Here is a 72089-nt window from a genome sequence, read left to right as displayed (position 1 = left end):
TTATCAATTCATTTCATTCGTTAACTGTTTACACGAATATCTTCCATTCGTTATGCACAACGGCAACGAAGGACATTTATAATGATTGAGATACTCATTCGCTATGTATAAATAAGGAAAGGATCGACATTTGTTAAAACAATGTTAACGAATAACCAAACACCCTTTGCGAATGAGATAAAATCTCATTAATGATTTAAATAATCATTAAAAACCAATTAGGGTTTTGTAATGAATAAAATAATCGACTAAAATCCAATTAGGTTTTAAATTTTACACATTAAAATACCCGATCCGTCAAAGATAAGTTTGGTCTCACGGCTTATACTGATTCAGACTATGGAGGATGCAAGATCAATTTCAAGTCTACAACAGCGGGTTGTCAATTCTTAGGAAACCGGCTTGTTTCCTGGCAGTGTAAGAAGTAGACAACGGTCTCAACTTCAATAGCCGAAGCGGAGTATGTGGCGGGCATCGAGTTGCTGTTCACAGCTTCTCTGGATCCAGCAGCATCTGCGGGATTACGGTTTGAAGTTTCTTACTACTCCTATTTACATTGACAATTCGGTCGCTATTTCTATTACCAAAAATCCTGTTCAACATTCAAAAACTAAGCATATTAAAATCCGATATCACTTTATACGTGATTGTTTTGAAAAAAGTTAATTTATATTGAGAAAATACATACGGATTTTCAAAAGGCTGACCATTATACCAAGGCATTTGATAAAAACATGTTTTCAATACTTGCTGGGTATAAACGGTTTTAAAAAGATTAACAGATATTCAACAGCTCGGTTGAATCATTTATTTTCATTTTTTAAGGTTTCGTTTTTCCTTTTTAGGGGGATAAAATATATAAAAAATACAAAAATATTATGGTTTTTCAGTTTGTATAGAAAAATTGAAAACTCCAAAAACATTCAAATATCGAAATATACAAAAACATTAAAAAAATGCTCCTCTAAATGAGTTCTCAAGCAAAAAGGGAAAATGATAGTACATTGGTCATTTGCTCCCAAGTTCAGTAAAAAGTAAGTAATTAAAGACTGTATACTTAATTGCATTGATGTATTGGTAGGTCTTTGGCAAACAAGTAAGTGCTAGTAAGTGATATAAACTTAAATTGCCGAATATATAAGATTATTAGTTCTAGAAAAAGTCTTGATAATGATGGCAGAAATGTAATAATCTGTTCATACTCAAGCCTTCTGATCAATTTGAAAAGCCATTTTTTAAGGAAAAGCTTCTAGTTGGTGGTTAACGCTTCAACGATGTATGGTTTTATGACCTTAAATCCTGTATTGATTGGATGCTTTAAGGTTCCTGACTCCATTGGATCTTTATGCGGTTTTACATCTGGTATTCATTTCGATGAATATTAAAACAATGCTTAAAAAGTGAACCCGTAGTGTAACTGCTTAAGTCTCTAAACTTGATCGCAAAAAGTTCTTTATGTATAAAATGAATTACAGACGTGATCAACCACGCTGTGAGTCATACATTGTCCCCTTGCTCGTGTCTTATTACCATTAAGAAATGGACCACAAGGGACACAATGTCTTCAAACCGACAGATGAAATCGTGCATACACATCCATGGGAACGGACCTTAGGGTATTGCTTGATAACGGGGGTATATCTTGTGGTGGGGCTTACGGAATATGTTGCTTAAAATCATTCATTTTCAATCAAATTGATTCTTAGGTTTATGTCAAGTTGGGGTGATTAAGAGAAAATCAAATTAAGCTTAAATCAAGATTAGTGCTAATAATTTCTTATATTCGTGCCTAATTGAACCAATTAAACATATCACCAAAAGTTATGAAACATTTTTTTTAAGATTTAGGTGGACAACAATACCAATAATCAACTTAACATCAGTCATATTAAAAGCTGAAAATAAAACTGTGACGGAAGGTAATTTTGATCAATATGATTCCCTGCTCAAATTCACAAAAATATGTTCTACTTTTGTAGTATAGTGTTTACTACGTTGCATTTACAATTTTCCTTTTGTTTTGAAAAATTTAAAAATACAAAAATATTTTTTTTTTCTTTATTTTTGATTTACCGAGCTAGCGAATAATCTGAAACAAAAAGAAAAGTTTGTTGCCCTGAATTTTAAGTTAAGTCGTGCTTAATGTATTTTTAACTGGTATTAATTGGTTTTTAATGTAAAATCCTTTTAATTTAAACATTACAAATCGTTGACGGATCGGGTATTTTAATGTATAAAATTTAAAATCTAATTGGTTTTTAATCGATTATTTTATTCATTACAAAACCCAAATTGGTTTTTAATGATTATTTAAATCATTAATGAGATTTTATCTCATTAGCTAGTTTGGTGATTCCTTAACATTGTTTTAAAGAATGTCGAGCCTTTCGTTATTTATTAATAACGAATGAGTATCTCATTCGTTATAAATGTTATTCGCTTCCGTTGTGCATAACGAATGGAAGACATTCGTGTAAACAGTTAACGAATGGAATGAATTGATAATGTATCATTCGTTAAAATTTTAACAAATGTCACTGAGATTCGTTATAATGTTGACGAATATGGTGTATTAACGTATCATTCGTTGATTTGTTAGCGAATGTGAATCTAATTCGGTTAAATTTTGAACGAATAAGATTTAAAGAGTAAGATTTAATTTAACGAATAGAATCAGATTCGCTTTATGGATAACAAATAAGGTTCCTTTAATTTAACGAATGAGACCATTCGTTAGTTCAAATTTGAATGAATGACCTCGATTCGTGTGAAATTATTGAGGGTCTATAATCCCTAGGCAGACGAATGACTCTTCATTCGCCTGATTCACTATTTCAACATCTGCTAAACCAAACTCTTGCAAAATTTTCCCAAAATCTTTTGCCTGCATATTAGCTCAATTGATTGACACCTCTATATTCTACAGGTATTGGCGAATACAACGACGTAAATATGAGGAGATTTCTTCGGGTTTTTAGGGTTTTAATTGTCAATTGATAAACTGATATGAACCATCATTGATATACTCAAATGTAATATGTTGTTGATGAGAATGATTATCGATAATCCTGAATTCATGGTTTAACCATGTTTTCGAAACTATGTGTTGAGTTGGATTGTGAAAATTTGATAATGATTCAATGGATTATTGACGATGTTCTTCGTCTTTGACTGAATGGAATCAAAATTAATTATATTATTGACTTATTGATGGTCAAATGTCTAAGTGTAAAACTGATTCGTAATTCATGTAACGAATGAACAATCAGGTTCGTTAAGAGTTCACAAATGACTACCTTATTCACTAAGATAGCGAATGGGTGTGGTTAATGTAATAAATACTTTATGAATATGACATTTCGTTATAACTAACGAATGTGACTCATTCGTTATGAATACATTTTTGACGAATGAGACATTCGTATAGTTGGATATAACAAATAAGATACTCATTCGTTAATCAATATAATTAGTTTGAATGGTTTACTAATTGTTTATTCTTGTTAAACAGAATGGCTGACGAGATCGTACATAATCCAGCTCCCGAGGAAAATCTAGAGGTTAATCCAGAACAACAACTCGAGGTTCAAGATCCACAACAAGCTGCTGAACCCGAGCAAGCACCTATTCTGCTATAGTGGAATAAAAGTCACAATATCTGTGCCTTCTTAGACCATAATTTTGAAGACTCACCTATTTTCGGAGGGATGATAAATTTCTTTCTGCGTTCCAGGATCTACAAGGCTATCTCGACACAGACTTTGGTTTACCAAAGCATTATACGAGCTTTTTGCGATACTGCTAGATTCATTGAAGCCGAGAACCAGATAAAAGCAGTCATTCAAGAGAAACGTGTGGTGATCGATGTGGGAGTTATTAGAGACGTATCGGGTTTTGTTGATACTGTGGATGACCAATGTGAGTTTGATAAGAGTTTGATACGCGGGTTGTTCGGAAGGGTGAGATATAATGGAGATTGGGCAAGTCGATGTATAACAAAGAGAATTTGTACGAGCAGTACAAGTATTTGCTTCATGTATTGGTACATTGTCTCGGTGGACGTAAAGGAGGTTTTGATGAATGACGAGTCATGCTGTAATCTGCCTTTCTTGCCTTAGTGTTAAACAAACCGTTCAACTTCTCATAATTGGTTTTTTATCACTTGAAGGAGAATCTCACAAGCCGCCACAAGTTTTTAATGTATCCGAGATTCTTGCAGTTAATGATTAATGATCTACAACCTACTTTGGTTAAAGATCCAAATGATTTACTGAAGCTGGAATATATGAATGCGGAGACTATGAGACGGTTACGATCTTATTGTGGTTAAAGTATTCAAGATCGGCCGAGGTATAATCGTTTGATTGGCCATCTTGCCAATATTGACTATCAAGAGCCATCCAATGATCGTTGGGCTCATGATAATTTGGATTCTGAGCGTGAGGGTGGTGGTGATGGTGGAAATGGTGGTGATGATGGTGGTGATGGTGGTCAAGGGCCACGCACTGAATTAAAAGGTACAAGACTGTAAAAATATTTGAAGGGTGATTTGGTTGCTTGGCAGTATGATTCAGAGCTTAAGGTATATATCGTGAAGTGGGAACATGGTATTTATTATTTCAAACATCCACACGATACATTGTCTATGCCGAGATAGGATGCAAGAACACTAGCCAACAGACCATTTGTGAACCGATGTAACGCCCGTAAATTTCGTTAATCGGCTCGATTGTTTATAAATGATTGTTTAAAAACGGGGTTTCGTCTTTCTAAATTTGAGCCTTGTAATACATTTTAAAAGTCCGTCTTGTTGGGTTTTAACAAGATTATCAAAGTGATAAAATCCATATTTTACCAAAAATGCAGCGGAAGTAAGTTTTAAATCTTGTTAATAAGGTATGTATAAAACCAATTTTACACATGCAAAACCCAAGCCCGGATCCGAATACGAAATACATATCATCTAACACATGCATGTCACTATAAGTACATGCATGTTAAAGCTACCTTTCAAATCCAAGGAAGAGGAAGGAGATGATGATGAAGAAGGCTAGAGCTTCAATGGAGATGCTCCTCAAGCTTGCATACCCCAAGCATCCAACAAGCACCCTTTGTAACTAAGATTTACACTTGATTTCACCTCCTTCTTGCCCTTGCTCTTGGCCGAATCCAAAGAGAGGAAGAGAGGAAGCTCAAGCAGAGGATTTATCCTCTATTGTTCCCTTTTGTGTTCTTGCTCATGGCCCTCCAAGAGAGTAAAGGAAGAGTGAAAAATCCTATGTTACTTGTGTTGTGTGTGTGTCTTACAATGAAAGAGTAAGGAAAGATGGATATAAAACCCACCACCCAAGTCCTCCAATCAAGAGCTTTGCATGCCTCCACTAACTAGATAATAATAATAAAATAATCCAATCAAGAAAGAAGAAGGGGGGGGGGGGCGGCCCCTTTTCATCCTTTTCATCCTTTTTATTATTATTATTATTATTATTATTATTATTATTATTATTATTATTATTATTATCTTTTATATCATAAAAGACAATTGTGTTATTTCCCAAAATAACATAATATAGGTAACATGCTTGACATATTGTTACTTAACCCCTTTAAACAACAATATGGAATACTCTTTTTCAAAGTATAAATCATCCATATGATTTATTTACTACACAAGTACATTTTATTTAGAAACCCCTTTTCTAAATAACTCAAATGTTAATATTCATTTGTTATGATCATATCATCTATAAACGAATATTGTTGGTGTTTGTCTAGCTTGTTATTGGGTATGACCCGACTTGGATTATGATGTACTAGCCACATCAATAAAAATATGTGTCTTGAGCATAACGAGTCCAACAATCTCCCACTTGCACAAGATACATAGAAGATTGATGCAAGTAACAAATCCCTCCTAACTACGGTTTACTACCCCTAATACGCATGACAAAGTGCCATTCAATAACATCATCCCCTTCAAGTCCCTTACTTGAAATGATTTAGGTACATCTATCATTTATCCTTTTGCCACAGATGTCATGTCAAATCCAGAGACACAGAGTGATCATTCTCTATTGATTTAACTTTTCAGGCCTTAGACATCTCACTCTCAACGAATAAGAGGGACAAATCCCCTCTTGACTACATACGTCTCTCACAATCACCTTGTACCAGACCTGATCTTAGCCTTATGTACTGTCATGTTTCAGAGCAGCAAATAACTAAGTCAAAGTATAATACTTGGTGAATATCAAGACCCAATATGTATCTCAGGTTGGAGGATACTATGATATTCGCCTTTACTCAAGTTTACTTATGATCAATCACAAGGATTCCATGTAGTAACATTTGAGAGCGGGTCAGTCCAATATTTATAACCCATAAATATCTATGAACCTTGGCAGCAACCCTTGCTCTATATTCATATCCCATGAATATCCACCAATCCATGTTCATAATAGTCTTACCTTCATATTTGTTCCCACAAATATGAGCGACTACGGACACTTAGAATAAGTAACTAATTCACGGATTTAAACATGCTAAAATGGAACATAACTCAATCATAAACCATAATCATATGAATGAGTCAAAATAACAATTGTTCCGATATCCAAATACAAAATTTCGATCATATCCAATCACTAGAATACCGAAGTCCTAAGGCACAAGTATGATCCTCATGCTTTGGCCTTTCAAGAAGCTTCGTGAGTGGATCCGCAATGTTTTGATCGGTGTGAACTTTGCAAATACATATCTTTCCATTTTCAACTTCATCCCTTATGTAGTTGAACCTCCGCTCAATGTGCCTTGTCTTTTGATGTGCACGAGGTTCATTGATTTGTGCAATTGCACCCTCGTTGTCACAAAAGATCTCTAGAGGGTCCTAAATGGTACGGACTACCCTTAGGTCGGCAATGAATTTCCTTATCCACGCAGCTTCTTGAGTTGCCAATGAGGCAGCGATGTATTCCGATTCCATGGTGGATAAGGCTAGCACGTCTTGTTTTGAGCTTTTTCAAGAGATTGCCCCACCATTCATAACGAAAACATAACCCGATTGTGATCTAGAATCATCTCGATCGGTTTGGAAACTCGCATCAGTGTAACCCTTTACCACGAGTTCCTCCTCACCCGAACCGTATATTAGTAACATATCCTTAGTCCTTCAAAGGTATTTCAATATACTCTTGACCGCCATCCAATGGCTACTTCCCGGATTATGTTGGAATCTACTTGTCATGCTTAAAGCGCATGATACATCCGCTCTAGTGCATACCATTGCATACATGATGGATCCAATAACCGATGCGTATGGGATTCCATTCATTCTATCTTGCTCATCCTTTGAGCTTGGACATTGAGACCTACTCAATATCATTCCTCTTTGAATAGGTACCAAACCTTTCTTAGAGTTCTCTATCTTGAACCTCTTCAAGATTTTGTCAATGTATGCACTTTGGTTTAAACTTATCAACCACCTTGATCTATCCCTATAAATCTTTATTCCCAAAATATAGGCGGCTTCACCAAGATCCTTGATTGAAAAACAACTTCCAATACATGCTTTTACTCCTTTCATGGTTGGAATGTCATTCACAAATAGTAGTATGTCATCAACATACAATACTAAGAAGGTAATGATGCTCCCACTAGCTTTCTTATACACACAAGCTTCATCACCATTCTTGATGAACCTAAATTTTTTAACTTCTTTATCAAATCGGTGATTCCAACTTCTAGATGCTTGTTTCAATCCATAGATTGACTTCTTTAACTTGCATACTTTGTTAGGATGTTGTGGATCGACAAAACCTTCGGGTTGTACCATATAGACATCTTCCTCAAGATGCCCATTTAGGAAAGCGGTTTTGACATCCATTTGCCATATCTCATAGTCATAATGTGCGGCTATGGCAAACAATATCCTAATAGACTTTAGCATTGCTACAGGAGAAAAAGTTTCATCATAGTCAACCCCTTGAGTTTGAGTGAAACCTTTTGCTATAAGTCTAGCTTTATAAGTATCCAAGTTTCCATGTATATTGGTTTTCTTCTTGAAAACCCACTTACTTCCAACCGGTTTGGAATTAAGAGGTGGTACAACCAAATCGCATACTTGGTTGTCATGCATGGATTGCATCTCAACGTTCATGGCTTCAATCCATTTGTCACAATCGGATTGTGACATTGCATTACGGTATGTGGTGGGTTCATCCGAATCTACCACATAGCATCCATCCATGAAAAATCCATATCTTTCAGGTGGATGACTAATTCTACCAAATTTGCGAACGTTTTGTGTGTCTTGATCAACCACTTGATCATTATCAACAACCTCTTGTTGATTGCTAGTGTCAACCAAACGTGTATCGGCTTGTGGTTCTCGATCCTCCTCGAGTTCCACCGTTCTACTAGTACCTTCCATTAGGAACTTAGTTTCCATGAACTCTGCCTTTCGAGCAATAAATACCTTTTGCTCGGTTGGGTGGTAGAAATAATATCCCATAGAGTCCTTGGGATATCCTACAAAGATACACTTAGTGGATCGACTTTCAAGTTTGTTTTGGGTGTTGTTCTTGACATAAGCCTCACAACCCCATACCTTTAAATATGACAATGATGGAACCTTTCCATTTCATATTTCATAAGGTGTTTTTTCCACTTTCTTGGTTGGGGCCATATTTAGAATACGGGCCTCGGAGAGCAAAGCGAAACCCCAAAATGATAGAGGCAATTTGCTTCTAGCCATCATAGATCGAATCATATCCAATAGAGTTCGATTCCTCCTTTCGGACACACCATTATGTTGTGGTGTTCCGGGTGGAGTAAGTTGTGAGATGATTCCACAACTTCTAAGATGATCTCGGAAAGCATTACTTAGGTATTCACCTCCTCTATCCGAATGAAGTACTTTGATGGTTTTATCGAGTTGATTTTGTACTTCATTTTGGAAGACTTTGAACATTTCAAAGGCTTCATCTTTGTGTCTTAACAGGTACACATACCCATAACGACTATAATCGTCTATAAAGGTAATGAAGTATCTTTCACCATTCCTTGTGATTGTCTTAAAAGGACCACATACATCCGAATGTATGATACCTAATAAGTCTTTTGCCCCTTCGTCTGTTCCACTAAAGGGGTCCTCGGTCATGTTTCCAAGTAAACAAGACTCACACTTATCAAATGAATCATCTTCACTTGATTCCAAAAGACCATTCTTTTGAAGTGTATGTATGCGATCTTTGTTTATGTGACCAAGGCGACAATGCCAAAGATAAGTCTTACTCAAATCCATTTTGAGTTTCTTGGTGCTAGATTGGTATAACATGTTATCAAAGGATGTGCTATCATGAACTAACTCATAAATGCCATTAGACGGCATTGCTTTAAAATAAAAGACATTATTCATGAAAACACAAATACCTTCATCCATAAACTTAAAATCATAACCATATTGTCTTAACAAAGAAACGGAGATAATGTTCCTAGTCAAATTAGGAGCATAGAAAACATCTTTCAAAATAACTTCCAAACCATTTGGAAGGTTCAAGGTATAGTCTCCTCGGGCTTCAACAACAACCTTTGCTCCGTTGCCCATGAAGAGACTTATATCTCCTTTCTTGAATCCTTTATTTCCCTTGAACCCCTGCAATGAATTTCAAATATGAGTTCCACATCCGGTATCCAATACCCATGTGTTAGAGGAAATAAGATTAAGATCAATATGAATCATGAAACTTGTACCCGAGGTTTGCCCCGCATCCCTCTTTGCTTTCAACTCTTTTAGATAGGTTGGACAATTCCTCGTCCAATGTCCTATCGCACCACATCCAAAGCACGGATCCACCGAGCTAACCTTTAGCTTCTTCGGTTAGGGTCGTTCCACTTTAGCCTTTCCCTTGACTTGTCCCTTACCTTTGGCAACCTTTGCCTTGGGTTCCGGGTGATGCCTTTTGTTATTGCCTGCCTCATTGATCGTGAGAACGGGTAAAACCTTTTTACCCATTCCCGTCTCGGCCGTCTTAAGCATTGCATGAAGCTCACCAATGCTCTTGTCCCATCCATTCATGTTATAATTCATAACAAATGTCTCAAACCTTTTAATTAAGCCATTTAGGATCAGATCCGTGGCTAACTCGTTTGAGACGCGACAATTAAGGCGCTCGAGACGATCAATATGGCTTTTCATCTTAAGTACATAAGATGAGACCGATTGGGTTTCTTCCATTCGACATGCATGAAGCGCTCGAACCATTTCGAAAAGTTCCACCCTAGCTTGTGTAAGGAACATTTCCTTAAGTTGGTGATCATGTCTGATGCCCTATGAAGTTCAAAATCCTTTTGAATCTCGGGAATCATAGTTCCCAACATGAGGCAAGAAACTTGCACCGAATCCTCATTGTGCTTAACCCAATTGTTATGGTTTTCGGCATCGTCAATGCTATGTTCATCGAGACTAGGATCCTCTAATACGTAGTGTTTCTTTTCTTGCTTGAGAACGATTCTCAAGTTTCGATACCAATCCATAAAGTTGGTATAGTTTGGACGATCCTTATCGAGAATGGATCTTAGTGATAGGTTATTAACGGGTGGAATAATAATGTTAGGTGGATTGTTGATTGCGGCCATCTACAAACGCAAAGCTCAATTTTAGTATTTTCGATATCAATTATTTTAATCGTTAATACCCTTTTATGTCTTCAAGACAATTAATGATTAAAATCTATAACCCAACGTTACATTCAAATAGTAGTTAGGTGACCTTTATCCCACTATTTAAATTAACAAGGTAGTCAACGTTTGACGATTGCAACTCTTTGCAACTTCTAGTTTTATGGGATCGGTTAAGCATCTCATGCTTAGTCGGCATGTTTAATCCCATCAACACTATTGTACGCGTGACCCTATTCACATGGTTTCCAATTTAAGTCATCCTACTTACACACACGTGCGAGTTCACACACACAAGCGGTTAGGTGACCTTTATCCCACACCAAGTTCCCAAGTGATTCGAGTGTCATATAAAAGGATGGTGTTCAACTTATTTTATAAAAGGGATTTTAGTTTTCAAAATTCTAGATTGGAAAACTTTTTATGTACCTTTCATTTGCATGCATTCAAATGTATGGTACTTAAATGAAAAACCCATTTTTCAAAGTTCCTATTAATAAAACCCATTATATTATGAAATCATTAGCCTTTAATAAAATCAATTTTTTACTACCTAATGATTTCTAAGGAACCAATTTTATGCTAGTTGATTTTAAGTTGTTTAGCAACCACATTGCAAATAACACAAACATAAGTAAATCAACCATACGAGCATAAAATATAAACAACCACAAGTTCATAACCATAGCCTCCTAATGTTGACCACAATTGTTGACCGAAGACAAGTGTGTCAAAAGGTCTCTCCTAAGGGACTCAAAAGGACATGAGCTTGTGTCGGTGAACTCCCACTTGATCCCGCATTCTTATGCTCCAAGTGTTTACCCCCGTGTTGTGGTCTCCATCACTTTATTTGGGCTCTCTTCCTTTGCATCTTCGTTTACAAAAATATATCCTAATACATTTTTCTCTAGTAAAAGAAATGCATCTAATCTACTTATTATTACAAACCAATTGAAAGAATAAATAGATTACACAACCCAAAAAATTACAACCATATCGAATGAATAAACAACCATTTGAATGAACAAACAATCAAAACAAACATACAACCAAACACAAGGCCATGGCTAAGTTATGAACATCTATTACACATCCAAATATGTAATAACACAATGACCCAAAAATGGTTCCCCTTTCCCTAAAACTTTCGGCCAAACTTGACAAAACCGAAAGTTCCGGGTTTTGTCCAAACAACTCAATCAATCATCCAAATGACTTGGTTTTTCAAGATTACCACATGCATGTAAAGTATAACCTTGAAAAACCATGGGGTAACCAAAACCCCAAAATTTTCAGCCATATGGTAAACCACACCATAAACCCGAAATTTTTTGCGTCTAATGAAGCATGTATCCGTATAAGCGGCTCTGATACCACTGTTGGGTTTTAACAAGATTATCAAAGTGATAAAATCCATATTTTACCAAAAACGCAGCAGAAATAAGTTTTAAATCTTGTTAATAAGGTATGTATAAAACCAATTTTACACATGCAAAACCCAAGCCCGGATCCAAATACGAAATACATACCATCTAACACATGCATGTCACTATAAGTACATGCATGTTAAAGCTACATTTCAAATCCAAGGAAGAGGAAGGAAATGATGATGAAGAAGGCCAGAGCTTCAATGGAGATGCTTCTCAAGCTTGCATACCCCAAGCATCCAACAAGCACCCTTTGTAGCTAGGATTTACACTTGATTTCACCTCCTTCTTGCCCTTGCTCTTGACCGAATCCAAAGAGAGGAAGAGAGGAAGTTCGAGCAGAGGATTTATCCTCTATTGTTCCCTTTTGTGTTCTTGCTCTTGGCCCTCCAAGAGTGTAAAGGAAGAGAGAAAAATCCTATGTTACTTGTGTTGTGTGTGTGTCTTACAATGAAAGAGTAAGGAAAGATGGATATAAAACCCACCACCCAAGTCCTTCAATCAAGAGCTTTGCATGCCTCCACTAACTAGATAATAATAATAAAATAATCCAATCAAGAAAGAAGAGGGGGGGGGGGGGGCTTTTCATCCTTTTATTATTATTATGATTACTTTTATCTTTTATATCATAAAACTCAATTGTGTTATTTCCCAAAACAACACAATATAGGTAACATGCTTGACATATTGTTACTTAACCACTTTAAACAACAATATGGAATACTTTTTCTCAAAGTATAAACCATCCATATGATTTATTTACTACACAAATACATTTTATTTTGAAACCCCTTTTCTAAATAACTCAAGTGTTAATATTCATTTGTTATGATCATATCATCTATAAACGAATATTGTTGGTGTTTGTCTAGCTTATTATTGGGTATGACCCAACTTAGATCATGACGTACTAGTCACATCAATAAAAATATGTGTCTTGGGCATAACCAGTCCAACACGTCTATCCATCCCTTTGCTCAAACATCGCCTTTTATGACTTAAAGCGTTAGATTAGTATGTAGCACCCGGCATTTTCGTTTATCGGCATGAGACATTTGTAGAGTTTGAATATCTTTCGGATTGAGTTGTCATTCTTCGGGGACCTCCTTGTCATTCTCATAAATTAAATTATTTAACCTTTCATCCAAGTTATTACATTGTACAAGTTTGAAGGGCTAGAGTGTAATTATTTTATTATAACATCAAAACCCTAACTCTTTCCCTCCTCCCTCTTGTTATGTCCGATCTTTGCATTCCCAAAAGCCCCCACCTCATTTTTCGTGCAGCCCCAGCCAAGTTCCATCTCTCCCAAGTCTAATTCTAGGTTATTCTAACATCCATGCAACTGTTTTTAACCATGAAACCATTTATTGAACACGTTAGGGTTGAGTTTTGGTTATAACGATTTCTGACAGATTCGTACTCGTTTATTGTTTGGTTATACATTGTTTTTGATCGATTCTTGTTTCTTTAATGTTCTACTTAGTTTCCAGAAAGGTATAATATGTAATTTTTTGGACGAGATTTGAATGTTTTTTATGATTTTATAAGATCTTGTGTCAAAGCTGATGCGGGATGACGGATTCTGGTGTGTCTTCCCGACATCATAACTCTTTTTCGAAAAGTCTAAATTGGTTGGTTTCACTCTTGGAAGTTAATATTTTGAGTTAGGAACCAAAATCAATTGGAATCTTTTAATTTAGTTGGGTAATGATTTTTATAAAAATAAAACCATTTAATTGCGCACCGAAATAGCTGCACATAACTTTCTGTGTTGGAAGAATTTTTATGATTTTTATATCCACTAGAAAAATATAATAAAAATATTTTTACAAACCTAAGACATTTATTAAAGTCTGGTAAAAATTTAATAAGTTATTTCAAAGGTTATCATATGTAATTAAATGCATCTTCGCATGCTAAAATGTGCACGTTTTACTTGTTATTGATCGATAAGTTCGTTTTAGGCTTAACCGGTGGATGTTCAATTGTGTTTTTGTCGGGGCTGTTTGAAGTGAGGTTTTGCTCAATCATCTTCCTAGGTATGTCATATGTTTTTAACCTTAGTACCGTGGGCTATGAAGCTCGTTTGTTTGATCAATTGTCAATAGATTGAAAACTAGTTTTCGGTTGTCTAGAATGGTGATTTGTTGCGTTTAACGCGAGAGATGAAGTAAGTGATGACCAATTCAGCTCGGATAGCTTCGGTTTAATGTACAGGCTGTTGGAAAATGATTGTTATAAGTATTGGGGCTGAGTTGGTTGTCGGTTACTCAAACGGGTCGGTACAACGCGCATTCGCGTTTATTGAATAGTTGGTGCGTTGTACTTGCGAGTTACCGACCCATTCGACTCGTGTAGCGTCGTGTGGACCCGTTGGCTGTGAATTCCCCATAATGGGTCCACACGGGGCTGAGTTGGATGTTAGTCTCCTAAACAACTCTTAAACGCGCGTGTTAGTATCACCTAGTGCTTCCGGGGGTAATTTGGGAATTCTTTATCCTAGGAGTGTCTAGGGTCGTGTCGGTAAATGTAAGGCCCTGGGGGATGTTATGATTGAGTATGATGAGGTCGAGGCTTTATGTAACTCGAACCATGTCAGAACGCCTCGTAGGATAAACGAGTCGGTTCTGTACCGTTAGTAATTCTTGTTCGTAATCCGACAGGCTTTTAAGTTGCCGGAGTACTTAATGGTCCTCTAGCCCATTGTGATTGTGTGCCTCGTGTTAGGTGAGTCATGATGCCCTTTTTAATCTTTTTACGTTTTGGGCTAGCATACAACCCTATTACAATTTTACCCGATTTTAATCGCTTAAACTATTTAGATGGTATTACATGGCCTTATATGTGATTGTGCATTTAGAAAGCTATGTTTGAATTATATTCTATGCCTTAGGATATGTTAGACTCGTTAACGGTCTTATATTCCTTAAGGCTATATATATATTATTTATGGTCTAGGCTCGAGGTTGCTATTAGGCCTAGTATTAATTCCTAGATTATCCATTATTTATGGATTTTACGTGACGATATTGTTTTGTTGAATATTGGAATTAGATGTTTGTAAGTGTGTATGTGAATGTGTATGTGTTGGTACGTGTTGCATGTTTATGTCCAGGCAGGTCAAATATATTACTTGAGGATGACCCGGGGTGAGGAGGCCCGCCATTTTGTAAATCGTGGTCGGGTCAAATATATTACTTGGGGAAGACCCGGGGTGAGGAGGCCCGTATCACGTGTTTAGGAATGTTAAAACGTGACAGAGTCAAATATATTACTTGGGGATGGCCCGGGGTGAGGAGGCTCGCGTTGCGTGATTTTTGGTTTTGTTAAACCGCGACCCGGTCAAATATATTACTTGGGGAAGACCCAGGGTGAGGGGGCCCGTTTTGCGTGTTTGATCAAGAAAAGATACTTATGATTTTATTTATTTATGATTTGATTAAGAAGAGTTATTTATGATTTAATTGACTTATGATTTAACCAAGGAAAGTTATATATCTATTTACTTATGATTTTCTCCTACATTTTTATACCTATGGGATTAAATTGTTTAATGAATGTTACTTATTGAAAACTTGAACTCAATCAGCTCAAGCTGACTTTGTGTGTATATTAGATTGATTTTCAGATTGAGGATTGGAGATTCCCGCTTGGACGTGCTAGAGACTTAGACGGTTGAAGGCACATCTAGTCGAAGAATTAATTATGCAAACTGTTTCTTTTAATTTATTACTATAAGCATTTAAATTTTGGTTTTGGGCACTTTTCCTGGTTTTTGGGAATTTTGATGTTTATAATTCCGCTATTTAATTACTCTGAACTGATTTTAATAAGATGAACATGTTTGGTTTTAATTTTTTGAGAATTTTTGGATATGATTACCAACTGTAGGACTCCTGGGATTCGGGGTCTTACAATCGAGGTTTCAAATTCTTCAATGGGCTAAGTGGTTCTATGCTCATCTGCTACATGAAACCCGTTATGGTTTCAAATTCTTCAAGCCGCAAGTGCCGACACACAAATATATTAACGAGATTGATCCTCACACTAGTTGGAGAAAGATGATTTTACAGGTTTGGCCACCAAAGACTATGAAGAAGGCACCAATGAAGATCTTCCCTCAGAGTCTGTTCACCACTTTCAACAGATGGTATTATGACAATCAGACGGGTGAAGCGGTTATAGAATTAGGCACCGGATCTAACATGAGGATTATACGTGTGATCGATCCAATGTGGCTACTTAACTTATCTGAGTCTGACAACGATGCGTTAATTCATAGTCAGATTAGATTTGCTAATGTAAGTGACTATGATCTTGCAATGCAGTTTCAGCGGGTTGTTCGAGTCTGTTATGGATTTCAAGATACACAGCTGCACTGACTGGAAGACAAAGATGTTCCAGAAATGAAGAATAAAGAGCTCGAGACGAGGGGGAGTTTGTTGATACACATTTTGGACGTCTCGGTCTTTATTAGTTTGTTATTATAATTACTTGATAATGTAAGGGCTATTTTGGTAAATATGCCCATTCGTTCTAATGTAAAGCTATTCGTTACCCCAAAACGAATAAGCTACAATCGTTATGTCTGTAAGTCACATTCGTTAACCCTGCTTAACGAATGTGACAACGAATGAAGGGCATTCGCTAGTTGTTAATGTAAACGAATGAGGGTGTTCATTCGTTAGGTTTAATGTAACGAATGACACATTCGTTAAGGCTAAGTTAACGAATGTGTCATCTTCCCTATATATAGCTGTAAAATTATCATTAATGTAATCAGTTCGTTATTATTATCCTACTGGGTCGTTACTCTGTCCGATTTCTTTCTCAACACACACAATTCACATACTAATAGTAATCAATCTTATCGTATCACTAATCAAAGAATTACACGATGTCATCGGAGATCTAGATCCACAATAGCTCTCTCATATTTAGAAGTTGGTGGATCACTAGGTATGATTATTGGCATCTGCTTCATGCAAGGAAATATACCGGTTGGTTCCCCTAAGGTATTACAAGCATGATTGGCCGATCTTGGCTAAAGAAGTCGGTATAGTAGATGTCACCTTCGTCTCCATCATGATTGGGAATAGATGGTTCCGGGTAGTTCGCCATTCTATGTTCCTCGTAGAAAGATTCGATATACTTCTTGAACTACATCTATTAGGATTAGAATAGTGAGGGATAGGAAAGAGTATGAACCTATCTTATCCCTGTATTATAATAAAATAAAATGTTGAAATTTATCCCTGATCAAAGCTTAGGTATGATTAAATACCTAATTCGCTAAGATCGATGGTTCTGATGCCAACCTGACACACCCCAACTTAGGCCCAGGAGTGCGATCAATAGTTGGTACCTGGTTTATAAATATATCAGAGTTTATTGTTGTAAAGTAGAAGTCTTGATAAAAATGTTAATATATTTAACAAGTCGGGAATTAAACATCCGATAGCTGTTATAAAAGTGTTTGAAATTATAAAACCATAATTTACATGATTTTAATAACAAAACTTCAACTAAGCCATTAGATCGTCTAATGTCTAAACATCGTCTCCCATCATTTATTCCTGATTACTTGTAACATAGATTATAAAATACACTAGTAACACATGTTGGTGAACATGTTGACACTAAAATAATTTATATACTTAATTATTCCCTCGGGTATCTTATGACCCGTCCATCGTGGTATAGGAAATAACTATGTTTTGAAAGTTTGAATTACTATTACAAACTCCAGCTCAATTCGAAACCACTCAGCAAACACCCTAGTGTTTGAGTACTTAGTAACTACCAAAATACATAGAATTAATCCCCACTTAAGGATTACTTAGGCCCGGCCCAACGTGGCGAAAGAATAACTAGGCGTGGTGCGGTGGGCCCACCGTCTACCCACATACGACATGATCTAGACAAGTGTATTGATGGTGGTGAAATATAGTGTATTAAATGAGTTATACCACATGTTTGTGAGTTTATATGTCGGAAACACGATTACTTTGTGTGTGTTTGCAATTACAGGTGTGCGGAGCTTAAAGGAGCTAAATGGGAGCACATGAGATGGAAAGGAAAGGAAGATTTTAGTGCATGGAAGGATAGAGCAAGTGAAGACGAAGACGTGGCCGAAAACGGGGCATAAATAAGAGTTCGGACGAAAAAGTTACGCGAAAAAGTAAAATGATGGGTGACAGGCCACCGTAGCCTACGATGCCCCACCGTAGCCTACGGTGGGGGCTGCCACCGTAAGGCAGTGGTTGTCACCGTAGGCTACGGTCCCCACCGTAGCCTACGGTGGGTAGACCGTAGCCTACGGTCATCTGGATGGGAAAATGTCGATTTTTAGGTTTCTTTAGAGCTATTTAAGCCCGATTCAACCCTAAGCCGCCTATCTTCGATATTACAACATACTTGGATGTTTTTGGAGCATCTTTCCACCATTCCAAGACCTTTCAATCACCCTAATTATCCATGGCATCATCTCTTCAAGAATCAAAGAAGCTATTCAAGATCACCGTGTTAGGCTAAACCACTTGTGACCATCTCTGGGTGTAGGGTTGAGTTGTTCATTGGATTGTTGGTACTCTAAACCTAACTTTTGGATTTTGTTTGTGTGCTTGAATATACTTTTGGGTAATCATTGAGATTTGCCAAATCCCTAAAGAATAAGATATGAATCATCAGAGGGATTACCAAATCCATCCTGCGTTTCATCACAAAAACCAAGACCAACCTCCTAATCAAGAGGAACCCGGCCCACAACACATTCCTCAAAATCCCCCAATCAATTACTTACATCCATTAAACCAACACCTCAACCGAACCCGTAGAACTCAGAGACAGTATCATATGAGAGACGATCGATCAGTCAGGTCTGAACCACCATACTATCAAGGTGTGGTTGATTTTGAGAGAGAGAACAATAGAGAAAGGGGGTTTGATGATTTTGAGGAATTTAAGGATGATGAGAAATGGGAAGATACACCTAGGGGTCGGTATTATCAGAGAGAACAACCACAACAACCACCACGTAACCAAATACCTGAACCAGGACGGCAACCAAGAAACCGCAGGCCACGAAGAACACCAATTGTGGGGTTCCGAGAGCATTTGCTCCACCACCAGTTCAGGGGGTTCAAAGCCATTTTATTCCACAGGTGGCTACAAATCCCTTGCCAATCATTATTCTGGTGAGAAATGGAAGAACTTTTTCAGTCAGACATAGTAGCTTAACCGGATTACCCACGTTTCATGGAAATGCCACAGAGGAGCCGTATCTACATTTAAGTGATTTTAACTCGATCTGTGCGACAATCTCCAGTCAAGGGTTTACTGCAGATGAAGTGAAGATGGTAGTTTTCCAATTCAGTTTGAAAGATGCAGCAAAGCAATGGTTCCTCTCATTGCCATCAGCCAGTATTTATACGTGGCAAGATTTGGCACAACAGTTCTTAGATGAGTATTATACGCCACAGCGAACCTCAGAAGCTGGAACATCTATCAGAAATTATCAGCAGCGTACAGGAGAGACTTTTATGAAGCCTTTCAGCGGTTCAAGTTGTTGTTAAGGACTTGTCCTCACCATGTTATAACTTTATGGGAATTAATAAAGGCATTCCATGATGGTTTATCGACTTACGATTTGCGAGACCTCCAATCTACCACTAATGGATCTTTTCTGACTAATGATGAACATGTGAATTGGGGGCATTTGGAGAGACATGCTTTGAATTCTAAGAGACAGGCCCAGTCAAACAGAATGATAAAGAGGGCGGTGGTGAAAGCAGTAGACAGTAGGAGTTCAGATGATCGAATGGCACGGTTAGAAAAGAAGCTTGATCAATTAATGGTTGCTGGTACGAGAGAAAAGGGAAATTGGGAAAAGCATATCCAGTTTGTGAACAGTGCGGTGAGTTGGTGCATGATGTGGCGAGTTGTGGAATTGTGGAAGAATTGGAAGATGAAGAAGAAGAAGAGGCGAATTTTGTACAAGGGGAGAAGAGGTACAATAATAGTGGTAATATGAACTCGAACACATACCACCTGGGCCTCAGAAACCATCCCAACTTCAGCTATGGAAACCCAAAGACTCAGCAGAACCCAAATTTTCAGGGCAATACCCAGAGGACCGGTTATCAATCAAATCAGAGACAATATGTGAACGGTTCAAGTAATACACAGAGTGGGTACAATCAGAGAGAGTTTTGGGGATACAACAAAGGATATCAAAGGGGTGATCAACAAGGGCAAGGGAGTTCTTCTGGTAATAAATAAGAGTCGATTAAGGATGTGATGGATTTTTTGAAGCAGATGAAGACGGATCAGGAGACTCAGAATAAATGCATGAATCAAAGATTAGAGCTCCAAGAGAAAGCTAATGCTTCAAGGGATAAACAGGTGAGCCAGCTTGCTGAAGAAGTGGCTAGTTTGAAGAGAAATCCATCTAAATTACCAAGTGATACCTTAAAGAACCTGAGCTATCAGAGTAGCAGTTCATCGAATGGGAAGAGCACTCACATCAACCAGGTAAGTACCCTTAGGAATGGTAAGACTTATGATAACGGGGTAAATCCACCACCCTTCATTGAGGGTGTGGTGGAAGACTTGGGGGAAAATGGTAAAAGTGATGATGATGTGGAAATCATACCAAGAATTGAACCGAGAAAATCAATTAATAAAAATTTAAATGAATCGGTAAATAAAAAGGAAGCACCAACTACTAAGAAGGCTGGTTCAACGAGTAAAACCGTTCCGTATCCTCAAGCGTTGGTGAATCCCGTAGCATCATCATCGCTTAGAAAGAGGGGTCCATAACAGGAGGAAATGTGGAAAACTTTCAAACAAGTAAAAATTAATTTACCCCTCATTGATGCTATAAAACAAGTCCCCACGTATGCTAAGTATTTAAAGGACTTGTGAACTCAAAAATGAACTCATAAAATACCTAAAAGGTTGACTTAACTGCTAATGTGAGTTCGGTTTTGACGGGAATCTTCCCACCCAAACTTCAAGATCCGGGAACGCCGATAATACTCATTCAAGTGGGCATTTCAAAATGACAAGGGCGTTACTAGATCTTGGAGCCGGGGTGAGCATTCTCCCGGGAAGCTTGTACGACCAATATGACTTTGGTCCACTTAGAAAAGCCTACACCACCGTGGTATTGGCCGATCTGACACTCAAACCTCCTAGGGGAATCGTGGCTGATATGATTGTCATGATTGAAGATTTTTATTATCCGGTTGACTTTCTGGTTCTAGACTACGTAACAGTTGACCTGAAACGGCAACTGAACGTGATTCCCTGTCGGCCCTTTTTGGCAACTGTGAATGCTTTAATAAACTGTAGAACCGGGGTGGTCGACATGGCCTTTGGTAATAAAAAACTTCGGCTCAATGTGTTTTCAAATGTATCTAACCCTCTGGTGAGTGATGAATGCTTTGCGGCTGATGTCATTGACGGGCTGAATCCTCACGAAAGTGAGGAAGATGCCACAGAGGAGTGCGTTATCTGTTGCAGGGAATCTGTTGAGCATGTGTTGAAATTGAAAGATGAGGAAAGGGCAGTTGAGGTATTCACTGCGAGTATTGGGAAGCCCCCTTGGTCTCAGCAGGTGGAGAGACTACCGGACACTATTGACTCCAAGTTAAAACCCATACTTGAGAGTCCACCGGTAGTGGAGTTGAAGGAACTCCCAAGCATCTCAAGTATGTGTTTTTGGGAGAAGGAGAGACATTGTCGGCCATCATTGCCTCGAATCTAACAATCGAACAAGAACGGGCATTGATGGAAGTTTTGAAGTAGTATAGAGCGGCTATTGGATGGACGATAGTGGACTTACGGGGTATTAGTCCGTATGTTGTGATGCACAAGATTATCACAGACCCCGAGGTAAAACCCGCCCACGATGCACAAAGACGGTTGAATCCGAATATGCGGGAGGTTGTGAAGAAAGAAGTGTTGAAGTGGTCGGATGCGGGAATCATTTTCCCAATCTCGGATAGTACTTGGGTGAGTCCGACACAGACGGTCTCGAAAAACGCGGGTATTCAGATAACCCGTGATGAGAAAGGTGAGGAAATTGCCACCCGACCGGTAACCGGGTGGCAGATTTGTGTTGATTATCGGAAGTTGAACGCGGCAACCTCCAAGGATCATTTCCCTTTACCATTCATTGACCAAATCATCGAGAAATTATTAGGTCAGAAGTTTTACTGTTTTCTAGACGGTTATTCGGGGTACAATCAAATTGCCATTCACCCCGATGACCAACATAAGACCACATCTACGTGTCCATACGGCACATTCGCATTTAGGCGAATGCCTTTTGGCTTGTGTAATGCCCCGGCCACATTTCAAAGGTACATGATGATTATCTTCTCAGATATGGTCGGGGATTCACTCGAAATTTTTATGGACGATTTTTCAATTTTCGGCTCATCTTTTGAATTATGCTTAAATGAATTAACGAAAGTTTTGAAAAGATGTGTGGAAACGAATCTGGTCTTAAGTTGGGAAAAGAGCCACTTCATGGTTCAAGAGAGAACTGTTTTGGGTCATGTCATCTCAAGTAGGGGGATTGAGGTTGACCGGGCGAAAGTCAATGTCATAGCTAATTTACCACCTCCTAAAAATGTGAAGGGAATTCGGTCATTTTTGGGTGATGTGTGTCTAATAACCCTATAAATATGAACCTCACAACTAAGCTTTAATATTAAAACGAAAATCCTAAAACCACACACAACCGGCAAGTGTACCAATCGCAAGTAGTATAGACTTAGGAAGTCCGAGTATCGAACATGTGGACATCTCATAACGCTAAAGATCACTAACCCTAGACAAGACCTACCTTAGAATAATAATTATATTGATTTTTGATTTCTTTTAACTTAACTGAACTAACTGGATTAACTAACAAAACTTACCAAAAATAGAAAACTTAACGGAAAACTAACTGTGTTGACTTAAGATGGAGAAAAACGTCTACCTATGTCTGAATCAAATTGTAGGCCTAACAAGCTAATGGATTGGATGACTTCAAGACACCGGTCCCTAAAGATGACACGACTAAGGATCACTCGGGCTCACTGGATCACCTCTCGGTCTCACTCAACAAGCCTAAACTACTCAAAATCGGCTAAAACGACCAAACCGGGAAACAATTGCTAACGTGTTCTAATGAAGGATCACCTCTCGGTCTCACCAACACTCGACCCTAATGGCAATGAATACTACACAACCAAGGATATAGGAACAATTCAACTTAAACCAAAATAGATCAACTAGTCGCTCAAACACCTAAACCTGACAAGAAACAAACTCGCTCTCGCACAATCCTTATTCTAGCATGCAAAGGCAGTGAGACAACCGTAACTTCCTATCACCTCTTGGTCTCAAGAAAGGTGTTTAACCGCAGTACTTAATCCAATTAATCATGCAACAAAACCCTACGGTGGTACGTACCGCAAACAAACCCTAAACACAAAGTCTAGAATCAAACAATGCACCGATCAATCAATACAAAACTAATCAACCGACACACGGGGTTTATGCAATGAATCACCAAATTTTCCAGCCCTTAAACACAACCTATTTCATGTCTAAATCAAACTTTACAATAACAATTAAGGTCTATTAATCAAACAATCCATAAAACTCATCAAAACCTAACAATTATCATCATTCCTAGGTAGAACTAACAAGATTAGCCAAGCATATTAATTGGACAGCAGCAAACACTCAATAAAATCATCATAAAACTCATACCAACCATCTTAACAATCGTCCAAAAATCAATCCTAATCATAAACAATTCAATATCTCAAGTAATTGCAAAACAATTCAACAATTAAGCAAGAAACTAAAAGTGTATGAACAATGAAAAAGAGGTAAGGATATGAGGTGTTCCGGGGCTGCTCTCGACTGTAAAAAACAGTGGTGAATGATCCGAGGCTTGATTCTTGCTTGTTCTTCCTTCCCTAGCCGTCACACGATCAAAACCCTAGCACACAAAAGCTTTTTCTTTCTTTTTTCTTGCTGGAAATTCCGATCAGCAGCTGTTGTGCTGCTGTTGGCTGTTGTTGTGCTGCTGTTGATGCTGTTGTTGTGCTGCTATTGATTCCGATCAGCAGCTATATTTGGCTGATTAGGGTTTTATTTTTTTTATATAATATAATATAATATAGTCTTGGGCCTCCATGATGCATACGGGTCAGGCCTTGAGCTTTGTCTTGAACTTGTATGCGTAAAAGGCTCGTAGAATGCTTGAAAAGTCCCGGTTTTCTTCTTTCTTTCACCCAAAACACACAAGATTAATAAATGTATGTAAAACCTATCTAAAACGAGTTAAAACATATAAAATATAGTATAATACGTAGATAAAACGTGCGGAAAATACGAGTGTTTTACAACACATCATTGGGACATACGAGATTTTACAGACGGTTTATTAAGAATTTCAGTGTCATAACTAAGCCGTTATGTAATTTGTTATTGAAAGATGTACCATTTGTTTTTTATGAAGATTGTTTAAATGCTTTTAACGTGATTAAAAACAAATTGGTCGAGGCCCCGATCGTGCTGTCGCCAGATTGGACACTTCCTTTCGAAATTATGTGTGACGCGAGCGATTATGCGGTCGGGGCTGTTCTTGGTCAACGGGTGGATAAGAAACCCGTTGCAATATACTACGCAAGCAAAACCCTTTCCGATGCTCAAATTAATTACACCACTACGGAAAAGGAGTTGCTTACGGTAGTGTATGCGTTGGATAAATTTAGATCTTATCTATGGGGAAGCAAAGTTGTTGTGTTTTCAGGTCGTAGCACTGTGAAATACTTGATGGAGAAGAAGGATGCAAAGCCGTGCTTGATAAGGTGGATTTTGCTCCTTCAAGAATTTGATGTGGAGATTCGTGATAAGAAGGGGAGCGAGAATGTTGTTGCCGACCATCTGTCCAGATTGGTAGAAAGAGAAGAGGGAAAAGACGTCCGAGAGATAAACGAGTCATTCCCGGATGAACAACTATTCTCTGTTTCAACTTTACCATGGTACGCTAACATCCTTAATTTTCTTGTTGCAGGTACAATTCCAGATTTTTGGCCGAAGAAAAAGAAGCATCAATTCATGGCCAAAGTGAAACAGTACGTATAGGAGGACCCAGACTTGTTCAAGATTGGGGAAAATCAAGTGTTTCGAATATGTATTCCAGATGAGGAGATCCGGAGTGTTTTGTCACACGCGCATTCACTTGCATGTGGTGGTCATTTCAGCAGGCAAAAAAATGGTCATAAGATTTTAGCATGTGGTTTTTACTGGCCCACTATTTTCAAAGATTCGGCGGAATATGCTAAAAACTGTGTGAGATGTCAATAGTTGGGTAGCATTTCCAAGAGAAACGAGTGTGCGGCAGTGGGAGATCCCTATTTTGTATGCGCTAATGAAAGGGACACCGAAAATTTCCTTCCGATACTTGGTCATGATGAATATTTGGGAGGCTCGTCAATCAAAGAAGAAACTGATTATCCCACATTGCCGGCTGATAACGACTTTGCTGAAAATGAAAGGTGCCATCGGGGAGGATACACCGACGTTTGAAAAAAATCCATACTCCTCTTTCGAGGACCAAATGGAGAAGGAGGGGTGGGAGATCGAGCGAACAGAGCAGTATGTGATTTTGAAACATTGGGATACCAAGACGCTGTTGAAAGCTTTGAAGAATAGTGATGGTGATGCTGTTGTGGAAGAAGTGTATGAACCGATGGTTGGCGGGGTCAGTAGTAGGCAGCACCACGGGGTGGTGTTGAGAGTAGTCAAGTGGGTGGTTCGTTTGAGCAGCCACCTTTTATTCCAGTTCAGGAGCCGCATGTGATGTTTCATGATGATGCGTGTATGACCGAATGGCTTTACAATTCAAGTCCTGACAGTTATGGGGGTTGGAGTAATGAGTTTTAGTACATGTATGACCAACAGAATCGGAACGCGGAATTACAGTGTTGGGAAACTCAGCGATTGCATGACAGGATGGAGCTGTGGAACCAAACCCATGCTTATAATTTTCAGTAGGAGATTAATGACCGGCACATGGACGATCGCCACCACAGGATGCATGAGGCATGGCATCGCGGGGAGCCGGTGGTGGAAAACCCGCCTATGATCGATTACACTACCCTGGGTCCTTATGACGGTAGTGTCCACTATCCACCACCGTAGCTTCACCACTCACGCTGGGTAGATCCACATGCAGATGCGGCGCAAGATTCACAAGCAGGTAGCTCAGCGGACGCATTTAACTTTTCTGGAGTGATGGGGACGATGCGGTCAGTCTTTGGTGACCCGCAACCCCCGTATTCTTGAGCACTCGCTAATCGGCTGATCAGGTCATGTGTCTCTCCTTATGTCTCTGTTGGTGTTGAACAATTTGTCTTTGTTTTATGTGTTTGGGCAGTTGGGAGGTGGCGTGAAACTTGTTGGCATGTTTGTTTGTGAACTCTATGTGGTCGATGGTGGTGTCGAATTTGTTGCCTTTTATGTATGGTCGCGTGTGTTTAGTGTCGTTTTTATGGGTAATCGGGTAGGAATTTCTGGATGCCTCACTTATGTTTTGATGGTAGCTTACATTGGGGGCAATGTAAAGTTTAAGTGTGGGGATGCGGGATTGGAGTTGAAAAAGTGAAAAATGCTAAAAATGTCCCAAATTTAAAATTTTTACACAATGGAAGATGATAGAAAAACTGGAACTGTTTGTCAAAAATATAAAATAATAATAATAATAATAATAATAATAATAAATAAATCAAATAAGAAATTTAAAAATAAAAATAAGCAAAATAATAAATAATAATAATAATAATAATAATAATAGAACAGTAACACATTTAACTTGGGATGTGCCGGTAGGCTCAGCCTTAAGAATGAAAGGGCGGTTTGGTTATTGACATAATTAAACCTCTAATTGCTTGATTTTGAAAAAAAAAATGACTTTCGGGTTTTGTTTGTTTAGCTAAGCCTGTGTAAGGACTGGGATGAAAGGTCTGGCCATACTCAAGCCTTTTTGTTAGATTTGATCACCAAAAGAAATTTTTAAAATATGAATAGACTACTGAACAATGCTTGGATAGGCTTAACGTTAGAGTATGCTAGCTGGCTTATGATATAAACATAACGAAAATACTTCTAGTTTAAGTGGTTAACGCTTCATAGGTGTATGGTTTTATAACCTTAAATCCTGTATTGATGGAATGCTTTAGGGTTCGGACACCAGGGGTCTTTATGCGGTATATCATCTGGGTATTCAAATCTTCTAAGTGGATTTATGAATATTAAAAGAGCTCAAAGAACAAACCCGCAATTTATCTACCACTTATAAGTCATTAAACATGATCATTACGTGCTTTAAAAGTACAGTTACACTACTGACTTGATCATCCACGCTGTTAGTCATGTGGGGTCCACGTGCTCGCGTCTCATTACCATTAAGAAACGGACCACAAGGGACACGTCACATGTAAGCCCTACAGATGAATTCGTGCATACTCACCCCTGGAGATGGGCTTTGGGGTATTGCTTGATAACGGGGGTATACCATGTAATAGGGGCTATTTGCTAGTTGGTAACATAATTGTACGTTAATCATATCTAATGCCCATTCTGGTAGACTTTGACGCTTAAGTTTAGGTTTTGGTTCGATAAAATATCCAGAATTGTTTTAGCTATTGCATATGGGCTTTAAATGGTACACATGGTTTTGCATAATTTTGATCATTTGACTCTAGGGTTTAAGTCAAGTTGGGGTGGTCTGACTCGGTAAAACCGTAATGAAGCATGGTAAGGCGGCATCAAGGCTTTGATGTGTGGGTACCATTTAACCATATAACCTAATAAATTGTCACGCCTTATTTGCCCCAGTAAGTATTAGGGCATGGGTTTAAGTGGATAGCAATATTGGCAATCGCGGTTTTTGTGTTATTTGTTAATACTTAAAATAGGTTGACTATTTTATAAAAACAGTTTCCGGTTCTGATTTCATTGTATCTCTTTGTCGGGACAAAAAAGGATAAGTGTGGGAATGTGATGCGTGGTGAAATATCGTGTATTAAATGAGTTATACCACATGTTTTGTGAGTTTATATGCCAAAAATACGATTACTTTGTGTGTGTTTGCAATTACAGGTGTGCGGAGCTTAAAGGAGCTAAATGGGAGCACATGAGATGGAAAGGAAAGGAAGATTTTAGTGCATGGAATGATTGAGCAAGTGAAGACGAAGACGTGGCCGAAAACGGGGCATAAATCGGAGTTCGGACGAAGAAGTTACGTGAAAAGGTAAAATGATGGGTGACAGGCCACCGTAGCCTACGGTGCCCCACCGTAGCCTACGGTGGAGGCTGCCACCGTAAGGTAGTGGCTGTCACCGTAAGCTACGGTCCCCACCGTAGCCTACGGTCATCTGGACGGGAAAATGTCTATTTTTAGGTTTCTTTGGAGCTATTTAAGCCTGGTTCCACCCTAAGCCGCCTATCTTCGATATCACAACATACTTGGACATTTGTGGAGCATTTTTCCACCATTCCAAGACCTTTCAATCACCCTAATTATCCATGGCATCATCTCTTCAAGAATCAAAGAAGCTATTCAAGATCACCATGTTAGGCTAATCCACTCGTGACCATCTCTGGGTGTAGGGTTGAGTTGTTCATTGGATTGTTGGTACTCTAAACCTTACTTTTGGATTTTGTTTGTGTGCTTGAACATACATTTGGGTAATCATTGAGATTTACAGTTTATTAGTTATTGATTTTGGTCATCAACGATTAGGATTGAGTTCTTAGTGTAATTGGCCTAGTTTTCTTTAACCATATTACTGAATTGATTCATCATTGCCTAAGATTAACAATCAAGTAGATTATTGTTTAGCCGTGTCAATCAATTGGATTAAGTTCTAACGATCAACATAGCCACACATCTAGTCTCTTGGTTTAGTAATTCAAACAAAGGTTATAAATTCAATAGGTTTAATCATCAATCTAATTTACTTCAAAACCTGAAACCAGGAGATTGGTTACCCTTTTCATAATTGTTTACAAATCAAATTAGTAATCGTTTCGTTTAAAACAAATCTTTAAAACCGCTTGACATCGTTCGTCCGCCTAGTATAACTAGTTATTACAAAGTATTGAACTTGATTAGCACTTTCCACTACCTGTGGATTCGACACCTTACTTGCCCTTGCTAGTAAAGGTATTTTATAAAAGTTTTTGATTGACCTTTCGACATCGATCATGTATACGTTAGCCTGATGGCCGGCAATTACCTTTGTTTATAAATTTTTAGAGACACTTAAGACTCGATTAAAGAGTTATAAAAGTGTGAGCATATTCACGCTTATAAAGAGTTTAGACGCATTTACCTTTGTTATGGTCAGTGTGTTTCATTGATTTATGCTTGCTTGTTACCTCGGACCTATTATACGAGAATAACCTTTTATAGATAACTAGATCAATGATCTAGCTTTAAACCTTTAGTCAATTTGCATAACCTTTACCATAATAATCATTTCTTTATAAAATATATGGACCCTTAGTCCCCCTTTTTGTTTATCATTCATATACTATGTTTCTTTTTCATGAAGACACTTATATACTATGTTTCTTCCTTAATAGTAAACTTTATAAAAACTTTATATTATAAAGAAATAATATTTTAACTATATCCATGTCTTATTAAAACTATAATCCACTTAATATCTTATCAAAGTATGGGCTATATCCTCGATTAGGGTCTAAGCCAAAATATTATAAAATAATCAGGAAAAACCCCTACCTTGTATGATTACTTTATAAGAAATGCCTAGGCCTTACGCGGGCAGCACTCCTACTTATCGTCGTAGAATTAAGGAATACGTATCACCATAACTCCTACAACTTGCACGTACTTCGAGAAAACGAGCGAGTCGAATCATTAGGATGGTGGCACGCCTACCAAGGTTATATGTATGTAATATGGGAGTGTTTAAGATGCCTAGAAGCAGAGCCCGACTTCCCTATTTATAGGAGAAATTTTGAATCAGTTCGTGTATCGCTATGGAGTGTTAAATTCCCCGTCGCGCAGAGCGATGGACTTACTAGCCACCATTGAATATAATATTCCATCGAGTTTTGTGACAAAAATTTGGGTTGGCCATCATGTAGTGCGACCCCGCCCATTAGGCCTGATGTATCGACATGTAAACCTGCCATGTGTGACTACATGGTGACACGTGGCCTGTCCCATGCTAACACGTGTCATGATTTTTTATTACACTATTGGTATGAAAAGTGCTAAGAGTTGAACTGATTAGTCGTTTAGTCTTCATATAAGGTTCATATATAGAGAATGGAAGATACAAAGTTAGAGAATGGAGAGAAAAGTTAGAGAATGGAGTGCAAAGTTAGAGAATGAGGGGCAAATGTAAAGAATGAGAATGAAGCTAGAGAATGGACAACAGCTGTGGTATAAATAGTTCATTTTCTTTAGAGTTAGTAATAGAACACACATTTTCTATTCCCAAATTGTAACGAAACTCTATCAAAATTAAATCTGAGCTTTAATGAGTTGTTATTATATCTTGTCTTCTTAATTGCTTGTTTTATTCACCGATTAGTATCGAAACGCACCGGAAAAATTTCCATGTGTTTTCAGTTTCGTAGATCAATATCGAGTTTACCGTTCCTCATTAGGAGAAGCAAGTTAACAGAGCTTTCGGTGCTCGATTCCAGGTCTTATCGTTGAATCTCGTGCTTAACCATTGCTTCTAATGTGTTCGAATTTGATTTCGAAATTTTCAAGTTTTTCGGTATGGTTTTCTATTAATTCGGATCTAAATCAATTGATGTTTTACATATAGGATTGTTTATGATTGATATACAAGTGTGTTCGGGCTTAAATTCAAAGTTTGAATTGATCTCCGATGAAGTTTTTAAGTTCACGGCTTACAAACCGCTTTTCTGGCCACCTAGCTGAATTTTCTGGCCACTTTCATTTTCCCGGCAGCCTCTAACAACTTTTTTCGGCGAGAATATGTTGCAATGTTCATACTATATAATATGATGAGTTAATCAATCTGATTAAGAGATTGTATTAGTCAATTTTTTCATCACAATAAAGTTTTCCAGCAACAAAAACCGTTTTTCCGGCATCATAACAAAATATTCCGGTGGGCGAACAACTCGTTTTTCCAGCCGCGTTGTTTCCGACGAGATCAAAATTAATACATTCACTATTTATTGCTAATAGTTTATTCGATTTACCTGGAAAATTATTATTCAAGTTTGTCAGAGTGTATCATAACATAATTTTTCAGACAAGGAACACATTTTCTCGCTTCAACAGAATTTTCGGGCAATATAACTACCTTTTTCAGTCACCGAAAAACTAGCATTTTCATTCAATTCCTTCTGTTCCGGTTCAAGTTTGTGTTCGCATCATCTGATCTATCATGTTTTGGTTCACACATTGTGTTTGAGTTTGAGTTTAAGGGTCTGCTATTAATAAGTCTGACTCGTTTGGTGCTCATACTTTTAAACAAATATATGTTTTGTTATTTTATGTTCATCTATCCCAACTCATCAAGCACCATTAATTACAAATAGGGAAGGATCCTGTGCAATTTGTTTTTAATGTGAAAATAAAGAAATGATCCTAGCCTTTTTTTGCTGTTGATATATGGTTAATAATCCATAATGGGATTCTGATAATTAAGTTATTAATTTTATAATATAAAAGGGTAGGTTTGGGATTTCCCAAAATCAAACCAATAAAACCACAGTCCTCCAAATCGGAGATGCCTCCCACGGTCACCATGCAGTTTTAAAGTTCAAGTCAACATGCAGGCACATTGAATATTTCAAGAAATTGTCTCGCAGACACTGTAAGTTGCTAATTAGTTGGTAGATTTTAGCAATTTAGACTTTGTCGTTAATCGGCCTAAAAATTTACGAATTTCAAGAAGATCAAAGTAGAAGGTGAAGAACCATATTTAAGATATAAAAAACTGTTGAAACTATAAAGAACAAGCTTTAAATAGTTAAGTTTTAGGGAATTGTTATACTTGGATTAAACCCTAGTGAGAATTATTATTTTTAATTATTATTATTTTTTTGCTAACTTATGGTTGTATGTTGCTATGATTTGGTCACTAATGTGTTGCTAATTTGTGTTTTGCGGTTAACTGTAGTTATTATTATCACCTGTCATGTGTTGTTTTAGGCATTTGGTATTTGTTGTTATATGTTGTTTGCTTTTGGTGGAACCTAGGATGTCATTTGTTGTTTTCACATGTTGTTAACATAATAAAACGTAACATGGTATGTTGATATGTTCTGCAGAAATCTTTTGTATGGCTTTAAGTATTTGTCATTGCCTTTAAGAAATTTTGTTTTTATTATTATTGTTTGATGTCTTGTTGTTTTGTTGTTTAGTGCGCTTGCAATTTGTTGATATGTTCAGTATGTTGTTATTATTGTTGTTTGATATCTTCTTTTTTCGCTGTTTTATGGTCTTCCAATTTTTTGATATGTTTAAATAACAAGAAGCTTTAAATAAGTTAATTGTACACATGCGTACTTTGTAGTTAAACCCATAGTAAGAAGGTTTTTTTGTGGGTTTTTATCCATATTTATTTTGCGGCTAACATGGTGATGCATTTTGAAGATATGCGTTTTAACCCTAGTTAGAAGATTTTGTTGGACATCCGAATATGTTGATTGAACACATATAGGTGTGCATATTTATGTCAACTACTCTCGGCATCTGCATATTCATGTTTATATATTTTGCTTTTATATATATTGTGCCACCCGGCATTTTTTGGTTTACTCTGTTAACTAAACTCTGATATCTTAGTTAACTCCGTTAGAAAATCCACATGTATGTCACTTGTAACGTGAGCACACACATGAGTATGTCTATAAACGTTGGTAGTCTAATAAGAATTACAAGTTACTAACAATAAAACAACATACATTTATGTGTATTAAGAGCTGTGTGTTCGTAGATGAAGTTTACATGTATTTGTTACGTGGTTGAATATAATACGTGCTGACACGAAATATTATTTCATACGTTAATATATATAATGTAATACTTACTTGGCATGATGCATGCATACTTGCTACATGTATATGTAATACTTGTATTATAAGTTGTTAAAGAAAATAAATTAATGGTGTTTATTAAGTAGGGCATAACACTTATGGTAGCATTATGATACATTAAAAAAAATCAAGTTGGTTACTTATCCTTTGCTTTTCTTTTCCTTCTTCATCATTTTCTCTTCCTTTGGCCAAAATCATACACACGCATACACTTTGGACAAGTTTTTCTGTCACGAACACACACGCACATACACTTTGCCTGGAGATGGATCTATAACAATACCGAGAAGGCTAAATTAGTTGATTTATTTGCATACATCAAGTAATTGATTATGTTATGATCTATTATTCATTTTCTTGAATTTGGGTTTAGGGCAATAGTATCCCAATGGTGGTAACAAATGTAATCGTATTTAAAAACTAAAAGATGGAAGATTGGATCATGTTAATCATTGTTGTTGTTTTGATTTGTGGGTTGATATCTAAACCCTAAATGATCAAAAATTATTCTGTAATGAAGGGATAAAATATGGATTTTGATTATGGATGATGATTAGATGGTAATATACGATCGTAGGCATGTAAGTTATATGATTTACATGTGTTGTACATGAAATCAGATTGCTGGCAGATTTGTTCTTGATGATTGTTGATGTCATACACTGATGTTAATTTGGTATTTTTGAGTGTTTCTTGATTCTATGATACTGTACTCTGAGTACAGTTTCCAGAAAACAAGAAATGATAATTTAGAATTAATGCGTTCATGATTTTACAAAAACATATGTCTAAGTTGCTATTAAAGGTTGTAATCTAGTCTAGAATCTAAAACACATATCTTGAGTTTGACTAAGTAAATTTGGTCGATTCCATTTCTGGAAGACTATAAATTGAGGTAGGATTCTAATACAACTAGTCTTTCATTGTTTGGTTGTCACATCCCGACTAGCAAATGCGGAAGCATAAAACGGGAATGTAACAGACACATGTGGCATCAACCATATTGTTTATAAAGAAACATTACAAACTAATTTACATTATATTACATTGTTCTATCTTCGTTTACAAGCTAGGTAATACAAAACAAAAAATAGTTCATTAAACTGTTCCACTCCTTACTAGTACACTTGTATCTATTCACACAGCATCAATCATAATCCATAGTACGTAGCACATCATCAATTTATTCCAATTTTGGTACACCTGAAAAGCATGCTAAAACAAGTTAACTACAAATAGTTGGTGAGTTTCACGAGTCAATAAATCAATTATGCCTAACCATAAAAATAATAGTTTGTATGTACGCATGTATGTATCTATGTATGTGATGTAATTATGCTAAGCTACAGTGAAGCCTTAACTGTTAGTTTGTGCTGCGTGCCTCCATTTCTCACGCACAATCAACCACTATGGCCCCCCTTCCGCCCACAACATGCCGCAAGTAGCTATGTCTAACACTACATAGCGTGTTAGTGGGGTAAAGTCTCAGTAAACCGTGCCGGCTCTGTTTGGGTTTTTCAAACCAATAGTACTATTCACAAGCCACTTGCTCGAAGTTAATCATTGTGTTAGTGGGGAATTTTGTGTGTTGGCACTTAGATAATTCACATCATCATATGTTTTCAGATATATAGGTATAAAAGACATACTTTTCACCCCAAAATTTTGTAAAACAATTTAGAATGAGGGATCATGAAACTCATTGTTTAGTATGTACTCAGCACGGTATGAGTTCGCGATTCGTTTCACTTGCAATCACTTAGTCCCTATGATCAGTATTGTAATAATATTAATATTTTATTATTATTATTATAGTCTCCATACTAAGCCAGGTTGTATATCTAGTCTGGGTATAGCTGTCACGCCCAGAACATGCCAGTAGTCTTATATTGGTGACGTTGTTCAATGTCTAATGTTGAAAATTGAACTTGGTTCAGTTTCACCTACTAGACCAAGTTAATCGTTCACGCGCTTAATAAACAGGTATGATCACATAAACTCAGGTAAACGTGTCAGTTGATAAAATGATTTAATTTATAAAGAAAAATCATAATTTAGATATCTGGATTCGCTACATGGCTCATTTCTGTTTATTCAGTCTCCTTTGGAGAAAAACACGCATAACTCATCCGAATTGTCTGGATTTCTCACAAAATGTTCGGTTTTATTCAATTAATCCAAAAATCTGATATTTGATCACTTTTGATGTTCTGATATTTATTGATACAAGATTCAACATCTTGGTCATTATAATGTATTATAATAATAATTTAATGTCTTAAGGGCATTTTGTAATTCATGTAAACTGCTCATTCACCTAAATGTAAGGCACATTCGTTATCTCATAACGAATGTGTTCATTCATGTAATGTAAATCACATTCGTTATCCAAGATTAATGAATGTGATAACGAATGAAGGCTACTCGTATAAATGTAATAGGGACGAATGATTATAGGTCATTCGTATCACTTAATGTAACGAATGAGTCATTCATGAAGGTATGCTTAACGAATGGGCTAGTCTTCTATATATACCCTGTACATTATTATTAACGTAATGAGAATTCCTGTTTTATGATTTGCACTATTACTTTGCCGAATTCTCTCTAGACACACACACTACACACACTAATCGTATAATCTCCATCCTAATCGTAATCATTAATTGTATATCTTCGAATCACATGTCAGTAATCATATGAAATAGATCCATTAAGGCTCGTCGAGTTTTCTCAATTTGTATCAGAAACAAGGGATTCAGATCTACATGTGATTCGTTTGATTAACAGTATCGATTTAGTGTTAATTGAATTTTTTAATAGAATACTAAGAACAGAGACTGTAATTGACTCCTCGAAACATCAGTTTGAACCTAATTGAATGACTCAATAGCTTCGGATTGCTGTCGATTGATTTTATTGAAGGATTTGTAGTGTAATTGTATCAGATTTGAGGTTGGATTGGAATTGAGTTTATGGCGGGAAATTATGTGAGTTTGAATTAAGGAATTGGTTTGGATTTGGTATGGATTGAGGTTTGGATTGAGTTTGAATGTGTTAGGAATTAAATTCCGAGTGAATTAGTGTTAGGATTGTAGTGAATTGATAGGTTTTGGAGTGGTTTGGGTTTCTGGACTTAAGTTTGAATGTTCATTCGTGAGGATGAATGCTCATTTGTGTGGTTGAGTGGTCATTCGCTAAGTGTTATTCGTTAATCAGTTGTAACAGATTCGTGCCAGCTGTAAGCGGTTATAACTGATTATTCGTTAATACATGTGTCCATTCGTTATCAGAAACATCATTCTTCAACCTATTCATTAAACATATTCTTCATCAGTAACTCATTCATTTGTTACTCTTTCGTTACCAGATCGCATTCGCTAAAGCAGTTTCATTCACATTCGTCAAGCTCATTCGTGTTTATCATTCATGTCAATCATCCTTCATTCGTGAATCTGTCATTCATTATTGAGTCATTCGTGTGTCTTTCGTTTAAACAGTAAATCACTCATTCGTGTCAAATTAAAGCATCATTCGTGTGTCTATTCGTGTCCATAGTAAAAGACTCATTCATTGATCAATTTTTCAAAGTTGTTAAATTCAGTCCTTATACTTTCAACAGTTGACAAAAATGGCTTCTCCAGCTCATACTACGCGTTAGCTTCACTGAGCGAGTTAATGCAACAAATGCTTACTATGGACAACGAAATTGGGTCTCATAACAAGTGTCCAAAGCTGCTTAAATTGTCTGACTTTGCGAGATGGGAACAGAGATTTAGGGCACATTTGGGATCTCTTCATCCTGAATGTGTTCGTCATTTTGATGTTGTATACCTACCACCACAAGTTGGAAGCGCGACTACTGGATATTCTGACAAATTACTCAGTATGTATGAGGCTGAAGAAAGGAAAGAGATGGACAATGAGACAAAAGCTTATTCAACTTTTGACAATGGCTTTACCTAAGAACATCTTCCACCAGTTCGGTCACATCAAGCTATGTGCGACCCTATTTGCCTAATTAAAGACGAAAAGCTTGGGTAATACGTTGGAGAACAAGCAAAAGATGGTGAAGTTTCAATTTCGAAACTTTGCATTGCTCAAGAATGAGACTATGGAGGAGATGATTAGCAGGTTCTGTCACCTGATTGCTGAGATGTCAACGGTTAAGTTAGAACCGAGTGAGGTGGACAAGATTGACACTTTGAAAAACGAATTGCCTGCAACGTATTCCACATTCTTACTTGTATTGAAGGATAATAGCTATTTTAAGATTGAAAATCTCATGGCTGAAGAGTTTATTAATAAACTTGAGGAACGTGAATATGATATGAAGTTTCAGACTTCATTAATGATAGACAGAATCCTACTTTGTACGGTGGAGCGTTACCTGCGAACAGCAATGGCAGTTCAATCCCAATTATAGATTTCCTTTTCTCAGAGTTCTACTGATGGGACTCCAAGCAGTACTCAGCCTAACGTATGCTTTATGGCTTCAGGATCTACCACAAGATAAGTCCGTCAAGTTCACTTCCGAACGTAAACATGAAAGAGGCCGAACAACAATTCTCTTTCATGTGTGCGTTTATGACTTCATATGAACAACTTGTGGGGAGTAAAATAGCCACAAGTGAACTTACTGATGACAACCACGATCAAATCGATCTAGATGATCTTGAACTCATGGATTTGAAATGGAATATGGCCATGATCGTACGTAAGGTAAAGCGGTTCATGCAACGAACCGGAAAGGATCTACCCACTCTTAACAAACGGTAGGATTCGATAAATTAAAGGTGAAATGCTAGAATTACCAAGAATTCGGCCATTTCGCTAAATAATGTGACTAGCCAAAAAAAGAATATACCGGTCCTCGAGCTTCAGATCGTAACTCAGGAAAAAGCATAAATGTGCCTGAGAAGAAAACAAAGGTTAATGGGGATCAGGTTAAGGCCAACAGTTAATAGGCTTTGATTGTGAATGAGGGTCTGGATTGGTTACAAAAGCTCTTAGGGAATCAATAGAATCTTGCAATGGCCGAACCTTCTGAGCATTTCATGGATGCAAGTGGGGATAACTTATCAGATGAGGGTCATGCATTCGAGTCAGAAATAGAGTTTGACAACTCAAGCGTGGAGCAAACCGAATCTTTAGCGTGTATGGCGAAAATTGAAGAGGTTTGTACAAATTCCTCATTTAATGTATCGGTAATGAATCCCATAAGACATTCACCTCTAAAGTAAATACTAAGCGTGATCAATGTTGCGAACTCTAGTGTAAACTTGAGTCGACTTTGCAACAGAATCATCAACTCGTATGTGAACTTTCAATGCTTAAGGAATGCCACAGACAGAAACCCAAACTTTTAGATCAATCCACTTTGAAAATTAAAAATTTGTCTATGAGCAATCACGATTTGAAAGCTGAGGTGAACTGTAAACTCGTTATAATAGAGCAACATTTTCAAAAAATCCTTAAGTTGCGTACCAGTGTAACTAAACTTAAAAACGAGATTTTAGAACTAAAAAAATAAAATAAGCAAGTTTAGGGATTCATCCTTTCTTTTGAATGATATTGTTGAAGTCAGTAATTCTCACCAAAAGAATAGTAAAGCTAAGTTAGGATTTGTGGAAATTCCTCCACCATTTAAGAATGACTATTCGAGTATTCCCGAGGTTGTTGAAACTAAAACAATCTTGAAAAAACCCAAAATTATTCGGTTAAATGTTAAAAAGGTTGAATCTGTTAAACCGGTCCATGACAAGATTCACATTAAGAGTAAATAGGTCTTTACAGAGAACGAGGTTGATGGTTTGATTGAAGAGCTAAATGAACCAGAAGTAATTGTTAAGAACGATAGCATTGCTTCTGAGAATCACATTTTGTGTGATCCAGAAGAGTTTGAACAAACTGTGGATGGTTCAAAATCTTCTGTTAGTTCTTCAAACAAACCAAAGACTTCTCATAATGTAAAATCATCATAAAAAATAAAAGTTTCTAATGAGGATTTGATGAAGTTTATCAATCCTCCAAAAGATTCTAAGTAAAACCAGGGTCCGGTTTTTAAACTGAAAGGACTTAACAAAGTCTTCTCTGGTAAGGAAGTTCCTTTGAACTTACTTGAACCCGAGCTTATTGAGAGTGTCTTCAATGATGATACATAAAAGGTTACCAAGCTTGAAAATGCATTTAAAGTTAAAAGCATCTAAATCTCAAGCGAAACAGAATGTTAATTCTTTTAAACCTATAAATTTTGTTAAATCTTACGAATTGGAACATACTTCCAATACAACCAATCTGGAGTTTTACAAGAATAAAAAGGGTATAAAGAATACAGTCTCAGATGCGGTTCCTGAAGTGAGTCCTAAGGTTGTTAATGTTCAACTTAAGCATGTTCGCATGATTAATGTTTTACCAGAGAAAATTATCGATACACGTTTATGCTTTAAACGTGGTGTGCACGATCATGTGGCAAAGAAGTGTGGGGCTAAAGTTAAAAAATGTCAAACAAGTAACTAAAGATAAAATTACTAATTTTGACATTGAACAACAATCGGTGGAATCATACATAATTTATTCCAACATCGATCCTCTAAAAGTTGTTTGAGTTTATGCTGTTAATGTATCGAAGAAATCGTTTGAGCCTGCTCAAACAAATTGCAAGAACACTGATTCGGGTGTGATTAGAGATGGTTATTTGACATAGAAATCAAAGAAACCACTAACTTATTCACAAGTTCCTCAATCATACTTGAAATCACAGTTTAATGTAAATGTTTCTCCAAAAGTCTTGAAAAGAGAGCTCAAGACTGAGGCTTGGGCCCATCATTTTACCTTATGTGCAGAGTTCATCTAGGACGATATCAGGAGACAAATGGATTCTAGATAGTAGATGTTCTCGGCACTTTATCGGCAACCTAAACCTCCTAACCAATGTTAACGATATTCAGGGGATTATGTAGCGTTTGTGGGTAATAATGGTGGGATGATTACTAAAGAAGGGGAAGTGTCGAACGGTCGGATAACGTTCGAAAAGGTTAATTATTGTGAGAAGGTAGCTCACACTCTGCTAAGTGTATCCCAGATTTGTGACAAGCGATATACTACCGTTTTCACAGACAAGGAATGTGTAATCCTTCAACCGGGATTCACAATTCCATAAGATATGGTTATCATGAGATCACCACTATCTAATGATATTTATGTTTTAGAAATGGGTATTAATGTATTGGCTACACCTTCTAAGACGTGTTTCATCTCGAAAGCAACCGAGAAAGACACGATTCTCTTGCATAGGCGGATGGGACACATCCACATTTGCAAGATGAACCATTTAATTGTAAAAAATTTGGTGGATGGTGTGTCCCTAAAGCACTTCAAGCTGAATGATCACTGTGGAGCATGCAAGAAGGGTAAACAGAAAAAGAAGTCTCACCCAAGCAAGTCGTTGAACTCGATTAACACTCCACTTGAACGACTTCATATGGATTTATTTGGTCCTGTGAATCGTGCAAGTATTGCGGGTGATTTCTACTGTTTAGTGGTAACCGATGATTATTCAAGATACTCATGGGTGTTATTTATGAGTTCTAAAGATTAGAAGCCTGTTTTGATTCAGAATTTGATAACAAAAATCGAATCACTTTACAAACACAAAGTGAGACGTACTCAGAGTGATAACGGTACGGAGTTCAAGAACAATGTATTGGACTTATTGTGTATTCAACGGGGAATACGTAGGGAGTTTAGTACACCGCACGTACCACAACAAAATGGTGTGTCTAAACGGAAGAATCGTACATTAATTGAAGCGGCCAAAACTATGCTAGCGGATTCTAAGCTTCCTTTTCAATTCTGGAATGAAGCTGTGAACACCGCATGCTACACGTTGAATAGAGTCTTCATGGTTAAGAAGTTCAAGAAAACGAGCTACAAACTTCTTAATAACCGTAAGCCGAATCTAAAGTATTTGGAACCTTTCGGATGTCTGTGTACAATACTAAAGAAAGACGTCGGGAAATTTTATGAAAAGGCGTTCGATGGATACTTTCTTGGGTATAATTCACCTAAGAAACGGGTATTCAACATTTCTTCGGGGTGTGTGGAAGAATGGTTTCATGTTGACTATCAAAGCTACACAACACCTCCAACCGGTAAAGGACCCGATTGGATGTTTGATTACGAGTCGTTATTCAACTCGTTTATGCAATCGGTTGAAGTCCTATCTGAAGACTTGGTGAGAGCGTATCTGGAAGATCAGTGTATTCCATGACCGAGTTCTTCTACGTATGAAGAAACCAAGGTATTTATTCAATCGAGAACATCGAATGATGTTGCTGATTCCTCCGATGAAGATGAGTTCATTAACTCATCTTGCCCGAGCCAATTTCAACTGAAGATGTGTCACCAACTGTCTCCTTAGACACAGCCGAGGAGAATATCACCAACCTTGGTGATAATGTATCTGTTCCTGCGAATCCTTCCCACACAAATCACCCACAGGAACAGATAATCGGTAACGTAAGCGAAGGAGTAAGAACGCGACGCCAGGTCGCTAACGTATGTGACGAAGAAGCTTATGTTAACGTATCTCCTATCGATAACGTATGTGAAGAATCCGTGATGTGTGCTTATGCGGATACGCACGCCACGGGAATTATTAATATAGCAAGATAAACCTTCTTTCTATCTTAGATAGAATCGACAAGTGTCACAATGGCACATAAGGAACCGACTTAGCTTGAAGCAATGCAAGAGGAGCTGCAGCAGTTTTTTCGACTGGGTGTATGGGACTTGATAGATAAACCCGATAGAGTCAAAAAGGCTATACCGACTAAGTGGGTTTATAAATGCAAAAAGGACAATCGTGGGGTGATCGTACATAACAAAGCACGATTAGTCGTCCTAGGTTATAATCAACAAGAAGGCATTGATTACACCGAGGTGTATGCTCCAATAGCACGACTGGAAGCTCTACGCATATTTTTAGCCTATGCAGCTTATAAGAACTTTATGGTTTATCATATGCATGTAAAATCAGCATTTTGAATGGGGAAATACATGAGGAGGTGTGTGTGAAGCAACCTCCAGAGTTTGAAGATCCCGAGTATCCTGAGCGTAGTTTTTCATTTAAGCAAAGCTCAGGTTTACAACCAGGCCCTGAGAGCTTGGTACAGCACACTTGCTGACCATTTGTTGGATAGTGGCTTCAAACGGGGGACTGTAGATTGTACCCCTATTCTATAAAAAACAATGGTGAAGATCTGATCCTCATCTAGATTTACGTTGATGATATCATATTTCGCTCAACAAACGACAAGCTGTGTAAAGACTTCGAGAATACGATGCAGACTAAATTCGAAATGAGTTCGATGGGAGAGATGAAATTTTTCTTAGGGCAGCAGGTTCACCAGTCTGATACGGGAATCTTTATTCATCAGACGAAATACGTGAACGACGTCTTGAGCCAATTTAAGATCACTGCCAAGAAAAATCGCCCTCGAAACCTCTTCCCGTGGGGAACAATTTGTCACCAGGACGAATTGGAGGATACCGTAGATCCGACCCTTTATTGAGCTATGATAGGATCTTTAATGTACTTTACTGCTTCTCATCCTGATATCATGTTTGCTGTTTGTTTATTTTGCCAGGTATCAGTCAAGTCCCCGAGTGACTCATTTGGCGGCGGTTAAGTGAATCATGCACTATCTGAGGGGTAATACTAACATCGGGTTACGGTATCCCAAGGATGATAGTCTCGATTTGACGGATTATACCGATTCAGATTATGGAGGGTGCAAGATCAATTTCAAATCAACAATGGCGGGTTGTCAATTCTTAGGAAAACGGCTTGTTTCCTTGCAATGTAAGAAGCAGACAACTGGTCTCAACTTCAGCAGCCGAAGCGTAGTTTGTGGCGCCTAGAGTTGCCTATTCACAAGTTGTCTAGATCCAGCAGCATCTGCGGATTACGGTTTAAAGTTTCTTACAACGCCTATTTTTATTGAATAATTCTGCTGCCATTTCTATCACCAAAATCCCCGTTCAAACACTCAAAAACTAAGCACATCGATATCAGATATCATTTTACCCCGTGACTATTACGAAAAGAAATTAATCAATATAGATAAAATACACACGGATTTCCAAAAAGCTGACCTTTACACCAAAGTGTTTGATAAAACAAGATTTAAATATTTGCTTGGTATAAACGGATTTTAAAGGTTAACTGAAGTTCAATTTCTCGGTTAAATCATTTACTTTTTTATCATTTTATTTTTTTTCTCATGTTTTCTTTTCATTTGTATGTTTTTTAGGGGGGGTGGGGGGGGATGAAAATAGAAAATTCAAAAATATTATGATTTAGTTTGTATAGAAAAAATTTAAAATCCAAAAACATGCAAATATCAAAAATCCAAAAACATTGAAAAGTTGCTCCTCAAAATGAGTTTTTGAAGCAAAAAGGGAAAATGATAGTACAATTGACGTGTCGGATCTAGCACATGAATAAATTAGATTGAAAAGTGCCGTAAGACCAGCAATATGATATGAAAAGATAGGCTTGACAGACTATGTAGGAACTAATAAGATATAAACATAACGATCACCGAATCTAGTGGTATTACATCTTGATGCTTAATTCTATATCTAATTTGAAATTCGAAAGTTTAAATATTGGATCCTATCCTGCGCGATAAGACTATCCGACCTGATTTTGTAAATAGATTTTTGCAAATAGACTATCCAACCTGATTTTGCAATCTAGTGGTATTACTGTGTGTGCATGCATAGATTTTGCAAATAAATTCAGCTTATTTGTCTTTTTATTTTGTAAAGAAATTCAACTTTATTTTTTCTTTATTTTTTGTTCAAATATTGGATCCTCTCCTGCGTGATAAGACTATCCGACCTAGGAGATTAATATTTTAATATTTTGCTTTATTTTTCTTGGTGTTTCGTATAAAGTCTTGGACTTTCTTCCGCGCGATAATGTTGGATTATCTAAATTGATCATTAAGACTTTATAAACTTCAACTTATTTTTACTTTCTTATTTTGTTAAAATGGAACCTTATCTACGTATAGTAATACCGATCTTAAGGGAAAATTTTAACGTTCTACTTTATTTTTACTTTCTTTATTTTTGCATGTTTGTGGGAAAACTAGGTATGATTGATTGATTGATATTTTTGCATGAGTCACAGTTAATCAGATCTTGGAATCAAAAGAAAAAAGTACATGTGAAAATTTCACTGTATAAGAGATAGAAAAAGTTATGTCTGATAGGCAGGGCTCCCACATAAGATTCGTGCTTAATTGAACCTTAAAACATATAGTAAAGTTTCCGACAAGTCTGTGTAAAGTTTAAGAGGACAATTATATCTGCAATCATCGTTGGATTACATGTATAACAAGATTGAAATTGAAGTGTTGCTTAGATAAGAATAAGTCAATATGATTTCTCTGCTCGAACTCACAAAAATATGTACTCCTTTAATTGTCTTTACATTAATTGTTTTACATTTTCCTATTTCATTTTTGTTATTTTTGTTGAAAAATGAAAAATACCAAAAAGATTTTTAGTGTGTGTTGATATAAATTTGGAAAAAAAATCAAAAATATTTTGTTTCTTTCTTTTTGATTTACCGACGCGAGCGAACTATTCAAAGATAAAATCAAAAAGATTTTTCCTCACATTTTAAGTTAATCCGCTCTTAACGTATTGATTTTAAAGTATATCCACTTAATTTAATGATTTCCGATTAAAGTTTGGTCGGTTAGCGTAAATAATATTAAAGTATTATCACTTGTAACCCTAATTGGATTAAAAGTGATTATTTAATTGTTTTTTAATGAAATTGATTTCATTCGTTAAGGGGTATTGCTTATTCGTTATAACCGTATAACGAATGACATGACATTCGTTAAAGATTCCTAACCGTATGAAACTCATTCAATAAGAATGCACATTCGCTTCCGCTTGCAAATAACGAATGTGTTCATTTTATGCACTGTGTTAACGAATGGTGATTTAATTTATTGTATTCGTTTAAAAAATTAACGAATGACTAACTTATTCGTTAAAAAGTTAACGAATGATAGTTATTCGTATGTTTTTTTAACAAATAGCTAAGGGTTTATTCGTATGTTTTTTAACAAATAGCTAAGGGTTAAAAAGTTTACGAATAGTCTCATTCGTTATTTTGAATTAACGAATCGCCTAGGGTTTCGTGCAATTATTGCTGAGGGTTTATAATCCCTAGACGACGAACAAAGACCCATTCGTCTTCACTATTTTATTGCAATAACAAAGAGAAACTATTGCAAAATTTTCCAGAAATCAAAACCTTGATGTTACTCAATTTGACTGATCGTTTGTGAATCTACAGGTAAAGGCAAGTTCATCCATACCAGTTTCACCCGGTTTGGTCCTGTATTGAATGGTTAATTGATTAGTTTTTAAGATTGTAAGGCCCCGAACCTCGGGAACCTCACAGTTGGTAATCATACAAAACACTTATAAAATATTCAAACTAAAAAAAAATCAATCGTTCCATTAAGCAACCAATTTCAGAGTAAAATTCAGCGGAAAACGTAAATAATAAAATAAGTTCCCAAAATCCGGGAATTTTGCCCAAAACCAACTTAATTATCTTTAATAAAAATTTTAAAAGGAAATGTTTAATAATAAAGTCTTCAAATCCCATATGCCCTTCACCATCCAAGTAGCTCCGTGCACATCCAAGCGATAAGGCATCCTCTTCCTAACCTGAAACTCACACTAACATGCACACAAAGTCAGCTTAAGCTGAGTGAGTTCAAGTTTTAAATAAGTAAGAAAAGTCTTAATAATCATTCCAACGGTTTTAAAACTGTAAACGGAAATACATCAGTTAGGTCATCACATTTAATAAATCACTAGGTGATACCAATATGCGCGTTTAAGAGTCGTTTAGGCCATTAACATTCAACACAACCCCGTGTGGACCCAACATGATAAAATCACAGCCAACAAATCCACACGACGCTACACGAGTCAAATGGGTCGGTAACTCGCAAGTACGACGCACCAACTACTCAATAAACGAAATTGCGCGTTCTACCGACCCGTTGGAGTAACCGACAACCAATTCAGCCCCATGACTTATAAAAATGAATTTTGAATAGCCCGTACATCAAAACAAGTGTCCCCGAGCTGAATTGGTCGTTTATCACTTCAACCCTCGCGTTAAACGCGCCAAACTACAATTCTAGTCAATCGACCCTAACAATCAAGCTACAACTAGTTGACCAATCTAACGAATACCAATGAACACAATACTTAAGTATGATATACGGGACATACCTAGGAAGATTGGGGGGCAAAAACTCACTTCAAACAGCCCCGACAAGAACCAATTGAACATCCACCGGTTAAGCCTAAACCGAACTTATCGATCAATAACGAGTAAAACGTGTAGATTTTAGCATGCGAAGATGCAATTAATTACATAGGATAACCTTTGAAATAAATTATTAAATTTTTATCAGACTTTAATAAATGTCTTAGGTTTATAAAAATATTTTTCTTATATTTTTCTATTGGATACAAAAATTATAAAAATTCCTCCAACACAGCAAGGTACGTGCAGCTATTTCAGTGCGCAACAAAATGGTTTTATTTTTATAAAATTCATTACCAAACCAAATTTAATGATTCCAATTGGGTTTGATTCTTAACTCAAAATATTAATTTCCAGAAGTGAAACCAACTAATTTGGACTTGTTGAAAAAGAGTTATGATGTCGGGAAGATAGACCAGAATCCATCATCCCGCTTCAGTTTTGAAACACGATCTTATAAATTCATAAAAACCATTCAAATCTTGTCCAAAAATTACCTAATATACCTTTCTAGAAACTATACTCAAAGTAGAGCATCATGCAAAGAATAAATGATCAAAAAAAATGGATCATTATCGCGTTACAGACACTACAATAAACGTATACGAATCTTTCAGCAAATTGTTATCATCAAAACTCAACCTTAACGACCAATAAGCGCGTTAATATGATCAATTAAGGTGTAAAAGACATGGGGAATCATAAAACCGACATTGAATTGAAGTTTTTACGGATCAAACTTGGTTGGACAGAAGATTTTCGAGCAGGGGGGGTGTCTCTCTTCCGATCGGCCGCTAGAATGATTAGGGTTAGGATTATTTCATATTTTATTATGATATAAAATAAATTACACTCTAGTCCCTCCAGTATGAAGTGTAGGGCAACTTGGATGAAAAGTTACATAATTTTAACGTACCGGGATAATGTAAAGGCTCTCGAGAAACGTCGGTTAAATCCCGAGAATAAAACATACTTTACAAGCTTTAACTCTTGGAATCGGAATTAACGGGCGTTACAAAGATGGAACCTACTTGACATATGAAATCCCTTAATCTATTAGTTGGTGATAATAAGATGCGATAATAGACGATTGTACTAATAAACGATTCTAGTATAACATCTAATTGACAGATTTATAGTGTGTATGTTAAGGGTAAATTGCAGATTGAACGATTTTGACACTTTATGTTCTTGGTTATTTTAACTTTTACCGTTAAAGTCAAAATTGAGGGTTTAATGCATTATTTGTTATACATTAACGAATGACATGGTTTATTCGTTAATCTAACAAATAACACATCCATTCGCTAAAGTAACGAATGATAGGGTTATTCGTTAATGTAACGAATAACTTGGTCTTTCGTTAAAGTAACAAATGATTGGATCATTCATTAAGGTAACGAATAAGTTGTAAGTTGTTCATTCATTTAAATAACGAATGAACAGATTCGTTAAATTTTAACGAATAGCTACTTGATTCGTTCAGAAAATTTTGACGAATGTGATCTCATTTGTCAATCAGAAATATTTTTCTTCAATATTTAAATACTAATGTATTCGTTTTTAACAATATGGCTAAAGAGAATGTTCTTGCTCCCATACCTGAGCAACAACCTAATCGGGAAGCTAATGCTGATGTTCAAGAAGCCGAACCAGTGTTGTTACCTTCGGATAAAAAGCCCAACATCTATGCATTTTTACAAGACGAGTTCTTCGGTTGTGCTATGTTTGGTGGTATTATCAGTTTCCTAAAATGATCTCGGATCTATCGAGCTATCTCTACTGATACGATTGTATACCAGAGTATTATACGTGCTTTCTGGGATATGGCCCGTTATATTGAGGGGGAGAATCATATTGAGGCGGTGATTCAGGATAAGCCTGTGGTTATTGATGTACCTGTTATACGAGTCATGTTGGGTTTTAGAGATACGGTGGATGATAGGTGCGAGTTTTATCGGACGTTGATTCGAGGGTTGTTTGGTAGAAAAAGGTATAATGGGGATTTGGACATGTTGATGTACAACAAGGCATATCTGTGTGAGCAATATAATTATCTACTACATGTACTTATACATTTCTTAGGGGGACGGAAAGCTATGTATCATGTTGCAGTCAGCCTTTGTTGCTTAGGTTCTTAACAAACCATTCAACTTCTTGGAAATGGTGTTCTTTCACTTAAAGGAGAACTACACGACACCTCAGCATTGAATTTTAATGTATCCTCGATTTATCCAGTCGATTATCAACAATCTACAGCTTTACTTGATTAAGGACCCGACAAACAGAGATGAATTAATGGTTCTCGATCATATGAACCTTGATACTATGAGGCGTATTCGTACCTATCTTGGTCAGAAGTTACATGAATGTCCTCGGTACAAGAGTTTGATTGGTCATCTAGCCAATATTGATTATGAAGCCCCACCTAATGATCTCTGGGCTCACGATAATTCAGATTCTGTGCGTGAAGGTGGTGACGGTGGTGCGGGTGATGGAAATGATGGTGGTCAAGGACCGAGTACAAGTTTTTCGAGTGCTGAGATGAGGAAAAGGAAGGGTAAAAAGTCTATGGTCGAAAAGGCTGGGAAACCGAAGAAGTAGAGGGTTCGACGTGGTACCAGGATTGAAATACCGAGTCAACCGGCGATGCCTACTATCAGAACGCCGATACCTGTTTCTATTCACGCGTCAGTGGCTCCTATGATTCCAAGATCTCCTACTCCTATTCCTATGCCTACTTCTCCGGTTGTTTCTCCTACGATTACCTTGATGACTACTACTATGACTGATCCACGGTTTGGTGATATACCACAGGCTGTACTTGCTACTATGCCGAGCCCACAAGCACAAATGGCTTCAGCTAGTCCATCTGTGATGCATAGACCTAAGCATTCCTTTATGTCATTTAACCGTCCTTAAGGTCCAATGCAGTCGGTTCATCCGAATTTCAATCTGATGTCACCTCAAGCCCAAATGTTTCAGCTGCTTAACTTGATTCGTTTGCAACAAACACAAATGGCAGTTGATCGTGTATTCCAACAGCAGATGAGACTTGAGCAGAGGAATATGTATCGTCATATTCAATTCATCCAGAAGGAAAAACAAGGACTTAAAGGCCCTTGTTGCTGCTCAGGGGGAGAACTTGAATAAGCAAGACGAAATCATCCTACAACTGACATCTAAAGAAGATGAGTTGAAAACGTTGAAAAGTGATGATTAAGATCCGAAGGATAATACGAGTGGAAGTAATCAGAAACTGGGCGGGTACTTCATCATCGATAGGTAATCAGGCTGAGGCAAGTGCAAATGGTAGTGGAAGTAACAATTTGCAGATTATAACGTACAAAGATTACACTAATGTCAAGCCGGTCAATATGATCGTGGCTAATATGATTCTATTTGTCGGTATGGACGGGATTGTGAGAACATGGTAAATCCTGATGAGATTGAAGAGGGCGAGTTTATTGATCACTCATTAACAAAAGAACAAATTTCTCCGCTTCTGGGTTTGAACGAGGAGGAAGTAGAAGAATTGGGGAAGACGGCTGATGTGGAAGTGGAATTTAAGTCGAGTGCTAATATTGGTATTCCACGTGGGAATATGCCAGATTATGATGAAGTAGAGGTAGAAGACGTGATTACAGAGGAGTATCCGGATATTTATACGACGAAAAACTCAGATTCTGGTATTCTGTTTTTCACTACTGAACTCTTTGACGCTGCAGAAGAATGTCTAAGGTAAGAAAGAGATCGTTGGAATAATCAAGCAGAAACAAGGGCTGAAACAGTGAAGGAGAAGAAAAGGAAACGTGCTTTGGATGGTATGTTCGGTCACAATGTTAAGAAGATGAACAAGATGATCGAGACCCTTCGCGACAAAAAAAGCAAAGAGATAAAACAAGCGAAGACTCGAACATCAACATACCAGATGAAGAAGTACAAGAGCTCGAGATCGGTGAAAGGTAATATCGTTACATGGCCTTACGATTCGGAGCTTAAGGTATACGTGGTTAAATGGGAACACGACATTTATTATTTTAAGCATATTATCGATGTGTTATCCATGCCACGTTGGGATGTGAGAACCTTGGCCAACCAACCATTTATCAATCAGGGTAAAGATCAATGGGCCAATTGGTTTTATGAGCATCTTCAACCTGAAGCTCGTTGAGGCTTCAAGTTCTTCAAGCCACAGGTGCCTACTCACAAGTATATTGACGAGATCGATCCACGCACAGACTGGAGGAAGATGGTTCTACAAGTAAAACCACCTAAGACGATGAGGAGGGTTCCAATGAAAATATTCCCTTAGAGTCTGTTCACTACGTTCAATCGTTGGTATTACGATAATCGAACTAGTGAAGCGGTAATCGTATTAGGATCGGGAATGAAGACTGTGTTGGACTCAGTATACCCAAGACACATATTATTATTGATGTGGCTAGTACGTCATGATCCAAGTCGGGTCATACCCAATAACAAGCTAGACAAACACCAATAATATTTGTTTATATATGATCTGATCATAACAAATAAATATTAACACTTGATTTATTTGGAAAGGGGTTTCTAAATATAATGTACTTGTGAAATAAATAAATCATATGGATGATTTATAATTTAAGAGAAAGCATTTCATATTGTTAATTAAGATAGTTAAGTAACAATATATTAAGCATGTTACCTATAATGTGTCATTGTGTATAACACAAAGCATTGTGTATAACACAATATAACTATGTATGACACAATATATGTGTGTATAACACAAAGCATGGTGTATAACACAATATAAGTGTATATGACACAATACAAGTTATATGTAGTACAATGTAAGTTATATTACACAATGGAGGTAATATAACACAATGTAAGTTATATATGGAAAGTTTATAATAATAATAATAATAATAATAATAATAATAATAATAATAATAATAATAATAATAATAATAATAAAGAGAAGGAAGGGGACGCCCCCCCCCCCCTCTCTTACCCTTGTATTATTTTATTATTAATACTCAACTTAGTGGGTACATGCAACCATTCCTATTGGGTACTTGGGAGGTGCTCTTTTGAAAGACAACAACTCTCACTTTCTCTCATAACAACACAAGACACAAAAGAAAATAACTCTCCCTTCTCTCCCTTTTATCTTGAATTCGGCCAAGCAAAGGGAACATCAATGAGGTGATTTTCAAGTGTGAATCCTAGCTAAACAAGGTGTATTGTCGGAGGCTTGGGGTATGCAAGCTTGAGGACCTTCCCATTATAGTTCTTGCCTTCCTACCATCCTCTCCTTCACCCGGATTTGATTCTCTTGAAAGGTAGTCTTACATGCATGAACTTATAGTGACATGCATGTGTTTGATAGTATGTATTTCGTATATGGATCCGGATTCGGTTTTGCATGTGTAAAATTGGTTTTATACATATCAAATTAACAAGATTTAAAACATAGATCCGCTGCGTTTTTCATAAAATTGGGGTTTTATGACTTTGATAATCTTGTTACAACCCAACAATGGCATCAAGAGCCGCTTATACGGATGCATGCTTCATTAGACCCAAACATTTTTAGGTTTATGGTGGGTTTTACCATTTGGCTGAAAATTTTAGGGGTTTTGGTTACCCCATGGTTTTTCAAGATTATACTTTACATGCATGTGGTAATCTTGAAAAACCAAGTCATTTGGATGATTGATTGTGTTGTTTGGACAAAACCCGAAACTTTCGGTTTGGTCTTGATTTGTCCGAAATTTCTAGGGTCATAGGGGAACCATTTTGGTCATTGTGTTATTGCATATTTGGATGTGTAATAGATGTTCATAACCTAGCCATGGCCTTGTGTTTGGTTGAATGTTTGTGTTGTGTTATATATTCATTCGATATGGTTGTATATTTTATTTGGGTTGTGTAATCTATTTATTTATTTCATTTGGTTTGTAATAATAAGTAGATTAGATGCATTTCTTTTACTAGAAAAGTGTATTAGGATATTTTTTTGTAAAAGAAGATGCAAGGAAGGAAGCCCAAATAAAGTGGATGGAGACCACAACGCGGGGGCGAACACTTGGAGCATTTGGATGGGGATCAAATGGGAGTTCTCCGACACAAGCATATGTCCTTTTGGGTCCCTTAGGAGAGACCTCTTGGCACACTTGTCGTCAGTCAACAAGTGTAGTCAACATTAGAAGGCTACGGTTATGAGCTTGTGGTTGTGTATGTTTTGTGCTTGCATGGTTGATTTACTTTTGTTTGTGTTATTGCAATGTGGTTTGCTAACAACTTAAAATCAACAACTAGCTTAAAATTGGTTCCTTAGAAATTGTTAGGTAATAAAATTGGTTTTATTAAAGGCTAATGATTTCACAATAAAATGGGTTTTATTAATAGGAACTTTAAAAATGGGTTTTTCAAGTAAGTACCATACATTTGAATGCATGCAAATGAAAGGTACATAAATTGTTTTCCAACTTAGAATTTAGAAAACGAAAATCCCTTTTATAAAATAAGTCGAACACCATCCTTTTATACAACACTCGAATCACTTGGGAACTCGATATGGGATAAAGGTCACCTAACCATGTTGGAGGAAACTTGTGAGTTTGAGGTGGGTTTACCATATTTGTGGGATAAAGGTCACCTAACCACTTGTATGTGTGAACTCACACGTGTGTCTAAGTAGAACGACTTAAATTGGAAACCATGTGAATAGGGTCACCGAAGCATGGTGTACAATGGTGTTTGTAAGTCCCGTGATGGATCTTTCAATTTGATATCAATATACTTAACAGTTAGGTGGAAACTAACCACTAAGTTGATTCTGTGTAAAACAAGCAAGAACACACCAAACAGAATAAAGAAGCTTCAAAACACACGTATATTATGCATCAAGTGCCTAAGCGCTTAATAACTTACAAGGGTGAAAATTAAAATGATAATGAACGAACCACCCTAAACCATTAACATATGTTCTATATATATTCTACCATCTAAGCCCAAACAAACTAAAGGCCCACTGAGATCAACAGATCTCGGTTTAAAATCAAAAGCCCAAACTATTCAAAACTAGGCCCAAAACTACAAGCATTAACCACAAAATACGACCAAACAATCTCCCTCTTGGTTTATTGCTTGACTTCAGCCTTTTTCAAAAGTGCCAACCGGAAACATTTAACATGCATACATATCTTCATCTTCTGCCTTTCAGCGTATATACTGTGGCTTATAAAAAGACACTTAGAAGTTGAGTATCTTATTTAGGGCCTTTATTCCGGTAATAATAGCCCTGGCCGATAATCCGGCACTAGTCATGCTACTTCTCATAAGAAGTGGATAAACATGACCTCGATTATTATAAACAGCAGCGAGTATTAGGCTCGATTGACTCAGAAAAGTCAAACATGATGTATCTTTGGTAGACCCAATGAGTCCTCAGTCAAGGTATGACCAAGAATGCATCAAAACATCTTCAAAACGAAGATCTATCTGATTGATCAAAAGAATCTAATTAGTCCATGCCGAGAGCTTCAGAGCACTATTCATCATCATCATCACATCACCAAATGCCATTGATGACCAAACCTGTAACTACAATCAACAACTAAACCAATGATCAGTAACTTCAATAGAAAACAAACAAACCTTCCGAATAATGAATCAAATAGATCCAAAGATCACCGAAAACCCTTCAATAAGATTTCTTTACCTTTCAAAGAAATCTACTTAAAAGCACAAAAAAGACAAGAATGGATGTATGGCGGCGGGTAGATGAAGAGTTTGATGGTTATAATGAGCGAAGATTTTGGAAGATAATGGAAGTTGTGAGTTTCAAGAATGATCTATAAGTAGCAATGAGTGCCTTTTAATCTACCTGGTCACATCAAACTTGGCCGAAAACATTTACTGACCGAAAACATCTGGCCGAGAATTATTTACTGAGAGTCAAGAACTCAGAAGACTAAATTCGCTGGGCCAAAATGACCTGGCAGAGAACTATGCAATCCAATGGACCAAACTAACCTTCCCGAGAACTAGATCCACTCACTTAGAAAAAGAACCCCGATAGAAAAATGATTTCTTGAATACACTTCTTTTAATATGAGTAAATATGAGGTAAAAACAAAGATAAAAAAATAAATAATAAATAATAAAAAAAATTAAAAATAAAATATAATAAAATCAAAATTAATTTATCTATCCAGCCTTCGAAGTATTTAACATGTATTGGGATCAAATTTTAGCAGTTTAAACCCTTTTTTAAGAAAAGATCCGAACATGAAATCATATTGATTAAGATACTTTCACAATGATCCATTTTCAGCGTTATTTTGATATAGTGAGAAGGTTGATGGCAAGTATTTGGAACTTAGTATAACTTTCATTGCGCCAGTGATATGATTAGGTTCAATTAGGCATAAAGCTAATATGGATATCACTTATGGACCCATGATGCCCCTTATCTCTTCTCAAAGCGTATTTAGCTTTTCCCAGATCACCACAATTTGACTCCAACCCCCTAGTGCTTTATCAAAATTACTCTATAAAAAATAAATTTTAGGCTTTAAGGTTGAATGTTGGACTTACATGCCATCCGGACTTACAAGCTTTACATTCAGGGTGTTTAGGACTTACTTGTATGCTCCAACCCTGTAGTTCCCTGGTGCCCCTTTAAGCCTTAATAAAAATATGATATAAAATAATTTAAATTATTAAAAAATATATATATATTTTTTTTTGCGATCAAATCACTAACGGACTCGTGTATGACTGGGTAATTACTTTTCTGTCTATCATTCGGAGAGATATACCTAGAGACATGCACACATCTTCAAAATGACTCTCCATAGAAAGTTTAGCAAATTTAGTTTATATCATTTCAAACTTTTACTTATCAAAGAAAGCTACCATACACATCAATGACTAATCAAAAGCCTTTTTAGCTTAATGACTTCACACGTTAGGCACATGTAATCAATTTATCTATCATTTCTCAAAGGTTGGATCAATTTTCATCTGAAAATATTTTTAAGCTTCTAGTAAGCATTTGTTGAATATTAATATCACTTCCCAGATGATAACCCTAAAGAAAATTTTAAATTCAATCACCCCAGTCTCCATCAGTTTTCAGGTAAATGACTATCCCATGTATCTACAAGTAGACGATAGGACCAAACATATAGGAATATACAGTAGAAACTCTATAAAATAATACACTTGGGACCACCAAAATTTATTAATTAAAAGAGTTATTAATTAATCGAAAAATTATTAATTATTAATTTATATATTAATTTATATTTTATTAATTTAGAGTAGAATACTTAGTTTACAAACACTTAAAGTTGATCAGTTTGAAATGAAAGACATCCTTAATATGGATGAAACAGGTTTGTTTTTTTATTATTTTATTTTATATTTTGTACTTTAGTGATGTAATTATTTACATATTTTGATCTTAAACAGGTTTGTTTTTTAGACTTCAACCGGATCATTCCCTTGCAACAATGCAGCTTGAAGGGAAAAAACAAGACAAGGAAAGACTAACTGTTGCTATTTGCTGTAATGAGGACGGTTCGGAAAAACTTCCTTTATGGATTATTGAGAAATATGCTAAACCCAGGTGCTTCAAGAATGTAAACTTGAACAGTCTGAACTGTGAGTACCGTGTTAACAAACGAGCTTGGATGACTGGTGTGTTATTTGAAGAATATATTCGCCAACTTGATAAAAAAATGGTTGGAAGAAAAATTCTCTTGATTGTGGATAATTGCCCTGCTCATCCAAAAATTAGTGAAGGATTACGAAATGTTGAATTATTTTTTTTGCCACCAAACATAACTTCAAAAATTCAACCATGTGACGCGGGGATCATACGAGCTTTTAAGATGCATTATCGTCGTCGATTTTATAGAAGTCTTTTGGAGGGTTATGAATTAGGGGTTCCAAATACAGCAAAAATAAATGTATTAGATGCAATGAATCTTGCAATTCAGCATGGACTATGGATGTTCGTGCAAATACAATTGCGAACTGCTTTCGTCATTGTAAACTTCGATCAACAGATAACATGACTTTTGAGAACTCAGATGAAGGTGGTGAAAGCACTCAAGAACTCCAGAATTTGATCAAAGAGTTGGGTTATCGCAATGCAATGAATGTCGAATATGTTCTGACTCACCCAGAAGAAAATGTAGTTGCACAGTTGTTGGCTGATGAAGAAATTATTGAAAGCATTATTGGAATTAATAAAGATGATATCGATGAAGAAGATGATGAAAGTTCTACAGTGGAGCCCCCTTCGCGAAACGAAGCTATTAAAGCGGCAGTCACATTGAACAATTTCTTGTTGAGCTATGAGAAAACAACAGCAGAAGTTCTTACCATGCTAAGGAAAATTAGAGACGAGATTCAAGGGGAAATTGATTTCAACAAAAAACAAAAGACAATTGAGTCATTTTTCAAGAAACCTTCATAAATCATTCATGTAATATGCTATATTTAAGGAATTATTAATTTATATTTTATATGGGGTCTAAAGAAATTATCAAAAATGTATTATCTTATAATTTTAGCGAATTATTAATTTAGCACCCTATCTCCGAGTGGGGACCAGCAAAAAATATTATCTTAGAGAGTTTATTAAATAATCGAGAATTAATTTATCGAGTTTCTACTGTATGTCCCTCAAACCTAGGTGACCAACATAATTTTCAGTGACGGAATCAAAATAGATATTTTTTTTAAGTTCAGTTGCCCCGGTCACTTTTAGTTCTAAGGTTAATGGCTATCCCGTGATTCAAGAGTTGATTACAGGACCAAACATATGAGATATGTCCGTTGAACTTGAGTAACCGACGTAATTTTAAGCAACAAAACAAAACATTTTTTTTAAATTAAGCACACACACACTATTTTTGTATTTTTCTCCACCACTAAATTTGTACAAACTTAACCTTGAAAATATTTATGTAAAAATTTAACCTAAAAAATACTCAGTCTTCAAAACGTAACATCTTAAGAAACCCTACAAGCACATTGAATCTGGCTGTTCCGACCGGTTTCGTAAATAGGTCCGCCACATTATTATTAGTGTGGACCTGCTCAAGATGAATTAGCTTCCAGTCGTAACAATCATGAATAAAATGAATTTTAATATCTATGTGCTTGGTTTTAGAATGTTGGACTGGGTTTTTAACAATAGCAATCGCAGCATCTTTATCACAAAAAATAGGAGTATCAAGAAAGTCCAAACTGTAGTCCAGCAATTGATGTTCCATCCATATGACCTGAGAACAGCAGGCAGAAGCAGCAACATATTCTGCTTCAGCAGTACTTGTGTACACCGTTTGTTGTCTCTTGTATTGCCACGAAATAACCCGATCCCCCAAAAATTGACAACCCGCAGACCTCGATTTCCTGTCAATGTCATCACCTCCATAATTGCTGTCAGAAAAAGCATAAAGATCAAATTCTGAAGTCTTGGGATACCAAAGACCAAGATTTGGGTTCCCCTTCAGATATCTAAAAATTCGTTTAACAGCAATTAAATGAGAAAGTTTAGGATTAGCCTAGAAACGAGCACGCTGACACACTGCAAACATAATGTGAGGGCGACTGGCAGTCAGATACATTAAGGACCCGATCATCGATCGACCGTATGTTTGATCACGGGTTTCCTGTCAGGATCTGAGGAAAGAAGAGGTCTTTCGGCCATAGGAGTCGCCGCACTTTTGGAGTCCTGAAACTCAAACTTTGCCAACATATCCTCGACGTACTTCCCTTGATGTAGCAGATTGCCTGTTGAACTTTGACGAACCTGCAAACCAGGAAACATTGTCATCTCCCCCAATGAACTCATTTCAAATCTTTTCGTCATCACTTCCTCAAATTCAGAACACAAGGCAGTGCTGGTAGAGCCAAAGATACGTCAACCAAGTATATCTGAACTAAGATCAGATCCTTTCCAACAGTCTTTATAAACAACGTCTGATCAATGGTTCCATGATTATACCCGTGCTCCAACTGATGAGCAGTCAACGTCGCATACCATGCTCGAGGAGCTTGATGAAGCCGTAGAGAGCCATATCCAACAAATAGACATACGACGGATGCTTGGAGTCCAAAAAACCCGGTGGCTGATCCACATAGATTTCTTCCATCACCTCACCATATAGAAACGCTGTCTTGACATCCATCTGATAGACCGTGAAACACATGTACGATGCATATGCCAAGAAAATACGAATAGCCTCAAGATGAGCCACTGGAGCGTACACTTCAATATAGTCTAAACCCTCCACCTAACGAAAACCACGTACCACAAGCCTTGCCTTGTTTCGAACAATGACCCCAGTATCATCCTGCTTATTGCGAAAAACCCATCTTTGTCTAACGACTTCTTCCCAGCAGGTAACTCCACCAACCTCCAGACCTTGAGTTTCTTAAACTGATTTAGTTCCTCATGCATGGCGTCAACCCAGCTTGGTTCTTGCAGAGCCATGTCGATAGAATTGGGCTCAATTTGTGAAATGAAACAAGAATACAGACAATTGTTGATCGCTCCAGTCTGACTTCTGGTTGAAACGCTAGCTTCAATGTGACCAATGATACTTTCAATTGGGTGATCCCATTGAATTCTTGAAGGAACAGAATGATCAGGAACAGAGCAGTTTTCTAGCAGATTAGTTGGTTCTTCGAGAACCTCAGTGAGAGGGTTTCTCCACCCCGATGCAGCGGTGCTGTGTGAGTACAAAGTACTGGCGATGTACTCGTTTAAAATGACATCGGGGAATAGAGTGCTACCAAAAATTTGTCGAATGGCACTCTCCCCGTCAACCGGTAAGTCTTTTCAGTAGAAAGTACCTGTAGCGACACAGTATCAATCGCGTTTTCTTCCAAGTTTTTGGATGATGGCTTAGTGGTTTCTGAGGATTCAGATGGTTCCACACTCAACATAGGAGACTTTTGAACATCAGAGGAAGAATCTTCTTCATCATCGACCACAACAGCATTTCCTACTCTTGAATTATCTGAGTCAGTCACTGAAAACAAATTGAATGGCTGGAAGAGCTTATCGTAGTCAAATAACCAACAGGCCCCACGTGGGCATCTGTTTAATTTTCTTCTAACCAACACACATCATACGACTCGACAATTTGTTTGGATGCCTTGTTGTAAACTCTATAGGCCGTCTGACCGGCATACCCAACAAAGTAACATTCAACAGCTTTGGCTTCGAATTTTGGAGTTGATTCAAGATTCAGCAAAGTACACGGACACCCAAAAGCTCAAAAATATGCGACGGTGTGCTTGTGACCATAAACTACTTCATAGGGTTTGAAATTTGTTGATCAACACCCGATTTTGCACGTAACAGGCGGTGCTAATCGCTTCAACCCAAAAGAAGAGTGGTAATTTTGAGTCACACAACATTGTTCTAGCTGATTCGATCAGAGTGCGATTTCGTCTTTCAGCGACACCATTTTGCTGAGGAGTACGAGCAGAACTGAACTAACGAAGAATTGCCTTTTGAGCACAAAAATAGTTCAGGTGTGGAATTATTGAATTCCGTGCCATTGTCACAGCAAATTCCCTTGAGCTTTAAATTCAATTGATTTTTCATAAGCACAATGAACTTCTAGATCAGGTCAGCTGTCTCACCCTTATTTGATAGGAAGAACACTCAGGTGAAGCGGGTGTACTCGTCGGTGATGACCAGACAGTGATTACTGTGGGATAGACTCAAAACATGAACTGGACCGAACAAATCCATATGAAGCAGCTAAAGACACTGGAAATGGAGTTTATCGTTTTCGGCTTGTGTGATTTCCGATGATGCTTTCCTAACACGTAAGCCACACACTTCTCTATGGTCACAAAGTCTTTAATAGGTAACCCTCACACAATGTTGTTTTTCACAAAGCGGTTTTGGTTTTACACATTTGCATGGCCAAGACGACGATGCCACAACATGGCATCCTGTTCCGACACTTTAGAGAATAGGCATGTAATTTCTTCAGGAATGTTCTTGGTCATATCAATCAAGTAGGCATTATCTTTCCTTTGAGATCTGACCAGTATCCACTCCTCTGGTATGACAATACCAGGTTTTAGAATTAAGCATTCCTTGTTGGTGAAATGAGTTGAAAATCCCTTATCACAAATCCGCGACACACTGAGCAGACTGTGCTTCAACTCTGGAACATAGTTAACGTTTTCGAATTTCAGAACACCATTACTCACAGTACCCTTTTGAGTAATCTTCCCTTTTTCTCCTCTCGCAAACGAGACTTATCCGCCGTTAAAGATTTGAATGTCACTCAGCTGAGATATGTCTCCCGTCATGTGCCTGGAACAGCCACTATCAACAAACCATGGTCTGATAATATGCTACTCCCCATAAGAAGTAGATGAACATGACCTCTGTTATCATGAATAGCAGTAAGTATTAGGCTTGATTGACTCAGAAAAGTCAAACACGATGTATCTTTGGTAGAACCAACAAGTCCTCGGTCAAGGTTTGACCGAGAATGCTTCAAAACATCTTCAAAACGAAGATATCTCTGCTTGATCAAAAGAATCTGGTCAGTCAATACCGAGAACCTCAGAGCACTATTCATCATCATCACACCACCAATCGCCATTGATGACCAAACCTGTAACTACAATCAACAACTAAACCAATGATCAGTAACTTCAATAGAAAACAAACAAACCTTCCGAATAATGAATAAAATAGATCCAAAGATCACCGAAAACCCTTCAATAAGATTTCTTTACCTATCAAAGAAATCTACTTGAGAGCACAAAAGAGACAAGAATGGATGTATGCGGCGGGTAGATGAAGAGTTTTATGGTTATAATCAGAGAAGATTTTGGAAGATAATGGAAGTTGTGAGTTTCAAGAATGATCTATAAGTAGCAATGAGTGCCTTTTAATCTACCTGGTCACATCAAACTGGGCCGAAAACATTTACTGACCGAAAACATCTGGTCGAGAACTATTTACTAAGAGTCGAGAACTCACAAGACTAAATTCGCTGGGCCAAAATGACCTAGCAGAGAACTATATAATCCATTGGACCAAACTAACCTTCCTGAGAACCAAACCCACTCACATAGAAAAAGAACCCCGATAGAAAAATGATTTATTGAATACACTTCTTTTAATATGAGTAAATATGAGGTAAAAACAAAGATAAAAAATAAAAAAATAAATAATAAATAATAAAAAATCAAAAATAAAATAGAATAAAAACAAAATTAATATATCTATCCAGCCTTCGGAGTATTTAACATGTATTGGGATCAAATTTCAGCAGTTTAAAGATGAGCAGCCTTTTTTTAAGAAAAGATCCGAACATGAAATCATATTGATTAAGATAATTTCACATTGATCCATTTTCAGCGTTATTTTGACATAGTTAGAAGGTTGATGGTAGGTATTTGGAACTTAGTATGACTTTAATTGCGCCAGCGATATGATTAGGTTCAATTAGGCATAAAGCTAATATGGACATCACTTATGGACCCATGATGCCCTTATCTCTTCTCAAAGCGTATTTGGCTTTCCCCAGATCACCCCAATTTGACTCCAACCCCCTAGTGTTTGATCAAAATTACTCCATAAAAAATAAATTTTTGGCTTTAAGGTTGAACGTTGGACTTACATGCCATCCGGACTTACAAGCCTTACATTCAGGGTGTTTTGGACTTACTTGTATGCCCCAACCCTGTAGTTCCTTGGTGCCCCTTTAAGCCTTAATAAAAATATGATATAAAATAATTTAAATTATAAAAAAAATATTTTTTTTTTGCGATCAAATCACTAACGGACTCGTGTATAACTGGGTAATTACTTTTCTATCTATCATTCGGAAAGATGTACCTAGAGACATGCACACATCTTCAAAATGACTCTCCATAGAAAGTTTAGCAAATTTAGTTTATATCACTTCAAACTTTTACTTATCATAGAAAGCTACCATACACAACAATGACTAATCAAAAGCCTTTTTAGCTTAATGACTTCACACGTTAGGCACACGTAATCAATTTATCTATCATTTCTCAAAGGTTGGATCAATTTTCATTTGAAAATATTTTTAAGCTTCTAGAAAGCATTTGCTGAATATTAGTATCACTTCCCAGATGATAACCCTGGAGAAAATTTTAAATTCAATCACCCCAGTCTCCATCAGTTTTCAGGTAAATGGTTATCCCATGTATCTACAAGTAGACGACAGGACCAAACATATAGGAATATATGTCCCTCAAACCTAGGTGACCGACATAATTTTCAGTGAAGGAATCAAAATAGATATTTTTTTTTTTAAGTTCAGTTGCCCCGGTCACTTTTAGTTCTAAAGTTAATGGCTATCCCGTGATTCAAGAGTTGATTACAGGACCGAACATATGAGATATGTCCATTGAACTTTAGTAACCGACGTAATTTTAAGCAACAAAACAAAACACTTTTTGTTTAAATTAAGCACACACACACTATTTTTGTATTTTTGTGTTTTTCTCCCCCACTAAATTTGTACAAACTTAACCTTGAAAATATTTATGTAAAAATTTAACCTAAAAAATACTCATTCTTCAAAACGTAACATCTTAAGAAACCCTACAAGCACATTGAATCTGGCTGTTCTGACCGGTTTCGTAAATAGGTTCACCACATTATTATCAGTGTGGACCTGTTCAAGATGAATTAGCTTCCGGTCGTAACAATCATGAATAAAATGAATTTTAATATCTATATGCTTGGTTTTAGAATGTTGGACCGGGTTTTTAACAATGGCAATGGCAGCATCATTTTCACAAAAAATAGGAGTATCAAGAAAGTTCAAACAGCATGCAGAAGCAGCAACATATTTTGTTTCAGCAGTACTTGTGTACACCGTTTGTTGTCTTTTGCATTGCCACGAAATAACCCGATCCCCCAAAAATTGACACCCCGCAAACGTCGATTTCCTGTCAATGTCATCACCTCCATAATTGCTATCGGAAAAAGCATAAAGATCAAATTCTGAAGTCTTGGATACCAAAGACCAAGATTTGGTTTCCCCTTCAGATATCTAAAAATTCGTTTAACAGCAATTAAATGAGAAAGTTTAGGATTAGCTTAGAAACGAGCACGCTGACACACTACGAACATAATGTGAGGGCGATTGGCAATCAGATACATTAAGGACCCAATCATCGATCGATAGTATGTTTGATCTATGGGTTTCCTGTCAGGATCTGAGGAAAGAAGAGGTCTTTCGGCCATACGAGTCGCCGCACTTTTGGAGTCCTGAAACTCAAACTTTGCCAACATATCCTCGACGTACTTCCCTTGATGTAGCAGAATGCCTGTTGATCTTTGACGAACCTGCAAACCAAGAAACATTGTCATCTCCCCCAGTGAACTCATTTCAAATCATTTCTTCATCACTTCCTCAAATTCAGAACACAAGGCAGTGCTGGTAGAGCCAAAGATAATGTCATCCATGTATATCTGAACTACGATCAGATCCTTTCCAAAAGTCATTATAAACAACGTCTGATTAATGGTTCCACGATTATACCCGTGCTCCAACAAATGAGCAGTCAACGTCGCATGCCATGCTCGAGGAGCCTGATGAAGGCCGTAGAAAGCCTTATCTAACTTATAGACATACGACGGATGCTTGGAGTCCACAAAACCCGGTGGCTGATCCACATAGATTTCTTCCTTTACCTCACCATATAGAAACGCTGTCTTGACATCCATCTGATAGACCGTGAAACTCATGTACGATGCATATGCCAAGAAAATCCGAATAGCCTCAAGATGAGCCACTGGAGCGTACATTTCAGTATAGTCTAAACCCTCCACCTAACGAAAACCACGTACCACAAGCCTTGCCTTGTTTCGAACAATGACCCCAGTATCTTCCTGCTTGTTGCGAAAAACCCATCTTGTGTCTAACGACTTCTTCCCAGAAGGTAACTCCACCAACCTCCAGACCTTGAGTTTCTTAAACTAATTTAGTTCCTCATGTATGGCGTCAACCCAGCTTGGTTCTTGCAGAACCATGTCGATAGACTTGGGCTCAATTTGTGAAATGAAACAAGAATACAGACAATTGTTAATCGCTCTAGTCTGATGATGTGTTGTAAAACACACGTATTTTCCGCACCTTTTATCTAAGTAATATATTATATTTTATGTGTTTTAACTCGTTTTATTTAGGTTTTACATAAGTTTGTTCATATTGTACGTTATGGGTTATAAGGAAGAAGAAACCGAGCTTTTCAAGTAGTTTACGAGCCTTTTACGCATACGTTTTCAAGTAAACAACTCAAGGCCTGGCCCGTATGCATCATGGAGGCCCAAACCTTATATTATATTATAATATATAAAAAATAAAAAAACCCTAGGGCTGAAAAGAGGTTTTGATCGGCAGGCAGCAAGGGGAAAAGAAAAGGAAAAAAGTTTTGTGGAACTAGGGTTGGAGCTTGTGGGGGCTAGGGAAGGAAGAAGACACAAGAATCAAGCCTCGGGATCATTCACCATCAGTTTTTACAGCCAAGGAGCAGCCCGGAAACATCCATATCCTTACATCTTTTTCATTGTTCATACACTTTGATTTTCTTGTTTAATTGTTGATTTGTTTTGCAATTGATTGAGAGATTGAATTGTTATTGATTCTTGTTGATCATTGGATGATTGTTAAGATGTTTGGTATGAGATTAATGATGTGTTTATTAATTGTTTGCTGCTGTCCAAAAATGATTCTCTGCTAAACTTGTTAGTTCTACCTAGGAATGATGATTCTTGTTAGTGTTTGATACGTTTTATGGATTGTTTGATTGATAGACTTGAATTGTTATTGTAAAGTTTGATTTAGACATGAAATATGTTGTGTTTAAGGGCTGAAAATTTTGGTGAATTATTGCATAGACCCCGTGTGTTGATTGATTAATTTTGTATTGATTGATCGGTGCATTGTTTGATTCTAGACTTTGTGTTTAGGGTTTGTTTGCGGTAGGTACCACCGTAGGGTTTTGTTGCATGATTTATTGGATTAAGTACAGCGGTTAAACACCTTCTTTGAGACCGAGAGGTGATAAGAAGTTAGGGTTGTCTCATTGCCTTTGCATGCTAGAATAAGGATTGCGCGAGAGCGAGATCGTTTCTTGTCAGGTTTAGGTGTTTTGAGCGATTAGTTGATCTATTTTGGTTTAAGTTGAATTGTTTCTCTATCCTTGGTTGTGTAGTATTCATTGCCGTTAGGTTCGAGTGTTGGTGAGACCGAGAGGTGATCCTTCATTAGAACACGTTAGCAATTCTTTCCCGGTTTGGTCATTTTAGGCGATTTTGAGTAGTTTAGGCTTGTTGAGTGAGACCGAGAGGTGATCCAGTGAGCCCGAGCGATCCTTAGTCGTGTCATATTTAGGGACCGGTGTCTTGAAGTCATTCAATCCATTAGCTTGTTAGGCCTACAATTTGATTCAGACCTAGGTAGACGTTTTTCTCCATCCTAAGTTAACACAGTTAGTTTTCCGTTAAGTTATCTATTTTTGGTAAGCTTTGTCAGTCAGTCTAGTTAGTTCCGTTAAGTAATTAAAAAATCAAAAATCAATTAAATATTATTCTATGTAGGTCTTATCTAGGGTTAGTAATCGTTAGCGTTTTACGTGTCCACGTGTTCGATACTCGGACTTCCTAGGTCTATACTACTTGCGATTGGTACACTTGTCAGTTGTGTGTGGTTTTAGGATTTTCTTTTAATATTAAAGCTTAGTTGTGAGGATCATTATCATAGGGTTATTAGACACACATTATCTGACTTCTGGTTGAAACGCTAGCTTCATTGGGACCAATGATACTTTCAATTGGGTGATCCCATTGAATTCTTAAAGGAACAGAATGATCAGGAACAGAGCAGTTTGCTGGCAGATTAGTTGGTTCTTTGAGAACCTCAGTGAGAGGGTTTCTCCACCCCGATGCAGCGGTGCTGTGTGTGTATAAAGTACTAGCGATGTACTCGTTTAAAATGAAATCGGGGAATAGAGTGCTACCAAAAATTTGTTGAATGGCACTCTCCCCCTCAAACGGTAAGTCTCTTTAATAGAAAATACATGTGGCGACACAGTATCAATCGCGTTTTCTTCCAAGTTTTTGGATGATGCCTGAGTGGTTTCTGAGGATTCAGATGGTTCCACACTCAACATAGGAGACTTTTGAACATCAGAGGAAGAATCTTCTTCATCATCGACCACAACAGCATTTCCTTCTCTTGAATTATCTGAGTCAGTTACTGAAAACAAATTGAATAGCTGGAAGAGCTTGTCGTAGTCAAATAACCAATCAGGCCCCACGCGGGCATCTGTTTCATTTTCTTCTAACCAACGCACATCATACGACTCGACAATTTGTTTGGATGCCTTGTTGTAAACTCCATAGGCCGTCTGACCGGCATACCCAACAAAGTAACATTCAACAGCTTTGGCTTCGAATTTTGGAGTTGATTCAAGATTTAGCAAAGTACACGGACACCCAAAAGCTCGAAAACATGCGACGGTGTGCTTGTGACCATAAACTACTTCATAGGGAGTTTTCATTTGAAATTTGTTGATCAACACCCGATTTTGCATGTAACAGGCCGTGTTAATCGCTTCAGCCCAGAACAAGAGTGGTAATTTTGAGTCGCGCAACATTGTTCTAGCTGCTTCGATCAGAGTGCGATTTCGTCTTTCAGCGACACCATTTTGCTGAGGAGTACGAGCAGAACTGAACTGACGAAGAATTGCCTTTTGAGCACAAAAATAGTTTAGGTGTGGAATTATTGAATTCCGTGCCATTGTCACATAAAATTCCCTTGAGCTTTAAATTCAATTGATTTTCCATAAGCACAATGAACTTCTTGATCAGGTCAGCTGTCTCACCCTTATTTGATAGGAAGAACACCCAGGTGAAGCGGGAGTACTCATCAGTGATGACCAGACAATGATTACCATGGGATAGACTCAAAACATGAACTAGACTGAACAAATCCATATGAAGCAGCTGAAAGACACTGGAAATGGAGTTTATCGGTTTCGGCTTGTGTGATTTCCGATGATGCTTTCCTAACGCGCAAGCCACACACTTCTCTATGGTCACGAAGTCTTTAACCGGTAACCCTCGCATAATGTTGTTCTTTACAAGGCGGTTTAGATTTTTCACATTTGCATGGCCAAGGCGACGATGCCACAACATGGCATTGTGTTCCGACACTTTAGAGAATAGGCATGTAATTTCTTCAGGAATGTTCTTGTTCATATCAATCAAGTAGGCATTATCTTTCCGCTGAGATCTGACCAGTATCAACTCCTTTGGTATGACAATACCAGGCTTTAGAATTAAGCATTCCTTGTTGGTGAAATGAGTTGAAAATCCCTTATCACAAATCTGCGACACACTGAGCAGACTGTGCTTCAACTCTAGAACATAGTTAACGTTTTCGAATTTCAGAACACCATTACTCACAGTACCCTTTTCAGTAATCTTCCCTTTTTCTCCTCTCACAAACGAGACTTATCCGCCGTTAAAGATTTGAATATCACTCAGCTGAGATATATCTTCCGTCATGTGCCTGGAACAGCCACTATCAACAAACCATGGTCTGAAAATATGCTTCCATAGCTATTCCTGCATAGAGTACATGATCAGTTAGTTTTGGGTACCCAGTCCATAATAATTCTGGGTAAGCCTGACTTAGTTAGATGTGTTACGGGCTGCCATGTGATATCATCATTGTTATTAAACATGGAGTTATGTGATGATACTAACTTTATTACCGGGGACTTTGGTAACCACATGTATTTTGGCTTTAAAACCTTTTGATTTATGCAGGTGGTTGACTTGGTCTCTGGTCTGCGGATAGAAGACACGTTTGACTTTACCCTGTTTGTTTTTCTTGGCTCATACACCCATTTTAGTCTAGCAACCGAGAACGTGTTTTCTTTCCGCTTCTGGATCACTATGGGCTTGGTCTGACGAAAGTTTGACCTGTCAGCCTTGATTCTTCTCCCATTACTTTCAGAATGCCTTGTATCATGATGCCTTAAATTACTTGAATAAAAATTTTTGTAAGCATTATGAGACATGGTTCTCTGATTGCTTCTATAATATGGAATGTACGGGAGACGAGAGCAATTTCTAGCACTGTGACCAGCAATGCCACAGTTGAAACAGGTTTGTTTCTTAACATAAAATTCATTGTGGCCGATTCCCGTTCTCGCTTTGTTGTGTGAGCTTGTTTTACCATTTCTGGATTTATCATTAAGAGTTTCCATTTAATATCACAAAACCCCTTTTCTTTCTCAAACTTTGGTGACGAATGTTTATTTTTGTTTTTAATTTCACCACTTTTATTTAAGGACAGATCTGCCTTCTGAAGTTCTAGAAACCGAAACTAAACGATTGTTTTTGCTCTTGAAAACAGAGCCCACACACACATTAGTAGCATTGTTATTCAAAACAGAAAAAACAGGCAAATTCAAAGAAACAGATGAGTCAACGGATGATTCATCATCTTCCTCAGTCCAGTCCTCAATTATGACTTCATCTGCACACGAACTAGACACATTAGAATCGTTCACCCCTGAGGTTGATTCAGTTGCTGAATTTGTATCAACCTAACCAGTTGCAATTGGCTTGCCATACTGCATAAGTTTCTCCTTTTCTTCCTCTTCCTTGGTAAGGGTAAGACTTGAGTAGTTATTATTATAAGGGGGTGATACCATGTTATAGCCTAGACCTACACCTTTATGTTCTTTCCATTTTAACTATTTCTCTATCATTGACTCAACAACAGCACTAGAGACATCAAATTTTTTGAAATTGAATTCAGCATTTTTAAATGTATTCGTCAATTTGACTATCTCCACTTTAGATGCTTCTAACTCGGCGGTTAGTTCAGCTATTTTGGCTTGGCATCTAGATGGTGACAGCACTTTATGCTAAAATCTGATTGAAGTTTAGAGAAATCTTGTTTTTGTGTATCTAGTTTATCATTTAAAGTTTTTTCTAGTTTCTTTAGTATTGAGTTTTCATGTTTGGCATTTCAATTTCTCTTATTAGATTACTATTATGTATTTTGTACAGGCCTACCTTATCAATGCAAGATTGAGAACAAAGTACAGTACTTACCTCAGTAGGTTTGGTGGAGGTGAAGGCCATAAACGCATGTTAAAGTTCCATCACCTGCTCTCCAGCGCCATTCTCCTCTTCATCAGCATCCATCTCAACGAAATTTGCAACTACATTACTCAAGCTCGCTGCTGCCATCTGATCCTCCCAGGAGAAGTTCTGAGCCACCAGATCCCGCTCACCCGTACTCGAACTAGCCACATTCTCTTCTCTTTCACTACTCACCGGGACCATCGCTCTTTCTCTATTTCCTTCTTTAGCCGGGTTTATGCATTCACGAGCAAAATGAACCAGCTCATGACAGTTGTAGCACCTTAGAGAATTCTTGTTGAAACCCACTTTCTGATTTGCAGGCACATTCCAATTGTTCCTACCTATTCTTTTGGTGAATTTTTGGCCCTGAAAACAGCCATTGCAATTTGCATGAAATATCCATCTCTTCCACATCATCAGGATGTATCTGATCCAACTCAGCAGCCACCACTGGTTGCACTAAGTCTCCAGCAAGAAAAGCATTATAGCAGTTCATAAAACCTGCCATTAGGGCTATGTTTTCTTGAGTCTAGTTTGAAATAATGGGAGTTTGAGTGTGAGACTGGCTAGAGGTAGCTACAGAGGCCTGTGATTTCAGTGCAGTAGTTTGTTGTGGAAAGAAAATAGGGGTAGCTAGTGTAGAATGAGGAGAGGGTTGACTTTGTGAAGATCTAAACATGGAAAAAGTCTATTGAGGCTGCTGTGGTTGAGGTGGCTGACTCTTGAACAGAGAGAAGTTCTCTTGAGAGACCAGTGCATTATTTGCTGGAGTGCCATAACCTGCAGTGTTGTAAGTACTAGCATGATTAATGGCACGTTACTTGTCATCCATGTCACAAGCCTTGATGATAGCCATAACCTCCGACATAGTCAATTTGGACAGATCCTTGGTCTTCTTAATGACAGCCACATTCAAGTCCCAGCTCTGAGGCAGTGAGTTAACCAGCATGTTGTTGATCTCGGCAGAAGTGAGATTTATATTTGCAGATCTAATCTCCATGATCAACGAGATGAACCGGTGAAGCTGTTTCTCCAAAGATTCTCCTAACACATGATTGAACATGTTAAACTGTTGTCTTAGGAGGTCTTGCCTACTTCTCCTCATATCCTCATTTCCTTCAAACACTTCAATATGAGCCTCCTAAAGTCCTTTGGCAGAGTTCAACTCTCTAAATCCCAAGGCAATTTCAGGTGAAAGTGCCATGGTCAAGGTAGCTAAAGCCTTCTCATCTTCCTCAACAAGGTTAAAGTTAACATTAGTATACAACTCAGTTGGCTTTGTCTCAATTTCTTCGAAGCCTTCTCTTTGATAAGTGATAACCTGAGGACCTCGGATTATGCTTCTCCGCATTTTCGCATCCTTCGCTTTCACATACTTCTCAAACCTAAACTTCCACTCAGCAAACTCGTCTCATGTCATTAAGCGAGGCACACGAGTAGTAGTTCCCATGATGGAATCAAGCTCTTAATGGAGCATTGCATTTGAAGACGTACTGACACCTGATTGATCCATAGTATCTTTGACCAAAAACTAAATGGAAGGACCGAAAACTACAGATTTCGCCCGAGAACATGGAGTATTGACCGAGAACTATCAACGGTATCCGAAGACACAGGAAGTTGCCCGAGAATGATGAAATCACCCCCGAAAACTTGTAAATCTTCCCAAAAACCTTGAATGCTGGCTGTGAATCTTGAAATCTTCCCGAGAACTCCAAAATCAACCAAAGAACTAAGGATAGTTCAAGATATGATAAATCTTGAATATTTAACTAAATCCCAAGAATGATGGGATTCAAATTAAATATGAGATATACCAGAATCGTTAAACATTGACTACCTTGTTAATTTAAATAGTAGGATAAAGTCACCTAACTACTATTTGAATGTAATGTTGGGTTCTAGATTTTAATCATTAATTGTCTAGGAGACATAAAGGGTATTAACGATTAAAATTAATTATTCATATCAAAAATACTAAAATTGAGCTTTGTTATATTTTTAGATAGCCGCAATCAACAATTCACCAAACGTTATTATCCCACCCGTTAATAACCTATCACTAAGATCTATTCTCGATAAGGATCGTCTCAACTATAAAAACTTTATGGATTGGTATCGAAACTTGAGAATCGTTCTCAAGCAAGAAAAGAAATACTACGTAATAGAAGAGCCTATTCCCAATGAACCTAGCATTGACGATGTCCAAGACCATAACGCTTGGGTTAAGCACAATGAGGATTCAGTGCAAGTTTCTTGC

The 72089-nt window shown here is 37.2% G+C and overlaps 1 protein-coding gene and 1 pseudogene across 1 annotated transcript; both read left to right on the top strand.

Annotated features, from left to right (window-relative positions):
* Window positions 1-21168: 21168 nt before the first annotated feature.
* Window positions 21169-25265, top strand: LOC143602843 (uncharacterized). Its single transcript, XM_077079824.1, has 3 exons — window positions 21169-21820; window positions 21997-22314; window positions 24637-25265. Exons 1-3 carry the CDS (start codon window positions 21169-21171, stop codon window positions 25263-25265), a joined length of 1599 nt encoding a protein of 532 aa, XP_076935939.1.
* Window positions 25266-50053: 24788 nt separating this feature from the next.
* Window positions 50054-57106, top strand: LOC143602842 (CENP-B homolog protein 2-like; annotated as a pseudogene).
* Window positions 57107-72089: the final 14983 nt, after the last annotated feature.

This window comes from Bidens hawaiensis, unplaced genomic scaffold, assembly GCF_021521415.1.
Source record: "Bidens hawaiensis isolate Kalapana, Puna unplaced genomic scaffold, B.hawaiensis_p1.1 tig00059913_1, whole genome shotgun sequence".
NCBI lineage: Eukaryota > Viridiplantae > Streptophyta > Magnoliopsida > Asterales > Asteraceae > Bidens > Bidens hawaiensis.
The sequence above is the reverse complement of the archived record's forward strand: the minus strand, read 5'-3'. Positions and strand labels throughout refer to the sequence as shown.

Excerpts from the sequence above, each read along its gene's own strand:
- LOC143602843 (XM_077079824.1), top strand. The coding sequence starts at position 21,169 with ATGACAAGGGCGTTACTAGATCTTGGAGCCGGGGTGAGCATTCTCCCG. Across the intron at positions 21,821-21,996 it reads GGAACTCCCAAGCATCTCAA|ACCCCGAGGTAAAACCCGCC; the intron begins GTATGTGTTTTT and ends AGATTATCACAG. Across the intron at positions 22,315-24,636 it reads AATCATCGAGAAATTATTAG|ATTGTTTAAATGCTTTTAAC; the intron begins GTCAGAAGTTTT and ends TTTTTTATGAAG.